Source organism: Larimichthys crocea, chromosome X (assembly GCF_000972845.2).
Source record: "Larimichthys crocea isolate SSNF chromosome X, L_crocea_2.0, whole genome shotgun sequence".
NCBI lineage: Eukaryota > Metazoa > Chordata > Actinopteri > Sciaenidae > Larimichthys > Larimichthys crocea.
Window position 1 is genome coordinate 17,084,209 of NC_040020.1, and position 67,907 is coordinate 17,152,115.

The 67,907-nt window shown below is 42.7% G+C and overlaps 1 protein-coding gene across 1 annotated transcript; it reads right to left on the reverse strand.

Moving 5' to 3' along the window:
* Window positions 1-1,948: 1,948 nt before the first annotated feature.
* On the reverse strand, window positions 1,949-60,217 carry zswim5 (zinc finger, SWIM-type containing 5). Its single transcript, XM_010744627.3, has 16 exons — window positions 59,098-60,217; window positions 18,538-18,725; window positions 17,871-18,039; window positions 16,468-16,616; window positions 15,343-15,493; window positions 14,163-14,339; window positions 13,868-14,044; window positions 13,224-13,370; window positions 12,994-13,131; window positions 10,615-10,766; window positions 10,185-10,287; window positions 9,869-10,004; window positions 9,624-9,781; window positions 9,359-9,522; window positions 8,579-8,660; window positions 1,949-7,312 (listed from the first exon to the last, which is right to left on the reverse strand). The coding sequence occupies exons 1-16, from the start codon at window positions 59,621-59,623 to the stop codon at window positions 6,450-6,452; spliced, it is 3,480 nt and encodes a 1,159-aa protein (XP_010742929.1). The 5' UTR covers window positions 59,624-60,217; the 3' UTR covers window positions 1,949-6,449.
* Between the last annotated feature and the right edge of the window lie 7,690 nt (window positions 60,218-67,907).

Consider the following 67,907-nt stretch of genomic DNA (forward strand, 5'->3'; position numbering starts at 1 on the left):
AATGATTCATTTATTTACACACTCACTGATAGGCTGTCTGCCTCTGGCTGTTAGCAGATATGGTAATATCTAAACCAAGTGGCAACATCCTTGGCTGTGAAGTGAATCCAGGAGTGAGTCAGTCTCCATAAGTCCCCATGTTCAAATGTCCAACTTCACAGCAGAAATAAACATGTTTACAGCCTGGTACAAAACAGTTTTGGTCTCTATAGCTAATTTCCCCGGTCATGACAACTGTGCTGAGGGTGAATTTATATACAACTCACCTGTTCAGATTATATTAAGGCTTAAAGTTATGAAGAATTAAGGGTGCTTCAAATGACAGGTCAGTACCGTCACAGGTGTCTTCTTTCCACCTACACTCTATCTTTACACATTTTTGGATTAGTGGCAGGACTGCCAAGATGGTGAGCCACCAGAGCCACCACTCTGTGGGTGATGTCATGGATACGATGTCCATGTTTTATTATGGTCTAAACATGGCACATGAAACTGTAAAAGGGGCTTTCACATCTATGTCACTGTTTTGTCCTTGTTAAAATGTGACCCTGAAAACAGCAACTTTGAAGAACTGATACGTCCATATATCATCTGATACTTTTTTCTGATGCGGCTCTAAGTTGCAGTGGCAGCAGAGATAACCTGGATGCTTCTCTCCGTATCCACATCCTCCACTTGTTTGTCTCGGTTAATTCATCCTGTGTGTTCTGGACAGACATCCAAGAAGGATACTAAACAGATGCTTTAACTACCTAACCACTGGCTCCTCAAGAGCACTGGTTCTAGCTCCCTTCAGACGTTTGAGCTCTTCTCTCTGTCCCTAAGGGCTAAATTATGCCAGATGAGAACTAGATTATACAACGTGTTGTCTGACCACATCGGCAGGCCAAAGCTGGTCTGAACGGCCACAGTGGAAGGACTGAAAACTACTACTAGACTACTGGTGCCTTAAACTGTGTCTACACAGGAGGGGTAGCTTGAGTAACACTTCAGCAGAACAGCAGCAGCAGTCTCAGTACTCCGTCTTTGTCAACACAGGATGTGCTCAGGCGCAGTATTGATTGTAGGTCACCTGCATAGTTGGTAGCGTTCCGAGCCCAACACACAATCAGTGTGGTTATCCTCATAGAATGGATGAAAATGGACTGGAAGCGTGAAAAAACATTTACTTAGAGTAGAGTTTTCATGCATATGGTGTGTGTAAAGCATGAGCCAATGCCGATGTAGACAGAGACAGAGAGTGAGAGGCGCAGGGCCAACGGAGGAGATAAAGATAGAGCATATAACAATCATTTCTCCATCTATCTGTCTGGATACTTAATATATATCTGCTCATTTACATTATGCTCTCTGGATGAACTGGCATACATCACTGTAAAAACACTACATTAAAACTTCTTCATACAGTAGCACTTAAAAAGGTGCTATAGCTGTCAGATAAATGTAGTCCAACTGTCACTGAACTGAATTATAGTTAAACTAAATATGCCATCCGCAATGAAAATTCACACCTTATTCTGTCGCAGGAGCATTTTATGATATTTATAATGTACCGTCTGATATAGTGAATAAAACCAGCGAGGTAATCATAACAAGAGAAGATTTAACACCACAAATGAAAAAAAAAAATCATAGAACTGACTGTAAAATGTATTTAAAGTTAGCTCATGCATTGGTAAATGGACTGTACTTACATAGCACCTTTCTAGTCTTCCGACCACTCAAGGTGCTTTACAGTACGTATCTCATTCACCCATTCATACACTGATGGCACTGCATCTTTGACATGCAGACTGATTGAACCGGGAAACTACCTCTAAGCCACAGCCGCCCCCATCACTCAGGTGAAGCAGAGGAGGCACCAAAAGTGACGTCCTTTTCCTAAAGGGTGTGGAGAATTAATTTAAACAGACTGTGTGAGTATATTTTTTTGATTTTGATATTTAAAAAAAGTAAAAATATAACGTATGTAATTAGTCTCACAGATATTTAAGTAGAATATCACAAATAGTTATATACACAGTACTTGAGTCAGTGTCGGTAACTTTGCATTACTGTTTAGAAATCCCAGACGACACACAGTGAATATCGTTTACAGAGTTATGTACGTTGGTTCAACACAAATATAAAAAAGAAGCCCTTGTAACGTGTTTCACACTTTATTCATAGAAAAGCACTGAGATTCCAACACAAATCAATATAAAATGGTAGTAGCGTTACATAAATAGTAATAAATTCTCGCTTTATAGACAGTAGCTCAAGAAGTTGCACAAAAAATTACAAATTAAAAAACAAAAAAAAACAAGTGTGGATGATAAGCTATCATACTTCTGTGGCAACAAATACTGGAAATACCTTTTCATAATCAGTAGCACAAAGAGGCAACAAACACTTTCAAATGTTCCCTCAAAGTTAAGAGAGAATCCAAAACAAACCAAACTGGGAAACAGTAGGCGAACTAGATCTACCAGCAAATAGTACTCTCCTACGGAAGAAAGAAATAAAGAAAGAAAAGGGGGGAAATAAGAAAACTTCAGGAAGTGAAGCTGATACAGTTAACTAAGACCGAAAAACAGAGGGAGGAACTTCTTTGTTGTAATGCGGTCAGTCGATGCATCACATAAAGGCAGCTGGCTGGAGCTTCCAAGTTAAGCGAGTGGTAAAATAATGTCCCTCTTTCTTCTCTGACTCAGGAAAAGAGCCTTATCATGCTAACATAGCAGCCAAGAAATATCAGGTGAACTTTTTTTTTATCCTCATTCTGTAAAACCCTTGCAGCAACAATAGATGAAAATCTACTTTTTCTTTTGTCGAAAGTCGACTTTGTGCACATACAAGGCCGCTGCAGCATACTGATGTCTCGAGTGCGTTAAGGTAGGACACAACAGGAAGTGGCTGCACTGAAAGCTGGTCACTTGACACATTGCTGCATTGCTTCGAACCAAAATCCTCCCCTACATGAGGGGGAGTGAAGATTAGAAAAAGAAACTACAGTAATGAGATAGAAGAGGTGAACTCAGCCGGCTCTGTAGGCTGAGGCGAGTTGAGAAAGCAATCGAAAGAAGAAAAAAAAAAAAGTTACAATGAGGAATGAACACAAGGTCATCCACAGGCCGTCTCTTTTGTTCATACAGTTGCTGTTTCAGACTCTCTGACACTTGTGTATTGTTCTGTCTCGCTGCGGTGCTGCCACATGACCCGACACCTCCGAGAAGACACTAAAGGCTTGAGTCCTGATTAAATAAAAACCAACAAAGAAGTAAAGCAAAAATAAACTTTGTACATTGATCGGTCACAAAGGCATTTCCCACCATTCACTCATCTTTTTTTTCTTTTTCTCTTCTAAATGTCGCAGCGTATGCAGGTTTACCACTGCACATTGTCCAAATGTGATGCCAAAAGCATGCTGGGTCCGGTCGGTCCGGTCCCGCCCCCTCCCCTCCCTACCCCTCTTTAATAGTGGTCTCCTCCACGCAAGTTTTTTCAGGGGGGCATCTTTAAGAGGTGATAAGAACATCAAAGTTGTTCTGCATAGTCAGGTTTTGAATCTGTTTACAAATGAATGCCTTCCTCGTTCTCCAACTCCGAATGACATGCTTCCTTTTGGAACACAGATTTTTCTTTGCAAAGCAAAAAAAAAAAGAAAAAAAAAGAAATAGTAATAATAATAATAGTTATTATAGCAAAAAAGAAACACAAAGAAATGTACACAGGAGCACCTGAGAAATGCCTTTAAGTCTTTGCTCTTACAAAATACGCTGTCAAATTTCCCATCCAAAACGATTCATATACACCCCGTCCGAAGAAAACCCATAAAAATGAAAGAAATAAACCCAAACACATAACATACTTATCATAAATAATTATAACTTTACAATTTTCTGAATTGACACTTTAATATTTACAATATCTTAAATGCTTAATGCTACTACTTTTTGTTTTGTTTCTTTTAAGTGATGTCCCTGAGAACTGAGTTTAGCCTCTCTTTTCTTTCTTTTGCTCAGTTTTCCTCCCCCCCCCCCATTCTGCGTTTCCTCAGATCAAAAAAAGGCCCAGAGCTGTGACTGACTACCCAGATAGTGGGTGAAGGTAGCTCTCGTGGAATGTAAAAGCAGACAAGAAAATGTTCCTCCATACATACAAAAAAAGACAAAAAAAACTTTTCTTTTATTGTCCCGCCTTCAAAGGCTGACTCATTTGCTATGTTCTGCTTGTGTGTCTGCGATTCCTACTAAGTCATACAAAGTTACCAAACAAACTATAATAAATAAATGCTGAAGCAGGCAGGAACGTACTGAAGAGGTATTTGTGTGAAGTGCTTGTACGATGACGTTTAGTCCGACCAGTAAAGATTCAAGCTCTTGTTGTACTGTATACTGCCATTAACACTAACAACACTTTGCCACTGGTTAAGAGGAGGGCGTGTGAGCGTCCCTCATCAAGAAAAAAATTACTTCCTGTGTCAAGGCATGTGGTTTCAAACATGTATGATTAAATACAAAGTTCTTTGTTTATTTGCACTGTGCAAACCTTTGAGAAAGACCAGGCCACTCGTCTTCACAGTCCAGAAAGATCACAACCAGTAGCATTCACAGGTAAGTCGCTCTAGTAACTCTAGACCCTTTTCCATCGCAAGACCACGGAACTGAAGGAATGAAATATATTACTATTACTGCAAGTATCATTTTAAATACCAGCCTTTTTGTTTTTGTTGGAGTTTATCTAAACACTACTTAAACCACAGTTTAGGGGCAGTGGAACAAGCTAACGCAACACTGACAGTTGCTATGGCTAACGCATTAGCAAACAGGTAGCAGAACTGAAGCTGAACTCTGAGCAGCTAAAGTCTCCACTAGATGCTCACTTTGTCGGTCTACTGTTTCACAGTCGGTTAACTTTTTTGTTGAGAACAGCCACCTGAATGAGGAGCACAGTGAGACTACAGCAAGAAACAAAAAATATGTAGAACTACCTTGTTATCAGTCCAGGATTGCTTTGCATTTAGCAAGCATTTATTGCCTCTCACTACTATTGTAATTTAAGATAATTATTATTATAATTATGTTTATTATATTATTATATTAAATACTAATCAGCAAAGGAAAGTATTGCATAGCTCAACCGAGAATAGCAACTGGTAAAAGGTTGGATTCATTTAGGGGTTGGAACTATGACCAAAACAACTAAAATTGGAACCAGATTTCTGCTCTACTTTGGGTTCATGAAAAAGTTCTGGGAAACAAACAAAAAGTTCCTGAGTTCTTGCAAAAGTTCTTGAGATGGAAAAAGGACTTTAGCTACAGGCAGAGTTAACAACTAACAGTCACTGAAATCAACAAGTATGTTCCAAAGCTTCCTAACAGAATAAAAGGTGAAATTAATGCCGCTCGGTGCTAAAAATTAAGCGCAGACTTGACTAATATTGCTTTTTTACCTAAATCTTGATCTAGTAAGTGATAGGTGACCGCTGGAGTCTTATGGGTTTGAATGGATTTGGCCACAAATAGCTGTACAGCAGTGCAGTGTTAACTCTGGAGATGGGAATACTGTGACCACTCCGTTCATCACAGTTGTGTATTGTCACTGTTAATAAGCTTATAGGAGGACATACAAGATATACTGTGTATATATATGTGCACGTGGAACCTCAACTACTCTACCTTAGCAAGAACAGCCTGGATAAAACATGCACTCTGTGAAGCAACATGGTTCTTCTTAAGGAAAAGCACTGACCAGCAGGTGTAGAGCGTTGGAGCTAGTCTAGAGTGGCTTTAGTCAAGTTTTTTTTAAACCCGTCGGTACTGACTTCTTCTACAGAGAGACCACACGTGTAGTTCTTCCCTCTCTACTCTAAGATGCCCTGAATGAAACAAGAGGCCATTTCTGATAGAGAAGTTAAAGCTGACAAATAATACAGTCGAGGTATGACAGTAATACTATGTGTGTTTTTCGACCTTGTGGGTTTTTTTTCTCATTTTGGAATAACATGTTCCTTCCACTTTGAAAACCACTTCCTTTTCTCTTTAACCCTGGCTGAAAATGTCTCCTGACTCACAGTAAGTACCCCATCCAACAAAAGCTTTTGGTTTTTAAATTGTCATGTGCCACCGAAAAATAAAAGTTCCTTTTTGTTTGTTTTTTCCCCCCATCACAATCTTTTGCCTTTTTCATACTAGATTTAACATTAGTTGGAGGAGCTTGTTTTTTTTTTGGACATTTCAAGCCATTTCCCCCTTTTGCAGTCTAAACGAAGTAGAGCAATGCACTGCGAACACTTCCTGGTTCACATTCAAGAAACAAAACAACAAAACAGGACAAAAACTTAAGACTTAGTCAACAAATGGCTCAACATAAGAAGTAAAAATACAAGAAATCCAAAAAACCTTAAATAGAAACAAATAAGTTTAACTACTTCCCAAGAAGAGGGTCCCTGTGAGGGAAGGGCATGGTCAGCCGAAGCGCTCTCTGACCAACATCATCAGTTTCTTCTTGCCCTTGTAGATCTGTTTCAGGTTGTCTATGAACTGAGCGAACTGAATGTGGCCGTCCTGTGCCAGCAGGAAAGTCTCCCGTGCTTTGCTCAGGAATTCTATGAACTCTCCGTAGTGCCGTGGACTGATGTGTGTCAGTCGAGAGTGTGTGGTGTTGATGTACGCCGAGATTGTGGCGTCCAGGAGCTGCCTCAGCGGCGCCTTGTCTGTTGACATCAGCTTTCCAGAGTTTCTTCTCCCGGGAATGCCGGCAAGACCCGGCGCTGTCATGGTGCACCGCCGCAGGATGTCAGACAGTACCGTGGCACAATGCACGCTTTTCACCACTAGGGGGATAATGGCTGCGAGCTCATTTTTACCCAGAGAGTGGCTGAGGGCGCAGGCCCACAGCACATCATTAATAGCTGGGTGCGTGTCCTGGTTGTAAGCCAGATTAAGGTGAGTCATGGCGAGGGAGGCCAACTTAAAGGACCGCAGCGGGTATCCCCTGTGTTCCATGTACCTCGCGATGGTAAACAGCTGTGAGTAAGTCATACCCGTGGACGCTGCATCGATCACGATCTGGTAGGCCGTCTCGAAGGCGATGTGGTCCTTCTCGCAGAGCGTCAGAGCCGACAAGGCGCAGTTCTGGGGGTCCTTCATGGCGCACTGCAGGGCCAGGGTCCTGGCACAACTGGCCAGCTCCTCCCGCTGGGGGTAGTCGAGGCTGAGGCGCAGGATGGTGTTGTGGGACATGACGGTGGCTGCCACGATGCTGGTGGCCTCAGTCGGTGTGAAGAGAGTGTACCAGCTCTGCAAGATGCTCACCAACGCCCGTAGACCTGAGGAAGAGGAAGAGACACGGTTAAAATCTTACAAGAGAGAAGAAGACAAGAACCATAGTGTGCTTCAGTTTGACTTCAACATGCTTCAGAACGATCAGTCAAAACGCATGGCTGATAGCGTTCAGGCGCCGTGCCGGATCTCCGGCGTATCGGCATGACTGCGTACTAGATCTTTGGTGTGCCACCGCTGACTGCGAAAAAAGAAGGAAAGAGTGTGCGCCCTTCTGTTTGGCCAGATTTATCTAGACATTTCTCTGAATCCAATGGAAGCGCAGCTTTCATTCTGGGCCTACTAAGCTTCGGGAGGCAGGTGCGTGCTTCTGCACGGTGTATGGAAGGCGTGTCATGTATGGATCTAGTGGAAAAAAAGTGCTGTTGCGGCACGAGTTAGACCCTCGTTATACAGCAGCTGTCCGTGCCATTAAACATGCATCATGTTTGCCGGGGGCTACAGCCACGGCCGACATTCTGCTATCAATGACGAATCATGTGTTAGATTTAAAAATGTGCGTCTCAGAATCAGTTTACTTCATCAGGTTTACACTGCTGCGGGGCTTTAGTCACCAAGGTATCTCTGCTCCATCCACAGCTTGGTCACAATGATACGGCTTTTCTACCAGGTCCAATTCCAAGAGAGGTTTTTTTTGTGTCTTGTGTTCTTTCCTTTAAACATAATTTTGGTTTTCATTCCTTCTTATTAAATATGAGGTAGTTTGAGGCTCTGATATCTGAAAGCCCTAATACCAAACCAAAAGTCTGATTTGGTTTGGACAGATTGATCAAAACTACGTCACCAGATGTCACATACTTAGCAATATCACAGCTTTGACTGCCAACAGTCACAGCTAAGTTTAATCTACTGGTGCCAATTACAGGCAGCAAATTATTTCAATTAAAGAAAAAAACTCTTAATAAATAAGCAATGAATGCAGATGCATCCACAGAGGACACAAGGATGACTTTGGAGCATCACATTAGACAGCACTCTCCACCACCATCATCAAAACATCAAATGGGGGAATGGTGTGTGTCCCTCAGAGGCTCCAAGAAGATGACCAGGAGCAGTGAAGCTGCTCTGGAGGATTGTGGTGTCCCATTGACGGTTTTTCATTTAATTTCCCACCTGACCTTATCTTAACGTCAAATTCAGCCTTGGAGCAGACAAAAGAAAATATCTTAAGACACTATAATTAGACCATGAATCCTGTTTTGCTGTGTGTGTGTGTGTGTGTGTGTGTGTGTGTGTGTGTAGGCATCACATACCAACTTCAGTGGCACAGGTTACCAGCCAGCGAACCATCTCTCTCCGTCTCCAGTTCAGTGTGGACAGAGTCATCCTCATCACCTACAACACACACATGCAGAAGATGTTTTCTGATCTACTGTGTACGATGGGAACAAGAAGACTTTAAACTTATTACACCGGGACAGTTTATTGATTGAAAATTGACAAAAACATTCTGTGTTCATCATAGTTTTGACGTCTTCAGTGTTAATCTACACTGTAGACACGCTTGACTCGTTCCGTATGTGCACTCTTCATAGTGTGACAGTTGGTACACCACCACACGTCTCCAGCGATGACAGATGTACCCAAAATGTGTTCAGACTTACACAGATGACTAATGGAGACTCGTCCATTTTGAGCACTTCATTCAGCAGTTTTTGCTGAAACGGACTCAGAATGTCTTCTAAACACAATGAGAGAAGAGCTGGCTTGAGCCACAGCGACACTGTAGCCTTGATCATCTGAAGAGTTTTTCTGTGTTTACTGAGGAACCCGAAAGGTTCAATTATGTGGTTTCTTCTCATCAACAACGGTAAGACGCTGTGTAATGTTTTCTCTGTTAATTTGTAGTGAGGCTGTGGAGGCCTGCAGAAATTACAAGTTCAAGGAAACTGTTGCATGTTTTGACTGGTGACCAGCGCTCTCATTCTTTTTGTGGTGAAATGCTTTTAAAGAAATGACTGTCTCACTCCTTTACTTCACTCACACACACACACACACACACACACACACATGCACACATTCACACACACTACCTGAAGTCCTAGCTCCAGTGCCACGTTGAGCAGAGTTATATCAGGCGGGCTGTCTGCAGGTGTGGCTATCTTAAAGGCATCCTGGGCCAGTTTGAAAATTAACGAAGAGGAGTGGATGTTTTTCTGGATGGCCTCCAGCACAGTCCGCAACCTCAACATGTCACCTGTGGGTAAAAAGAAAACTTTAATAACAAGCAGACACTGCTAACAGAGACATTTCTTTCCTGCACATACAGCGCTGGGTATGTGGATGTGTTGTCAGTACCTTTAGCGGCAGTGAGCATGGTTGAGGCCAGCTCACACTGCTGTGACTCCAGGTGTCCCAGTGTGAACCAGCGCGGGTATCTACTTGGAACTATGGAGATGCCGTGATGAGGGTGGCCCACGTCCCCGGAGCCTGCTGAGGACTCCAGCACCGGCAGCCTGACAGAAACACACAACGTTAGTTATGCTCCATATATAAACATCCATGCTAACATGTACTTTAAAAGTCTGAATTGGGAAACTGACCTCATGGCACGGAGAGCCACTTTATACGCCAGGTCTGCGTCATGTGGCAGCAAGGCAGAGAAGAGGTACTTGGCAAAGGTGTGCATGGGAACACTCTCCCTGTGGATGACCTCACCTAGACTGCTGAACGGACCAGCTGGACCAAGAGACAGACAAAATGATGTTACATTTATGTTCTTCTCAACAACGTGAGAGCCAGAAGCACCACCATGGGCACGGTGTCGTTTACACAGCCTAGATACACTGACAAGAATCTCTGTGAAATTGACACACATAGATGCTTCAACACAAAGTGAAGAAGATGTTGTTGTCGTACCTTCTAGTAGCTGTATGGCCTGTTTCCGAAGGGTCTGAACCAAGAGATCGTCCAGCTCCAGTTCTTGAAGTTTTGCAACGATCTGCTCCTCGTTACGACACACCTAGAATAATTCACAACGTGCGATTTAGACGCTGTCATTGTGGAATAAATGTTAGTTCAGTATCAATGAAAATGAGGACAATGCGCTAAAACGAGGGTTCCATTGCACTAACCAGTTGTGATTTATAACTATTTAATTATAACAGAACACTTTCAAGTTTAAAGCCTTTAAAAAAAAAGAAATTTAAGGGCATCTGTGAATGCTTTATATACTGTTGTTTGTTGTTGAATGTTTTATATAGTTTACATTGTGTTTAATATTTTTCCACCATGGTGACAAGGAGACTAGCATTACTGTATTTTCAAGTGTATTTCAGAAATAGCATACCTTATCCTGAGCGTAAAGACCCTCAGGCATTATCCTCTGCTGGCCCATACCCATCAGAGCCACCTCTAAGGCCAAAGTCAGGTAGGACTCTCCTCCATCAGGACTGCCCCACACAGGTACATGGTGGTAGACGGGAGGCCTGGGGTCACCTTCTGAATAGAAAGAAAGAAAACCATTAAGATATACTCTGATAACACTGAGCTTGGAAGCACATTTTATGATAAAAAGTCTCTGGAAGTCATTACAGCTTCTTTGGATTTTTACAATAAACAATGACTCCTCTATTTCCCACGGTTTAGGTGAGTTAGAGAGGTGAGGCTGTAGGGTCTGTATGGACACAGAAATGGTTCTGACGTGCATACAGGCGTGTGTGTTTTCAATCATTCAGACCTGAAAAAAACAAGATGTTTTTGTTTTTCTGAGAAAATTCAACTTGGTATTGACCTACGTATGTTCTATATAACATCGAATCTGTGTGTAACATTATAGAAATATGGCATTGATGTTAGATTGTGGTCCCTAATCTAAGATGGCTGCTAACCCTCCACCAAATGCTCGACAGCCATAATTGAGAACAGATGCTGTGTGAGTCTCAGCTGTTGATTGGTGCCCATTTGTTCGCTCACGCTCCCCCACCCCATCATTCGACTTAAATCCCCTCTGAGCAACAGATCCCTTAAATCCTGTTTATTCCACAGATACGTGTGTAAGTGCATATGTGTGTGTGTGTGTGTGTATGTGTGTGTGTGTGTGTGTGTGATGAAATCTAGGGAAAAGTTGAAACTGATTTTACAGACTTAATCCCAGTGCTAACATTTGTTGGGTGATTGGTTGATTTAAAAAGATCAGAGCCTAAACTGCATGTTGATTGGCTGACACACAGTCTGGCTCTGCCCCCGTTTTAACAGATGTTCCCAGCTGTCATCCAGAGGGAAATAAAGCATGGTGACCAGGGCAATCCACACGGAAAATAGTCATACCACTCTCCTCAAATTCCCAAAACAACATAAGACAATCATTCACTCTATCACCAACACACACACACACACACACACACACACACACACACACACACACACACAAATACACCAGTGAGTGCACCAGTGGTCAGTATTGTTTGAATTCACAATAGTTCCCTGTAGCCTGGTGACAATGGGAAAACCCAACCCCTATTCTGCTCTGCTGCAATGGCTGCCTGGTGAAAAAAATAGGCAGGGTGAGAAATGCAAATGGTGATGGCTTCTATACATACCACACACACACACACACACAAAAGGACACAAAAGGAGTGTGGTCTAAATGAGCAGGGTGTTCCAGCCCCGATCCATTCATGCGCTGCTAGTTTATGGCTGTCTGCTGCACAATAGCGTCCAGTCCTGATGTAAGAACGTGAAGTCTGTCGTCTGATGAGTCACTGCTGGTGTCCCCGATCACCTCTGCTCAGAATTACACTGCATCAGCTGGTGAAGTGTGCCAGGAATTAAACCCTGTGTTTGGCAAATAGGCTCTCTGATGAATGTCTTGAGAGAAGGCTGGGAGGAGGTTCATAGATGAGTGTGTGTGTGTGTGTGTGTGTGTGTGTGTGTTTTGATGGAGTAGACGCTTTAGCTTATTTGTGGCGGATGGCAGGTCAGCTTAGAACATCAATGGCAGTGCTGTGACAGCATAGGACACAGCGTCTTATGCTGTGACTAAAGTTTTGTATTTATTTTTTTTCATGTGTGTTCAAATGGTTTGTTTACCTGCAAAACTAAAGACATTCCCATCAGCCTCGGCTGTACTTTGTATTACGTCCTAGTTACCAAATGTTAGCATGCAAACATGTATTAATTTGTTTATCGATGAAGTCCTATTTTTGTGTGAACATTTCAAAAACATTTCAACCTTGCTGCCTCTCCTTCATATTTCCTGTATCTGGAATAAGTGAATATCGTTGGGTTGCTGCAGCTCTGACCAGCTTTGCTAATGGCTGTTCATATTGTAGATGACGTGCAGTGAAGCTTTCTCAGCTTTGCTCACTGTGTCGCCATGGTGAAGAGCCAACATTGAACGCTGGAAGTTCCTGAGCTTGTACAGAACAGAACCTATCGGTGATAGAGATAGAGATCCTTTCCATTCCCCAACTTCATAACTAGCTATCTCTAATCTCTAATCTCTAATCTCTAAGAAATCCAGATATTTTGTTGGTGAACCAGAAGTGATTTCACAAGAAGCAAAACAAGAGTGATGGGAACTTGTACTGAGGTTTGTGAGGGCGAATGGTCGAGCATGTCAGCCTTTTAGTCTGTTAATAAAGTGAAGTTATTTCTTCTTAACTTCATCTCAACATTCTTTCTGTTTTGGTCAGATTTTGATCAGATCACATCTTTGTTTCCATACCTCCGGTGTCCATGCTGTTGTCGTCATCCACACGGCAGGTTTCAGTGAGCGTGGTGAACAGACATCCGATCGGGTCTAAGGGGTGGCCCACCCACCCTTCCAGGTTGGTGGTGGAAGTAACGCCCCTCTGGAGAAGCTCTGAGAGGAAGAAAGACAAATGTTAAAATAACTGGACCAGAACAAACAAAAAGCACTCTCTCTAGATGTGTGTGTGTGTGTGTGTGTTTTACCTTTCTTTTGGTGTTTGTAGATGTCCATCTGCCTCTGTTGTTGGAGACGCAGCGTGTTGATTATGGCGACAGCCAATCGCAGGGCTTCCCTCGAGTAACCGTGGGAACGCAGGGCATCGACGCGAGCGCATGCCGTCGGGACATGGTCTGTGTGGTCGACAGAGAGGGAAGGTGGAGTCAGGACAGCTTCACACACACGCAAAGAAACGCTTTGCTACACACAGTCACAGTTTCTTCCATGACACACACACACACACACACACACACACACTGCAGTCTCAGCAGAACGCCACTGTGCGTCTGATAGCTGGCTTAAGTTGCAGAATCTGACAAATCTTAGCTGGAAGCTGCTTACTGCAGATACTGGCCTCAATATCAGCAGAATTAGTGTGTGTGTGTGTGGGTGTGTGTGTGTGTGTCTGTGTATGTGTGTATGTGTGTGTGTGAGTGAGTTAGGTCGACTTTCAGTGGAATTAGAGATTGTGTGACTTGCCACGGAAACACCATCATTCCTCCTGAAAACGAAGCTTTTCTATAGTGATGTAATGCAGAAAGTGCTCAGGTGAACATATTATTTAACAAAACAAACCATAATAGATATGTGTACACCAGGTAAATAAGGTGGCGTGTGTGTGAGTGTTTACCTAGCCAGAGTGGAAGGCCCTGAGGGTTGAACAGCAGGCTCTCCCCCTCTCTCTGGTAGGATGGAGACATGTAGTGGTCGCTGCTGATGATCCTCTGCAGGTGGCTGTCCTGCCAGTGGAGGTCACAGGCCTCGACTGCCCGGCTGAACACGGTCCTCCTCGGCCTGGACAGAGAGTCTGAGAAAAAGAACACACGGTCAGTAATAGTGTCATGTTGACCCACCTCATCATACATAACAGTATGTATATTTGAACATGTGTGTGTGTGTGTGTGTGTGTGTGTGCTCGTGCTCACCCTGCGCCAGGTTGCTCTGCGGCAGAGCGTTGGTGATGTTCGGAAGCTCGCTACCGTAGTTGCCGTCCTCCAGCGGGCAGACGTCCATGTCGCCCCATTTTTTCAGCTGCTTCAGCCAGCTGCTCTTCTCCTCGCTCTTACAGTGGGGGTTTAGCACCACGCACACCCACAATGCACCTGGGGAAATGATTGTCGATCAGAGGTCAGGATGCAGAGGTTCTGGAGTGTCGTTTGTTTCACAGAAATCTCACAGTGCTTAAATAAGAGGGAATAAAGATTTAGTCTTGGTGACATATTAAAATATTTTTTTATAATAGCGTAATGATTTAGCCATTTACTGAGGAGCTAATGCTTCTTTTACTCCTCAAAAGTCAAGATTTGATGAATTGAATATATCTGTTTGTGTGTGTTTTTTACTGTTGATTGAACAAAACAAACAAATTCAAGATGCACCTGAGGCTCTGGTAACTTTGGATATTCTATTGTCTGATATTTCCCAGCCTGGAAAATGTATCTATTACTCAAGAAAGCACGCCAAGGCTGGATCCAAAACTTAATCTGTTAAAGAAATGTGTTTACTCCTGAAGAATGTGCAGCTCTGAAATCTATCACAGCTGTGCTGAAATATCTTTTTACCTGCCCGACTTCTTATTGTGTGCGCATCAAAAATAATATTGGTAATACCAACAGGCAGCTTGCTGGCCTTCCTGGCCTCACCTGTTGGACGTGCGCAGATGTTGAGCTGGGTCATCTGTCGGATGTCTGCACTTCTGAGAAAAATGATCAGGCAGCGAACCCTGACTGTCTGGCTGTTATTTCTGTCTGTCTGTGTCATGATCTCCCTCACTCAACCAGGAAGTGTTCTCATTGACCTCCTAAATGTTGAGATTGATTGCAGAGAAGCCGAGCAGCCATATTGATTGGCAGCCTTTATCGTTTGCTCTTTACGGGGAGCGAGAGGAGAGGCCCCGAGCAGGAAGAGCAGCTACTGACTGTATGACCTAATGTCTTACCGACTGGATGAATGTTTACCCGACAAGGTGACTGCCGATTTGTCTGAGTTAATGACAGGCTGCACACATCTGTTAGCCTGACCTACAGTGACTGACGCCCCAACTAGCAAGCTGATTGGCCGACTTGAAAAATGGATCATTTGATGGTCAGTCTGTTCTGTTCTTACCGAGCTCGTCCCAGAGCTGTCGACACTTGTCTGTCATGCCCGTGCCCTGCTGTCTCCATAGCGACAGCCGGGGGTCTGCCATAAACTGTTCTGTGATGAGCGTCAGCATTCGGGCGCCGTTGGAGTCTCGCATCCGTAGCATCTCCCTCACCTGGAAAGACACAGCGTTCTCAGGCTTAGTCACTGCATGTAATTCATAACACTTTGACCTTCTTCCATCAGGTATGCACATCCTTGTTCATTAGAATGTATTCAAGGAGAGAAAAAGCATCCAGTTAAATGGCTGGTAAACTCCAGAAGTTATCCACCATTTTCCAGTCTTCATGCTAAGCTAAACTAACAGACTCCTGGCTCTAGTTTCAGAGTGAACAAATGTGAGTTGTATTGATTTTCCAAGCCGTCAGCAAGAAGGCGTACCTCCTAAAATGTCAAACTATTTTTTAAATACTTCTGGATGATAGAAGTGTGTCTAATATCTGCATATGACACATGGAAATCTGAATGAATGGAACAGACACAGCATGGTTTCTGTCTTCTGGCACACTTAAGGTTGCAAAGTGTCATTTAAGACGTTAGAAAAGCTTCTGAATGCCATTTCAAACGAAATAAAAGAAACAGTTTGGTACTGAAACGGAGAGCTCAGGCTTGAGTATATAGGTCCATTTTAAGTGGGCTTGTTACAGTTAAATAAATCTTCAGATGTCTCAGGACCTGCAGTGAGCATTTCTTTGTGCCATTTCTACATTTGGAAACCACCCAAACCAGAACTTATAGACACAATGCTTCAATGTCTGTGAATCCTTTTATCCTATGACAGTATAGAATTAGTCGTGGGTTCAATATGACATAGGAAAGATGTTCTGGCTAAATTATATATTGAAACAAATCGATGTTTTCGTAATTTCAGTGAGGCTTTTCACCGATTTTACACATAAAGATGAGTTTGCTAGTTTATGAATAACTGGGTTAAACATCAAGATATCTCAGTGTCCGCTGCATCGATTCTGACCAAAGTAGAGCTCAACTGAGCGAAACATTGGTAAATAAACACTTATCTTATCGATGTCTTGATAATAATAATATTAATGAATAAATGGAGCAGAAACAGGAAGTGGTGGTGGGTACCTTAGCGAACATGGAGTTGAGTTGCTTCCCGGAGCCATAGTATCCTCCCTGTGACAGAAACTGTTTGACCTGCTCCCTGACTTGATCCTCGTCCAGATGCCAGCAGTTGTCGTCATCAATGCTGGCGCCTGCTGTCGGATCAGGAGCACCTGAGAACACACAAACACACACATATTAAATAACACACAAACACTCTCTAGTCTAAGAGCACAATTTCAATCCAAGATGAACATCCATCAGTCCACATCAAAGCTCCATTCCTTCCTGTTCCCACACATTCACACATGAACAAAAAAATAAACTGATGGTGTCCATGGGAAAATGGAGTTTCGATCCTTTTACGATCCTAACATTCAGTCCTTCTAGATTCCCTCAGATCTTCTGGATACTCAGTGCTCTCTTTGTTTTACATTTAACTCATCCTGCAAAAGAAAAGCTGTTCGATTTAGACTAATCATGCACTGAGGGACTATAAGGCCAACTTTATTTTTCTTCTCTCCAGCGCTGGGTGTGTGTGTGTGTCTGAGTAATACTACGGGGAAATGTAGATATGTTCAGGAGGGAGGGGGGGGGCTGCTTTGATCTAGCAGGAAGCGAGCTGAGGAAAGCCCAGAGATGTGTTTCCAACTGGCTGGGAGTACGTAACAGCAAACAGCAACATTCCCCCATCAAAGAAAGCCTCGCTCCTGGATTGACTGAACTTCAACCCCCATGATCCCCCTTGTCAAACATAGACAGGAAACACAGCACGGGGCTTCCTGGACAGGAGAGCTGGAGAATGTCAACATTTAGCGAGGAGGATGAAATAGAAAAACATGAAGAGTTTTGTTTGGTGAGAGGATGTGTGTAGTTTGTATTTTTCTCCGATGCTGCTCTGCTGTGGTTCTCTTCTTTTTCATCTCTCTACTTTCTCCTATCCTTTCATCTTTTCCCTCCTTCCCGTCTCCTCTCTCCCGCCTCTTCCTCTCTGTGTCCCCTTCCTCTCTACCTCCTCCTGCACCATTCAACTCTCTTTTTCCCCCCGTGCTTTCTTCAACGTACTCCTGCCACTGGACGGAGGTAGTCACAGGAGAGTGGGATGTAAGAATAAAAAAAAGCTGTTTGAAGCTTGCCTTGCTGCTCCTCTGGTTAAATCAGAGTTCTGAAGAATGACAGCTAGCTGTAGGCTAGTGTTCAGCATGTTTCAAGTCTGGAAGCCTTTAAGTCTGCTGCTGTGAAGATATCACTGCAGAGGAACGGACAGCACCTCGACACAGACTTTTCAACAATATCTTTCCTACTGACTGCCATGGATTTATGAAAATGGGTTTTAGATGGATTTGGTGAATGAAAGTTTCTCTAAATACCACATAATCTTGCACAAACATGAGCTAAAAGTTTGCCACAGATGCTTGTCCACTCACCGTGGACCTGGTTGATCTCAGAGTTGGAGGAGAGGATCTCATCAGCCAGTTTCTGAGCGGTGGGCAGCACCTCAGTGTGGTGGGCTGTGATCAAATACTGGACCAGCTTCTGCAGCTGATCTCTGTTCATCTGGAACAACGTCTCTGAGATAGGCAACCGCAGCTTCACCTGAACAACACACACACAGAAATTACACAGTGCTCTTTGGATACTTCAGGTATACAGTGCTTGTTTCATTATACACCAATTCCACTGTGTGCTTTGTGTGCTTTGAAGGAGTCTTTGAGTTAAAGTTAAGTTTTTAATTTGTACATTTTTCTTTAAGATAATATTTCAGGCGTGCAATGAGCATGGAAAAAAAACTACACAAAAGGGTGTACTGGTAGAACTCGATTTCTCTCTGATTTACATTTGAGATGTATCGTACATGATTTGCAGTTTGGCACTACATTCCCCACCATGCTTTAGTTGGAAATGTTGCCATGGAGCTGTTTTATTACTTGTTAAAGGGCAAGACCTGAAGTGCTAAAGAGCAGCTATTTTACATGACTTACAGAACATGATGAAGATTTATGGATGTTTATTTTCAGCACACATCACAAGCGTTTCAGCAGTATGTGTATGACATATTTTCAGTGAATATATTTTGCACGTTGTGATTCCTACCTGTTCAGGTTTGCGAATCCGGTAAAGAGAGAGCGCCACCACATGGGCGCAGTAGAAAATATCTCTGTTTCCGCAACCACAGGTGACAGAGGTGATTTTGCATCGGTCGAAACTGATGGCCACCTTGTGGGTGACCTCTGGCTCTGATGATGTGGTGGGTTCAGTTACCGTGCCACTGAGGTGAAACCCTGCAAAGACACAAAGAAGAGGAGAGGAGAGTGAGTTTCAACGTTCAGCGTGATGAAATGTTTCCATTGTTTTAAAGAGCTAACACAGGTTCTATATTGTTTCCCCAGGTAATAATAGTGATCAATTGTTTTTAAAGTCGTTCAACATTGTCACTATGTTTCGTCTTTCCTTTGTTCTAGTCACTACCTGGATCTTGTGTGGACTGCCAAGGAGAAAAAAGCACAAGAGAAGAGAAGAAGCAGCATCTATGGTAATCTGAGCCTCTACAAATTTACAAAGTGAACCTTGAGTACAAAACACACGCATCCTTAATAAGACATCTCCAACAACAGGGCACGGTGCCAGCATCAGATGATACCTTCTCTACCACTCTCTGTCTATATCCATTTGTGTGTGCAGTGAAAACGGGGGTTGCTCTGGTGTGATCACTTCCTGCCTCTCTGTCCTTGCTCACCGGTGAACACTTGACAATTCAAATTCAAGACTATTTTAGCATTGATCTCAAGGACAACAATATTTTGTTTTTGAAATTATGAATGGGAGAAAAAGAGTAGTGAATTGTGGAGTACCTCAAGGCTCTATCCTAGAGCCACACTGCTATGCTGAGGACACACAACATGTATATGTAAAGCCTGTAAAGTGCGGAGTGCAAATAAAAATGTGTCTTTTTGTCATATTTTTAGAAAGGTTAGGAATGTGCACTGTCTCTGTGAAACAGTTTAAGTGATAAACTAAACTAAAAACTAACTAAACTTAAAGAACAGCCTGACTGACTTGGACATCTTTCTCGAGGTTCAGTGAAAAATAATTTAGCAATAATCAGACTCACCCTGAAAGCATCCATTAAGAAGAGGGAGTTATCTTTGATTCTAATCGCACTTTTAACTATCATGTTAATAAAGTACTTCAGTCCTGTTTTTATGATTTCTGTCTATGCTATAATTTCTGTTTTACTTTCTTCTTCTGCTTTATTGCTCCTAAAATTTAATTAACATAAAACTTTATTAAATTATTTTAAAAATGAACAACTTAAGCCCTTCCATTTCAATGTCATGCATGAAATGCATGGATCCCGCAGAGCCCAGGTGAAAAGAAATAATGTGACGAGAGAATAAGAACTGACCAAAAGGTAAAGGTGGAAAAAAAAGCTGAGTAAAAGAATGATAGGTGAGGAAGCGAAGGATAAAGGGGATGGGATAGGAGGAGAAATGTGAGAGGAGAACAGAGAATGGGGAGGGGAGAGTGTATCTGGTCTGTCCTGTCGTCTCACTGTGACAGGTCAATTATTTATGAGGTGAGATGTGTGTGCATGTGTGTGTGTGTGTATGTGTACACATTGGATTACTGTATCTCACCAAACCATAGCAACCCCACTGCTGCTTTCACAGCTAGATAGTTAGGAGAAAGAGAGAGAGAGACATAAAACGGGATGAGCAAGCTAACTGGAAAGCAATGACATGGCTATTTTGGGCATGAGCTGCAAAGCTCTGACAAAATACACACACACACACACACACATACACACACAAACACAAACACACACTTAAATTCTGGGGTATGGGCCAGCATGGTAGCGCAGCCTAATAAGTGCATGTTAAGCCATCTCCCTGGCAAAAACCCACAATAGGGTTTTCCAAACCAAATGTTGTGAGTGCACACACACACACACACACACACACACACACACACACAAATAAATTCACACGCACACACCTAAACACACCGAGACCCAATAAACTGCAGAAAACTGACCACATGAGGGGTTAAAAAGGAGTGATGCATGCTGTGCTTGCACTGCTGATTACCGGCCAAAGAATGTCCTGAACCAAGACTAAACTTGTTGGCTCACTGCTTCCCACCGGTATAATAGTCGCCTGCTGTTGAGATCGACATCTCAACCCACCACCCAGACTGCCAACATACAACTATCAAAACACAAACCTACAGACACAACAACTCAGACTGGATTTGGACCAAAAATAGCAGTGTCTTGACAAAAATGCAAAGGCCTATGTTAGTGTGGGTGTGCTGCTTCAGGTATGAGGAGACAATATGATCCAATAAGTCCAGTTTTTGGTGCAATACACCAATTAATATAGGATAGGGATGCACTGATCCTACTTTATCTTCAATATCTTGTTTCACAGTGGGAACCACACATGTAGATACCATCCGTTCTCCTCTGCATTTGCACAACCCACACTCCAGGTGAGATACCTTGTAGTGTGAACCATTGTGCCAATTCTATTACTACCTTGGAATGTTCTAGCAGAGGTTTTTGTCCCAACCATCCTGTGTCCCCTGATAACTGTCTGGTGATGTACAATTTTTTAGACGATTTTCTTACTGGTACCTGCAGAAACATCCAAAGCAACCCCTTTTGTTTTTTTCTAATGCAGTGCTATTTTTGGTCCACGCATGGTCAAAGGAACTATCCACCATGAGACTAACATACCAATGTACCAAATGTACCAGCATTCATCAAAACCAAATGTCTACCACCAAGTGATCTACTGACCAACATACTTACAAACTGACCTACATGCCAAACAACTCGCTAACATACTGACTTGCTGACATACCTAGACATCATTATGCCGAATGACCACTTCACTGACAATACTGACAACTAACCATTTTTCCAAAAGAACATGACTGACCAACACAAACCGAGCCAAACAGGCCATCTGACTATGACAGGAGACACTGAGAGAGAACAGATTGCACAGAAAGAGAGAGGCCGATGTATCTGCCAATGATAGACATAAAGAGTGCTCCGAATGATTGAAATCTCTCCCTCCCGCTGAGTCTGCCTGTCAAACCAATCTTTGTGTCTTGCAGCTCATGGGAATATCATAAATGTCAGAAAAAAAGGCTTTCTGTTCCTTCCCTCTGTCTCCATAATGGATAAACCTGTAGAGCCAATTTGCACTAACTGCAGCTTAGTGTAAGGGAGTCCAACTTTTATCTTCCGGTGCTGAAATCATCGCAGTGATGTGCAACGGATCAGGCAAAAATCAGGGGAGTGTTTTTTTTGTTTTTTTAAGAGCATCTGGGGAACATTTGAGAGCCATCCTCCCTCCAAGCTGTCTAAAGAATGAACCAGTAATCAGTCAAATCTACACTTGTCTCCAGAAATCCAGTTTAGCATTTCAGATGAGACGTTTTGATGGCAGACAATATTAGGGTATAAAGAGTTCCCCACAGCTGGCAGTGCTGCCCTCTTTCAGTGTTGATTTCGAACCTAGGCCCCCCTTCTCCCTCTGTCTGTGTCCTTTAGGCCAAAGCCTATTGTTGCTCAGGCCACAGGGATGAATGTGACGGTGACATCGCTGCTCTTTTCACTTTCAATCAAGTCTAAAATGGCACAGACAGAGTTTACAGTCAGTCAGTCTGTCTACTCGTGCTATCTTTTTCCAGTTTCACATTTAAACCCAAAACATAGCCGTAAGTATCTGTAAGTTTGCAGTTTGAACCGTATCAATCTCGATGTAAGTGATATCAATCTTCTCATCTAACTCTTGGCAAGAAAGTGAATATGTGTATTTCCCTGAAATGTCAATCTAACCCTTTAAATTAAATATCCGTAAGGATCTAGTAAATCCTGACTCATGCTGACAGAGTGTGTTACACAACATGTCATAACAACATTTAATACTAATAGAAGGGGACCCAGGTCCTTAAGGTGCTCCATAGTCGAGTATATTCTCTCTCCTTTTCATTAAACGTGTGTCTGGCCCCAATTGCTTGGTGATTCAATACTCAAAAGCTCGGTGTAAAACTGTACCCCGTCTGTCTGCCGCTCTCAAACACAGAGTGCTTCTGTGTGTGTGCATGTGTGTGCAAAGGCTGAGGAAGACAGTGTGTCTTCAGCAGATGGGGATGCAATGACACTTGATAAAAAGACGCTGCATCAGACAGTCTGTGAGCACACACACACACACACACACACACACACACACACACACACACAAAACAACCTTTTCAGAGCCTGTCTGTATTTGTCCTTAATGCCACAGCGACGAAACAACACAAACTAGTCAGTGAGTAGATATCACTAATCTCTCTCTTTGACACACACACACACACACACACACACACACACACACACACACACACACAGGGCTATACACCAGGCTATTGGACTAGTTCTGCAAAAACGATGAATTTCTAACAAAGGTGAATTAGGAGTGTGATGTGTGTAAACTGGGAGTGTTGCCAAGTACAATGATCTGGCCTAATCCTTGGGGAAAATCACATGGCCCTGTGTGTGTGTGTGTGTGCCTTGGGGAAAATCACATGGCCCTGTGTGTGTGTGTGTGTGTGTGTGTTATGTCTTTTTGTCTGTTCTGATGCAGGTATACATGCTTGCCTTGACAACCCACAAAACACACACACACACACGTATGAGTGAGTGTCATTTGTGCTTTTTAACATGTGTCTAGTACAGAGCTGTGTGCATTTAAATGTCTATTTATTGCTGAAATCCTGCTGCACAGTCTTCACAATGTGTGTGGGAAAAACACTAAAAGTGTGAAGAAACAATAAAAAGAGGAGAAAAGACCACCATTGTACATCTTTCTTTTGTAATTGCCCCCCCTGCTTGCGTCGATGTATATACACACGCACACACACTCCGCCCTGCCTCCCTCCCTCTCCGTTGTACACCATCTGTCACTCGATGGCAACTCCGCCCACACAGAATCCAGTCAGCCAATCAGGAGGCAGATAGCTCCCCACACTCATAGGCCATTAACCCCTAATCAGCTGGGGAGATGGAGCCAGGCAGTAAGCCAAAGTGTACACACACACACACACACACACACACGTAAACCACAGTCTTATTCAACGCAGACAGACAAACCCCGCTGCTTAGGGTGGATTTTAAAGTCTTTGATTCCATTCATCTATCTGCCCCACAGAGATGCACCTACACTACACACTGTGCCAAAGAGCCACTCCTTCATTTAGCTGCCCACACAGGATCACTGCATCCCCGGTTTGGTAAAGAAATACAGACGGGTGGAAAAATAAAGGAAAAAAAACAACATAAAGTGTCCGAGTAAGGCGTTGGTCCACCACAATCCCTCGTTTTGATGATTGAGGTTAATTTGCTGCTTACAGCTCCAAACAGTCACCTCCCCAACCTGTACTACACAAACACCAGAGTGTGTTGTGTGCGATGTGTCGACACAACCTTCACCGCACAATGGCAGGCTGACTTTACGTAATACGTTAAACTGAACCATGAATTGTGGCTGCAAGAGAGAAGAGAGGTGTATTTTTTGATGCTCATAAATTCATGCACTTATTAACCAAGACAGTTGATTTATCAATGTAAAAAAAAACACAGTTTGTCTGAACAGTAGTGAGTGAGTTTACCTTTCAATTTTCTATTTTTTCTACATCAAATGCAATGATACATCAACTCAGGACGATTTCAGCTTTAACAGATTTTTAAAAAGGCATGTGTTGGCCAATAAGTAACAAGAGTTTGCAGTTCAGAAATGCTGAAAATATGTTTTAGTTCATGTCACTGTTTTTTAGTTTGCCAGAAAAACAGAGAACACTAAAGAGTTCATATTTCTACTGTAAAATGTCTTCGCACATATCCTCGACAGCTTTGAATGACCTAAAACATTCATCTTCAGGGAAAAGAAGCACAGATACTTTTGTCATGAAGCAAATAATAAATAAATATATATAACAACTATTATTCAGGCTGTTGTCTACTAACTGAACATCATAAAACAAAACAACCAAACACACACTTTCCTTGTCAAACACACTGGCTTTTCCTCCTCAACCAGCCACAAACTGACTGTCTTTGAGTGCTTCTCTCACTCTCTTCGTCGATGACACACTACTATTTACTTTGATCAAGAAACAGCATCTTCAGCAGAAATGCATCCAGAGGGAAATAAATCCCACCACCACCTTTTTTTTTTTGCTCTAATCTCACTGCCCCTTTCCAAAAGTAGACCTAGTGCAGGATTCATCCTCCTCCAGCAGCCAACACATCCCTCACAGCCTGCAGCCCTTCCCATCTCCCATCTGTTCTGACAGCTCCAAGGTTTACCCCCCCGCCTGCTCTCATTCACACACACAGACACCCACATGGCCCTGTATTCAATCAGCCATCTATCTCTGCACAACAGACGTGCATACGGACACACACCCACACACACACACACAGTACACTGAATCTTCTCCTCTCATTTGCCTATCCATCATCCATCCATCCATCCATCCTTCCATCCCTCCCTCCCTCCCTCCCTCCTGCAGTGTTTGCTGATGCGATAACAGCTGATTGATTCATTTGTGATTTCCCAGCAGCCCTGTCCCAAACACACACACACACACACACACACACAAAAATCCTTGCTAACCGTCGGGACTCATTTGTCATGATTACATTGAATTGATTCCCTGATTTGCTCCATTTTGTTGCAATGAGGGAGAAAAGGAAAGAGAGGGAGGGAGAAAGGGAAAGAAAGGGAAAAAGGTTTAATCAAGTCCCTTTCAGCTGATGTGTCACTGTAAGAAAAAGAAAAAAAACAACAAGAAGGGCAAAAACTGCAGACCTGACACAGACGGAAAGCCGCAAAAGGCTGAAGTGTTGGTTCCCAAAGTTCCCAAACTGATTGAGAAAAGGGCAAAAAGGGAAGAGAAATCTGAATAAATTCAGAGGACGTAAGCCAGATTACCCTGAAGGGAAGGTCATGTTCAGCAAAAGACTTGTTGAAAACAGATAAAGAGATGGACCGATCAAAATCATCAGAATGAAGAAGAACATATAAGGATGCGTAAGTCATGTTTTTGATGCAGACATCTTGCTTGAGATACAAACTGTAGCCTGTGAACACTAGAGAGGAGGTGGATCGAGGGAGAGATGGCATCCTTCGCTTGATGGAGTCTGAAATTCAATCAAGAACATCCGTCTAATCTGAAAGCAAGTTTTACAACCTCAAAGCCAAAGTGGTCCAATTCAAGACTTGCATACATTCTGCTGTTAAGGGAGAGTCACTTGCTTGATTCATACCATTGTGAGCATGTGCACCACTAGAATGAAGGTTATTTGGGTAGGGGAAAAGCCAGAAATGCTGCTTTTCAGGACAGAAAAAACAGAGCATACAGAGCAGCGACGCTTCAACGCAAACACAAGAAATACATTATACGGAATACAAAGCTGAAGTTGGGTTGAAGTGAAGCAGAGTTAAAAGGGCCTTGGTGTGCATGTGTCATACACAGAAGCTGTCTTTTCTCCACTGTGTGTAAACCCTGTTCACCCAAGGCTAAATTAGAGATAAGAAGGCCGTGTTTTTTTTTTTGTTCCAGACCTTTGTTTGCAGTGTAGAGGCATTATTGTGCTGCAGCCTTGTCTGGCCACACTTACAAAGAGACAAGCAGAAGCAATTTATTTAGCTGCAAACACTCGAAGAGAGACTCATGTCGAACCCCTGCAGGTGATAAAGCCTCATTGTCTGCTGGGAAACTCGAGACAAAATTAGACTTTGCTGTCCTTGTTCAGTTTTGTGGTTTAGACTTGTTTTTTTCTACTGCGTATGTTAAGCATGATCCTTGATGCAAGCAATGTGTGTATTCAAATATGAAGCTACAAACAGACAAGAAGCGAAGAGGGCCAGCAATCCTGAAGGGGAACCTTCTACATAAGAGCTGCTTTCCCACTGTAGGAACTTTCCCCACAGGGCTAGTAACCTTTGTTGCAATTCCAACTGCAGGGACTATGGACTGGGTGAACAAGTTCGTTATTTTACACCCAAAAACTTCAATCTTGAGGTGAATTTTGGGGGTGGAGTTGCACCACTAAACATTTATGACTGGTCGAGTACTTGCAGCATTTCTTTTCAGACGCCATTTTTAAATATCTGCTGCTGCAAACTGGTTTTGTTCACCGTGCTTAAACATTTCAAAATAAAGTCACAGAAGAACACTTAAGACAGATTGACAGACTGTGCATGTCATAAAAAACAGCAGTCATCTGTTCATACTTCAGCAGACTTATTTGCCTTATCTTAAAAGATCTTGCAACAGCAATGGAAATGCAGACAACGGGCTGAAGCAACCTTTTAGTTCCTTGAAACGTAGTTCCTGGGACTGAAAGAGGAACCTGTGTGAGGTCCAAAGATGCCAAAGCAGCAACAAAGAAGAAGACAATAGGGAGCTGAGAGAGTTTTAATGTTTTGCAAATGTCCTAAGTTCCACTGGGTGACAGCTCATACGAAACAATAGCACTTGTGTTAATTCCCACAGAAAACAAAAGCTCAGAGGTGTCCTATCGCCTAATCAAAGCTGAATATGTAAATAAGATGCTCGGCACAAACCAAACTGCAAATATGCCCGAGGGCTGCAAAACCACCGAGAGGCAAGAGACAGCCTTCCTCTTTGTGCGCATACATGTGAACGCACTGACGCGTTATGGAATCAAAGACACATCAATGTGAGGACTATACCGTACAACATATTTTGGTGGAGTCATGAGATTATATTACTTTTGTAACCAGTTAGCATACGTTTGAAGGCAGAATTTTTGGATAAAACCCAGGACACTGTAAGATCATTGTCTCAAACATTTGTTGGCAGCCTTATATTTCAATAATTTCTGGTTTTCTCTTTAAAATTTCCCAGATTAATTTCAGTGTTGCTGTCAGCTAAAAGCATAACTGGGACAAACAGTGGGACAAGTGCACCAGACAAACTGAAAATGACCTCCAGATGTCCTCCAATGTGAAGAAGACAAAAACATAATATGATGTGGACACTGAGGTTGTCACAGTTCCGGAATTTTAAACTTGAATACAATACTAGTATTAAAAAAGATATTTGATATGACGGTGGCATGATCTTCTTCCCCTTGTTTTATATGTGCATCCTTGAGTTGAAATCTGATTGTAGATCTGTTTTTCCCCTTCAGTACTTTTGTTACTATCCAATGATGGTAATGCACCGTTGTGAACACGTGGTGATGAAAAAGCATCGACGTATCAATACTTTTGACAACCTTAATGGATACACACACTAACGAGGCGCACACCAACATGTGAGCATGTGAAAGGAGCTGACAGCTGTGAAAGGTCACTGCACTGACTTTAATCTCCAATTACCAATACATCAGTTTACTGAAGACACACACACACACACACACAATTTACACATGCAACAGCATTTCTTTGAGTTAGTGGAACACCAATACACACATGTGATATGTGCTCTGTGTACAGATCCTTCCCTACAGCTAATCATGCTTGTGTTTTAATCTAGAGAGAATGTGTGTGTCCGTGCATCTGCATCTGCAAATGTTAATGTGCACATATGCACATTTAAACACATGGATTTCCTGTTTGTATGCCCAGCCTGTTGTCTCCGTCGCTCCCTCTGCTGCTCTTTTGTCTCTTCTTATTCCCTCTCGCTCGCACTTTGCCCTTTTCCTAAACCAGCCGCGGCCTCAGCCATGGTTTTTGTTTAATATGGCGGCATGCAAAGCAAAGGAGCAACCATCTGCCACATGCATGCAGCCGCCGTCTTAGGAACAACAAGGGCTGGCATCACAATGCCTCTTTAGTTAGTGTGTGTGTGCGTGCAGGCATGTGTGTGTTTGTTCTTCAAGCGCAGTCTGCAGGGCAAGATAAGTATGCATTTAAGAGGCTTATATTTCATTTCAGGAACTGAAGGAGACAAAATGGCTCCATTCGGAGTTGGCGAACACAACACAAGGAACGGTGAGGTAGCAACAAAAAAAAAAAAACAAAGTGAAGAAAAAGCTCGCTCTGATGCCGTTTGTGTACCCGCACAGAGGAGCGAGGCACAAAGCCGAGCATTTGTAGTCCGAGGCGCACAAACAACACAATCGAGCATAAAAGCTGAACATTTGAAATACAAATCCAGCTTTATTAATCAGCGTGTTTGTTTACTGTACGGCTAAAAGCAAATATCTGATGAAAGCAGCCAAATCGATGTCTGAAGACTGAACAAAAGTAACTTCAGGAACGTTTTAGAATGAGTGAATGTTGACCTGGGCTTGTCAGGCAGATGAAGAGCTTCTCTGAAGGCAGATGCTGCAAGGAATTAACAAAAAAAAAATGCAGAAATCAAACAAACTTTTGATATTTTGCAGCAACTGAAAGTGTCTTCAGTACAGTATGTCAACTGTAAGCTTGTGTGCTTTATTTCTGACAAACAACGCTTCGAACACAACGCTACACTTGGACTTGCAACTCATTTACAGACGCTGACCTCGGTTCATTCTGTGATTTGTTGAAGGTGAATCAGTGTTTGGATTCTCAGCATACCCTGGGAAATGAAAATAAATGCTGTTGGTTTACTGGTTAATCTGGCTGCCCTTTTACCATAGTAACAGCTTGTCTCACTGGGCTTCATATTAAACAAAAGAAGCAGAAATTGCAGGCATGGCCTCCGTTCAGTCTCTGTATAGGTTTCCTGCAAACCTGAAAATAAATGCTGGTTGTATGTCTTTTCTGTGTGATGTTTTGGTTCCGCTTCAAGATAATTTTCTTTCAATTCTTTTCTGGGAAATATTTCATCTGCTGGAAAAGGTCGTGACATTTGTGGTTTTGTTGGACTGTCTGCGCTGTCTGAGTTTAGAAACCTTTCCACCTCCTGATTAGCCTCCACCCCTACAGAGCTGATCACTGCTCTCCTTGCACAATCATGCATGAAACATGAATAATGAAATATAATGAAAACAGCTTGCAAGCCAATATACAAGCTGATGATCCACACATGCCCCCTTTGCTCTCTCTTGCGCGCACACACGCACACACACAGCTCTGTGAGGGTGAAACATTCATTTATCCATTAGCTGAAAACCAATCACAAATTTGCACAGAAACACACACACACACACACACACACACACACACACACACACACACACACAGAGGGGTGGGGGGACTTCTGGTTGACTTCATCAAATTCTCATCAAGCCAAGCCACCATATGGGGATGGGGCCCAAAACACAGGGGTATTAGATTGTGTGTTTTTGCATGTGTGTGTATTACAGAGACCCCCCCAATGCAACACCAACACAAAGGAAGCATGCATCACCAAATCAGCTTTGTCTTGCATGCATTATGACGCTGCTGCCCCATTAAGAAGAAACCCCTCCCGACACACACAAACACACCCTGAAGGTGTGTTGAGCTCGAAGCAGCTGAAACAAAGCAACGAAGAGGGCCAGACACTCTGATTACTACCTCCTCCTTTTTCCTATCCACACACACATTTTTCCTTCACTCCCCCCGCTGTGTCTTTATTCCTGTCTCTCTAATTTCTAGCTTTGGCTTCTCCCCCCTCCTCTTCCTCACCATGTTAACTGGCGAGCCAGCGAGGCACCCTGAAAATCCTGGGAATCCCCACTCCAAGCACTCCATGGCTGCCTCCTCACACACTCTCAAACACACACACACACACACACACACACACTGTACCAAGGGCAGCTTGCTGACGTAGGCAGACAGTCGTACGTGGGGCATACATTGAATTTTAATCTGGGCATGACCTGCTTTTCATGGCCCCGCCCCAGACCCCCACCCCAACCCACACACTGGCTGCCCCCATAGAGTCAAGCCTTTCACGAGCAAACCCCACCCCCCTCCCACAAAGTACCACCCACTCGCAACACCCCCTCTAAGACCCAGACTGCAGGCCTCAAGGCTGGGGCCTCGCCTGCCATTGTTAGCCCACAATGGGTGAGAGGCGGCTGGCAGGCAGGCAGCAGCCAGGAGGCCTTGTGGAGGAAGCCATGGGAGAGGAGAGAGCTTGTGGAGGGGGAGGACGGCCGCAAGTTGCACAGGCAAACCACACATCATTAACCTATTTGTTAATACGAACGAGAGACAAATGGCGAGAGCCAAGCCCGAACTCACAGAATCTGGAAAAAAGAGCATAGCAGAAGTGCAAACCTTAATCTCAAAAGGGGTGTGAGTGACCACTATAGCATGACACTGGACACAGGCTGTCTACTCCATTCAATCTGTGTCTAAAGCTGCAGCTCTAAAGCTTTATTTCATGTGAGAGGATTTGTCACTGCAGGCAGACCGCAGCATGAACTTGATTTACCGTAAGGCCGTGTTCAAACCAGCATGTCAGGGTTGCACAACTTCATCCAGAGATGAACTGGGTTGGCCAGTCAAACACTTTCAAGCCAACATTTCTGATAGATTACTTTGTAACATGAACTGTTTTATGGGGAAATTAAACCATTGCTTTCTGTGACAGCTTTTAAGAGTTGTAAAACTGTGCAGAGTTTCTGATTAAGCCCCATTACTCAAACTGGAATTCCTTGATGGGGTTTAATCTTCTCTCTTCATCACTTGCAGCGACATGCTCACGCCATCACACTCAAGTGTTGCACTCCTGCATCTTAGCCTTCACATCCCGTAGTTTCACGGCTGTTAAAAATCTTCCTTCATCATATATACTTTATCATGTTGTTTCAGCTCTTCAGTGAAGTTATATGATGCATCCACTGAGCAAAATCCAGACCCGTAACCTTATGTTTTGTTAAAGCGCCACCATTCCATCAAATGTACATGCCTGCTTTGTCAGTTTAAACACATTCACCCAAAATTCTGCTCTCTTCTTTAGCACACGTAGGAGACCTCTGCAGAAATGTAAAATCCAGCTCGAGTGTGAACACATTTCGGCCGCACGGCGTGAGATTGTAATGACTTCCCCACTGGTGAGATTGAAGAGGATGAAATAAGCGGCTGTTGAATGGGACAATCGACTGCACAGCTTTTTTTCACCTCTAATTCATCCACAGATCGCCCCTGGTAAATAGTTAAGTAGGAATATGTTGTTTCTGGAACAGCTACCTTGTTTCGCCAGTTTGAAAAAAGGGAGAAACAAGCAACGATAGTCAAGTTACAACCACTACATCGACTCAAACTACTGCTAAGAAACTTAAACTCGTTGACCTGCAGTGTGACAACACACGGACTTCAGCAAGATTTCAGCAACATGTTGCATGAAGAAGTGACACACGAGGAAAGGAAAGGTTTTCTTACAGGTAGAACTTGTCTTGTCGAACCAAGGGACGCGTTTAAATGAAAACTAATCAAGTGCGCACAAAAACAATCATCCAATGATGACACATAAGCATGCAGCCCTACGTGGACACACAGACAATAGTGGCGAATAATGTCAGCTGTCATGTACATGACAGCACAGACACACAGGCATGCGAGTGCACACACACATACACAGACGAGTTGTAGGAGCAATCATCTGATAATGTCAACTGTCACATGACACACACACACACACACAGGCAGAACAAAGGAGGGGAGGCTGGTAAACAATGCGCCACAATGCTCTCTGGCAGAGACTTGAGATTACAAAAGAAAAGGTTTCCAATTGCGAGACATTCATTCAGTCTTAGTCTCTCTCTCTCTCACACACACACACACACACACACACACACACACACACACACACACACACACACAGCTGGGGTGAGAGAGAGGGAGAGAGACCTTTACAACATCCACCAGGGAACACACTGACAGACAGACAGACGATTCTGTCACTTAGCCTATTCACTCATTCATTGCTCTTTTTCCCTCTTCCCTCTCTCCGCTCGCCTTTAATGCACTTTGAAAATAAGCCATGCACTTTTCTCCGCAACGAGCATCTCACTCATTCATCATCCATCGTAATATATATATAGAATAGATAGACAGGAACAGGCTGCACTTGTTGGCCCGGCTCGTCACTGCACACACACACACACACACACACATAAACTCGCACACACATCACATCCTGTCACAATAGCCTGGATTCACAGAGTGCAGGGATAGCTTGAGATTGAACCAACAGTGATGCAAGCCTTCCAATCCCCTCTGTATGGACAATGTAGGGCTAGTAACAACAACCCCAGGGCTACAGTTGTATGGATCTGTGTGATGAGTGTACTGCAGAGATATGTGTGTGAGCATGTGTGCTGCTGGTGTGCTGTGGTTTTCATTTAAACTCAAAGCTCTATCAAATGATTATCTGACTCGTGTTGCTACAAAACTATTTTTCTTGGTTTATACCTTTATAAAAGACTCGTTAAAGCTGTACAAATCAACATTTGAACATTACAACAGTGAAAAAAACAGAAAGAATGGAGACTTATCACCCAACTCAGTTCTATGGAGCATTTCTATGTCTTTCAGCTCATTGTTTTGGTTTTACAGCCAATTCAGTTAAAGGTCCAGTGTGTAGGATCTAGTGCCTCGTAGATGAAGTTGCAGACTGCAACCAAATGAATACTCTCCCACATCATCATCTCCTTCCAAACACGTAGGAAAAACTCAGGTTTGTGACATTCACATAAAAAGCAAAAGATCATATCTAGATCAGTGTTTGGTTTGTCTGCTCAGGGCTACTGTAGAAAAATGGCCACTCAAGATGGCTGACTCCATGGAAGAGGACCTGCTCTTACTGTACAGCTCATTTTAAGGCAACAAAAACACAACAATTCTTAATTTAAGGCAATTATACAATAATAAAAATATAGTTATACATATCATGTTTAATTCCTGCCAATTGATACTCCTATATGTTACACACTGGACCTTTAATGTAGGTTTATATTCCAATATTCTAAAATAAACGAGCAAACTCAAGAAAATTCCATCCGAACAAGTTTCTCTTTGCTTCAAACTACTGTGAACCTCTTTGCAGTCATTGACAGTTGAGACGGTTATACAAATCCTTAACCTGCTAATTTGACTCCAAACCAGACAGCTTTTTAGTTCAGTTGTCAAGAGAATGAAGCACTGGTATTTGTCAATCATTCCCCACTTCCTGGTATTTTACCCCCGGCACTGAAAATTTGCTATTGTGAAACCTCACTGAAAGAAAAGCAACCAGCATTCTTTTACGCTTGAGTGGTTTCTTTTCAGCTTAAAAACTCGTCTCAAGCAACTTAGCCTTCCTTTTCCCTGAAATGAAAAAAGGAAATAAGTTTCATGTTCACTACAACAAACAGGATACCCCAAAAGAGTGAATTATAAGAATGTTTCCATCTTCGTAACTGATGTAGTTACTTCAAGAAATAACTTGTGCTTTGGTGTGGCCTTTTGAAGCAGCTGTTAACTCTACAGATGTGATTTAAATAGCTGTGTTGATGATATTCAGTTGTACAGTGATCATAAGAGGTGCATTTTTTTTATTCATCACAGATATTCTAACATCTGGAGGAAAATCCCAGAAAGAGAAGTTATGCCTTGACATGAAGTGGTTTAAACGAAATGTGAAGGCCCCAAGCTAGTAACCTTGATGTGCTTTCTGATCTCGATATGAATTCTGTGTGCTGGCCCATGGGTCTCCATGGTCTTAATACACGCTTGATTACATAAAAGGCACTGTAATAATAAAGTTTGATTTGATTGGACATGATTTCTAGCTGACTTCAATGCACCACATTTAAGTCACCACTGTGGGTGAATGGAGCTTGATGAGAGTGTATTCAGATCCTGTGGAGGCTTCAACTGAAGATGTTGGATGACGTCCATCCTGACCATACTTTTGTTTCAGGCATTGACACATTTCTATTGATTGGGCTGTAAAACCCTGTTGGTTTCGATGCAGCTTTGGCAAAGGTGAGCTCAAAGGGCTGATCAGCCATAGCACGAATTTGATGGTCGAGGAGAGAAGGGACCGTAAGAGCACAATGACAAAGGAAACATCACAGGGAGTGCTCAAGACTCTTCATTTTGCCAATGTACGTAGCGGAGACTCATTTAATGCCAGATGGTACACATTCACATTGTGCCAGTTTTGAGTATGTGGCAATGTCAATGGTTTTCAACTGTGGAATGACGCTAAACTCTGCCAAGGTTGACTGGCGAAAAGGACATGATGTATGAGGGACGAATTCCCCTCAACGCCATTTCTGAAGAAGAAGCACTCAAACTGTCTCTCTCACAATGTTTAGACAATCGAGAATTCTTTTAATTGCATGATTGTAAATTAAATAGTTGAACATCTTGTTTTTCAAAACCACTGTGGCAGTATGCTGTAGTGGTTAACCGACATTTCACTTTGCCAAATGGTTTAGCTTTTTTAAGCCACAATGTAGCAGGCCGACTCCTCCTCAGCTCATTTTGTCTCTTTCACTCTCACACACACTCCTTTCTGTATGATGTTCTTTCTCTTACTCACTAATTCTTTCTTATTCCATCCCCTGTCTCTTTTCTAATGTAGGCTGTCCTCTGTGCACGCACGCAGACACTATCCCACACACAATGAGAGCCTGATTAATAAGTGTGTTTCTCCCTTGTTTCTGGAAAGTGTCAGGACAAGGAAGGCCATTTGAAAGGCACTTCAACCCAAATTATGTAGGTTTAAAAACAGCTTTGGACACATAAGGCAGCAGCAGGAGTGTGTGCGTGCGTGTGTGTGTGTGTGTGTGTGTGTGGTGTGGTGGGGGGGTTAAAAGGCTGGCGGAGGGTTTCATTAATATTCATGAACAGACACTTAAAACATATCCTCTCATAGGTCACCACAGGGGAGAACCAGCAGAATCAACTTCTTTTGAGACACTCTCTCTTCTGTCAGTCATTCAAGTATGTCTGTTCTGGCATCAATGTTGATACAGCGCTGCCACAGCATTTAAATACAGTTGAAAGAAAAGGATTCCAAAATATGACTATTACATAACAGATCTACCTGTCTATCACACATCAGTTAAACAAAGGACAAGTGTCTTTTCATAGAATACCTCCGTCATAAGCAAGAAAATAGTTACTCGCTGGAGCTAGGTAGCTCAGAGAGATTTTTAAAATCTTCTTTCAATGAAATGACGTACTGCACTGAGAACCAAAGGAAGTAAAAACCTGAGTGCAGACAAAACTGAAAGAAGTTCAGACACCTATTATGACCAACAGGCGCTAGCTTGTTCATGGCTGGCTAGTGACTTAGCTGTTGACTCAGCAACAGCAGTCTACAGACTAGTCCTACATGTAGTCCTTACCTCAGCAACCTTCGAGAACCGTATACTAGGCAAGAACAGACCTTTGCTAGTTTGTAGGGGTAGGGTGAGTCGTTCTAACACATCTGAGGGTAGAAATGTTCATACTTGTTTCAAAAGAACTCGAAAGCAGGGCAAAAAGAATGAGGGGCTTTAAATTAACCCCAAACAAGAGTTGCAAATAGTTCAAGTGGTTGTGTGAAGGATCAAATCAGCAGTGCTTCAAATCCTCCTTACGTTCTTGCCACCACACAACTGTCCAAAACAAGACAAGCACTTTAAAAGGTTCTCAGTCGTCCAGGTCATCTTTCTTTGAGAAGAGTTAAATCCACGACATCTGGACTTGGTTAGAGATCCAAGATGTTTTTCCAAGACTTCTTATCCAAGAGGCTTCTTTAGATCTGAATATCCATGAAGTCATTTCCCACAACCAAGTCCATTTGCTGCAGATTTAACTCTAACTAACTCTACACTAAAAGTGCCAAGCACTTCATTCATTCATCAACACTTCAACGTTGAAATATCAATCTGTTAACTGATGATTTTGAGAATATTTCTAGCTCCTTTCATAATTGCCAATAGCACCCAGTGGAGCCTATGAGATGTCAGGCAACAGAAGTCACAAACAGGTTCTTACCACAGAGCCAAGTAGCACCCCTTCACCTCTTTGGTGTATCAACATATGAAAACCAGGGTCACACTATGTCCAAAGTCAAATATTGCTGAATATTAAGTAGGTAATTAAATGTAGCAGCATTTAATTTCTAATTCTTTCTATTGCTCTCTATTGGTCCACTTGTGTTTCCAGTTTTCTCCCTACATCAAGGTCACTGCCATAAAAGACACACAAAAGGGGACGAGGGAGGGAGAGCAAGCGAAAAGCTCTTCACAACAATGTGTGTTGTGGGCTGAATACAGAGCATACCACAAAACAAAAGCATGAGCGACAGCCAGCTGGCTTGGCACCACTTGGCACAGGACAAGCCCGCTTGTCCTTGGCATGACAATGAAACGCACACATACACATGCAGACGTAAAAGCACACACAGACGAGCACACACAATTTCTCCCTCTCTTCTCAGGTATAAAGAAAGGTGTGGGCCATAGAACGGCTCGACACTTGAAACAAGTCCTGTTCATCAGATCCCGGTGAAAAGAGGCAGTGTGGGGCTTCACCACAAAAACACAGGATCCTCTTTTCATCTCGGAAACAAGAGTGGGGAAAGAAATACAGAGGAACTTGAACGAGACTTAGTTGGGGGCTGTGGAGGGAGGTGGACTAATATTTGGGACAGGCTTTTGTGTGGTGCTGGGTACTAAGTGTCTTTGGGCTCAGAACTGATTTGAACGTCTTGTAGCCTAATGAAGGATAAACACCACTTAATAATGCAAACACTGTCAATTATCACAATCCATTATCTCACATGGTTTCATATGAAAATACACATAAGTCAATTTCACTCACTATTACCACTTCTTACATCTTCCTGACTCCAGGCCATGTATCAGTATTAGAGGTGAGCATGGTCTTGGTATTTCCACTGTGGCCATGTACCCAATATGGACAAATCTGCAGCAAGCACATTGGAGAGCTACTTGGAAGGTTGATGTGAAACCAGATATGCCAGTGGATTCTTCTTTAGTCGCTGTCTATGTCTACAATCAGTTGGTACTGTTTAAATATGCAAACTTGTTGAACTGTCAGCTACATACAGCTTCTCTTGACCACATGGCATTCCCAGAAATGGATCCATGAGACATGACTGCCACAAGTTAACCAGCATACTGTACATGACAAGTTATTTCCTGTAGAGGAACTCCAAACTTCCATCCACTGTCGAGCAGATAAAGCATTATCAAAGGCATTGTTCCTGAACAAAAGAATATTGTTCCGTGCGTTGATTAAAAAAAAAAAAAAAAAAAACTGTTGGCCACACAGATCAGAAGCCAATCGTTAGCATGGAGCTGTAGAAAATGCGAGCGCAGACTCACCAATGGGACCAGCTGTAATTGTACATTTGCAGTTGTTTATGGCTTTGTGTGCAAAAGCACAAAGACCAGTGCAAAAAGTTGGCATGGACCATTGACCTCTAGTCTAAACCTCCTTTAGTCTTGCATTCATCTCCATTAGGAACTGTATAAAGTAAGTTTAGAAATATGTCCAGTAATCGTCTGATTAGGCTTTAACTAGCATTTCAAACTGGAGTGAACAAGCATTAGATTTGCAGTTTGTTTAATGAGAAATAAATTTCACCAGAGGCAGTAAAACTGCCCTCAATCACCAGACCTTCGAAAGTTAAACAATACAAGCATTGATAAAAGAAGGGAGGAGCTTCTCTTTGTCCAAAACACTTTAATTTAGGCAATTTATATTCAAATTTGTTGCATCTCCTTAACAGAAAATCACCTGAAAGCATGAGCACTGAGTGTTAATAATCCCCCAAATTAGGGGTGGGCATATGCCTCCTCCTTCATTCCAAAATCTGCGTTAAAGAATGAGCTGGAGGCAGTTTGTCCATATTTCTCATACCAGGACCAACCTCCTTGAAAGCACATGCAAGTGTAATCATCTCTGACTGGACAGCGTGGTAGTAAAGAACACACGGCCTGCCCTGTTTTTTTTCTACTAGGCCCCTAAATACTGTTATTATCAGAACAGTAGTCATTGTACCGTTTACAGTAAGCAAACAGCTCAACACTTGTCCCAGTGACTCAGACATCATTCATTGTACATATCCATGAACAGCCAGCATGCTTTGTGTGTAAGAGTTTGAACAATGGCCAAAGTAACCAAAGTGTTGCTACATCTGCGCTTAAGCTTGTCTCTATATATTCACCCTCATTCGTATAAAGCTATACTCTTGCTTTTGCAGCAGCCTGTATTGAATGAGTCACTGTGAGAGGGGGGATTGGGCAAGCCTGGCCATACACTACCCACCATTGTGAAACATCATCTATATCTTAAGGCTAAATGTAGCTGCCTGAATCCCCGATGCCCCACCTCTAATTCTTAGCTGTTGAGACATTACTGCCAGCAGGAGAATAAAGACATGACTAATGGCCAAAGGTAAATCTTCACATCCAGTTACAACGTGTCAATTCAAAAGCAGGCGGTGCACCTTAGTGATGCTGCAATACGGCTGATGGTGAAAACCTTTTGAAGGATTTGACAAGACGGGCTGGCGTCAGGGAAATGGGTGAAAATGGGAGTGCCTTTGGTTTACTTATCCTCTGCAGGTTGAGGACGTGTTTAATATGTGGGGAGAGATGAAACGAGACTACTGTGTGGACGGGGAACGCAGGGGGGGAGGAGGCTGCTTCTGAAAAGAAACGAGAGGTACAAAAAAAAAGAGAGCAAAGTGAGGAAGAAAGAGAGAGTGCGAGGGCCTCCTTACTCAGCAGGAGCTGTCTGCCAAGGCAGGAGTCAGGCAAGGGGCGAGAGAGAGTGTGTGTGTGTGTGTGTGTGTGTGTGTGTGTGTGTGTGTGTGTGTGTGTGTGTGTGTGTGTGTGTGTGTGCAGTGTAGGAGAGATAGTGGCCACGTGCCAAATACAATGACCCGCAAAGCTGGCAGGGCACCGAGTGGTTGTGAGTGTGTGTGTGTGTGTGCGTAGGAATGTGTGTATGCTCTCATTCCTGGGACGCATGCTACCGGTTTCTCCACAGTAACAGTGAGAGGAGGCAATAGACTCCGTCTCAACAGAGGGAGGGAGGGTGAGAGGGAGGGGGAAGAAGGGGAAGAAGTGGAGGAGGTGCTGATTTAAAACACGAGCGACGGAGAGCAAATTGGAGATTGAAATGGGAGACGGAGCCACGTGCTCCTCCTCTGTTCTTACACACCATTTTTTATTAAAGGTGCAGCATACAGTATAATAATAGTACTGATAAATGATTTAAATCTTCATCTTCTTCTACTATATGTCTGTGTATTCTGTGCAAAATCAGCTAACAGGTTCTAAGTGATGGAGATGTGGTTCAGCAGGTAGAGCAGGTCGTCCACTCAACGCAGGGTTGGAAGTTTAATCGCAGGTGTCAAGGTGTTACCTCAGGTCAACTCTATTTTCAGTATCTACCATGTGTTGAAATGTGGATATTTAAAGTAGTTATAGGAGGTGTATTAATTAAAAAGGAACTAGTTATTGGTAGCTCAAGCTTGAAATAGTTTTCTAGCCATAAAATATCTTAATAATGTCAACAATAATGATTATTAAGGAGAGACAATCGAGAGAAATGGACGACTGGACACAAACCAGGTGGATGAGAGCTGGAGAATGCGATGTGTGTGTTTCTATATATGTGAAGAAACACTGGTCCCATCTGGCAAGGACACAAACACACACCCTCACCAACACACAGTCACACACACAGCCATTGTCTGCAGGAGGAGGTGGGGGGGGGTTAAAGGTCCCCCTCCCTCCCTGACTCCTGGATGCTTGGAGCACAAATCCTGTTATCTCGGTCCCAATAAGAAATCAATTAATGAATAGTGCTTGGAAATATAGCGCAGTGTTCGGTGACAGCTCTGCATGGAGGCCAGCAAGCTCTTGCTTAGATTAGCAGAAAACACTGGAAGGATTCTCGTTACACAGATTCGCGTCTTTTTCTCCTCATTTCAAAAGGAAGACCAAACGCTGTTCTTTCTAAAACACTTTATTTGACAGTGACTAACTAGAAACACCACTATGGGTCTCCCTGGATAAGAGCTTCAGCTAAAAACTAAATGTAATATAATGTGTAGGGTAAAGTGGTGATCAGACCCACTTTCCCCACAGGGGCCATTAAGGTTTCAGACTCCCAGTGGAAATTATGGAGAAAATGTAGAAAGGCGAAGGTCCACAGAGAACTCGCCTTTTAGAGTAAATACTTCTTTATATGGATTTTGTGCTGTTCACCATCCTGTTTTAGTTTCATGCTTTTATCGTGTTGAAAACAAGCCTACTGGTTCCAGAGACTGGCTGCTTCATTCAGTTCATATGCATTTACTCAAACTTACTGACAAGCAATGCATCCATAACTATGCTTAGGTTGTATTAACGTTTTGGCAAGAGACACAGATTCTTCAACAGATCCAGTGGTGTGCCTACAATTCAGGATTTTGCCTAGAACCCAACTGATATAAAAAGAAGATATGATCTGCTGATATCAGCCTATCAAAGATGTATCAGTATTGGTGTATATGTTGTCTAATTTGCTTTGCTTCAATTTTTATTTATTTATTTTTCACAGGATATAATGCAGAAAAAGATGCTTGGGACGATTTAGTGTCATCTGCAAAAAAGTTGATGCAGCCTCAAACTTTTGCCATACAATAGTACAGGATCATTATGCAATGCACAGCGTTAGCGTCAGTACAATAAATTCAAGCGCATATACCAGGTAGAATACCTCGCAGTGTATGGCTCACTTCCACCATGATTTGTATTGCTTTAAAATGAGCAATGACAGATTGAGACACATCCTTCATGACATTCAGGGACGCCTGTTAAATAGGAAGGATCAGAAGAAAGGAAATATGAGAATGAGGATAGTGACTTGCACAGCAGAAATTTAAAGAAAGGTTTGAATATGGGGGTGGCTGGTCTCACTTTAAACCCACAGGGAACAAACGTCTGATTGGTGATACACACTCGGGGTTGTTTGAGTGTGTGTGTGTGTGTGTGTGTGTGTGTGTGTGTGTGTGTGTGTGCGCGCGCGCGCACACATGGGTGCAAACCTAGCCCTGTTTGCAGCTCAAATATCTTCTGTTGTATTTTTAGAGAAAAAAAAGTCCATTGACTGTGTTCCTATGATAGGAAGTCAATGCAGTGATCATTAGCTTGGAGTACGTGAAATACAACAAAGAGAAAAGACAAAGAGAAGCTCTAAGTTTTCAAGCTCGGGGGGTGAGACAGGTTTATCAGTGTGTGAAAGAGTGACAGATTCAGACATGGAGATCTTATAGTTGCTTGCTAGTGTCATTAACACTCCTTCTCTCTACTTTGAACTCAATAGAAATGTCACAGCAGCCTGTCCTTGTAGACACACACACACACACACACACACACACACACACATACACACTCACAAAGTATTTATGGCAAAAGAAGAGGTCTTTTCAGTGTGAGGACCTGAGGGAGAAGAGACAGGCGAATGGGGAAACTCCCCCTTAAGTTAGCAGACAGCCATGACACAATACTGTAGAGAGGGAGAGAGAGAGACTACAAAGACAGAAAGAGGCCAGAAGGAAGAAAGAAAATACTACTCATGGCTTTTACATAGATGCACTGAGGCTATGTTCTATGAATAACCAGCCTGAAATTTTGACTTAAGTTTTACAGTTGCAGCTCATTTTTGTCTGTCTGCTGTTTGGGGTTGACAGGGTAGTGTACCGTGCTGATGTATCAGAAAAAAGGTTGATAAAAACAGTGGTGGGGGACCAAACAATAAAGTCACTGGTCATAAACCAAAAAAATGTGCTGGAAGAAGTTAAAACTTTCTGAAGAGCTGGGCTGCACTGATGACAATTTTCTACGGATTTGAGCATCAACAGCAACAACTCTAAACCAAATTACATGCTATTGGTCCTTTGCTAATGTAAAAATATTGCTATTCTAATTATATTAGATCAGACAATACAATGGTATTGCAATTAATCATTTTCATTGTGATTAATATGCTAGTTGTATTGCCAGTTAATGAAATGTTGAGTAGCAGATAATATCTTTAATTTGGTGATTTTCTCCAATGACTCAAATGAATAGATGAATGTTTACAGGTGGGGTTCTTCATGCCTCAGCTCCTCACACAAGGTGATGGTCTTCAGCTTGGATCATTTAAAAAATTAAACTCTGTATTTTGTTTGCATGGGGAATGTAGTCAATCAAGTAACAGGTTTTCACCGAGTGCCAGCAGCATTTTAGAGCTGGTCCTGGCAAGCCCTCTGTGGCCTTTCTTGCCTTTTGGGAAAATGACTCTTTCTTGGCTTTGTGGTATTTGATATCAAAAGCATTCTTCTGCCTTCTACTCACCAGTCATCTACTGTTGCGCTGCAGTCTAGTGAGCCAGCTGAATCAGTCACCTGGCAACGCACTAAAACTAGTGCCTGGTTTCACCTCGGAGATTCAATACACCAAGTCAAACTACCAAAGGTTCTGCTAAATGGTGTGCATAGCAACCCCATTTCAAAACGCCAACAAGGCTGCCTTTCATTTTTATTTGTTGGTTGACACAATTCCTCAGGCAACAGTAAAACCTCCGCTTTGAGAGAGACGAGCTGGACAGTGCACCTAAGGCTAAAGGGCGTCTGACTGGAATTACTTTAGTTTAGGTTGAATGGAAAGGTGGTGAGAAAAAGGAGGAGGAGTAAAAGAAAAGAAAACAGCAGGAACTGGACAATTGAGGTGGGGCGGGGGGGGGGGGTGAGATCATAGTCTAGTTTCCCACCATATGACTCACACACACACACACACACACACACACAGTGTGGCCTCCCTAACCACTGGCTTCCAACTGAAATGGTCTTTGTAAGTTAAAAGGTGTGCCCAGCTCAGCTATAGACCCCTGCAACAAAAGCGGTAGTTAAATAGCATGGCAACCCACCTCGGGATGTAGGCCATCCAGTGTGTGTCTGTGTGAGTGTGTGTGTGTAGTAAAATACTTTTAGTTTAGTGTGTATGGAAACAATATTGAGACTGTAATAAATCCACAGAGCATTGAGTAGCTCTAGTGTCTAGTGTTGAGTAGCAGAAGTGTCACTGTACAGCCTGATGTCTGTTAGTTTGATTTAGTAGGACACTTGAAAAACATCTACTAAAACTCTTCAGTGTGCGATAGTTGACATCATTTCTTTAAATCAATTCATAGTGTGTACATAAGTTTATGTCTACATGAAACGCTGCCTGCTGTGGTCAAAACGGCCTCTTTTCTAAAAAGGTTTAAAAAAAACAAAACAGCTAGACTGAAAATTCCATTTCGTAGCTTCTTTAACCAAACTAGCTGCAGAGCGGCCGGGTCAGGTCAGCGAAACAATCTGCACAGCCCTGGGAGACACTCCAACTGCAAAAAGGCCTGTGCTGAAAACAGACTGCAATCAGCTGCTGGATGCAAGCAGCTACTGTGCCTCGGGTTAGCTCTGTTCAGCACAATCAGCTTCATGGAAAAATCTCTTCAAAAACACACCAATACATGTATGAGGAGTTCCGCTGATTACGAATGATTCACTACCATAACTCAACTTATTCCTTAAGAAAACCTTTTATGTTGGACTTGTGCCTCAGTGGACAGAAGCAAGACAGGAGGGAAAGAAAGAGGCATGACGTGAAGGACAAACAGGCCGAGTCAAGGGTAAGCTGCAGCTCTGACACTCACCACGACACGGCAGGACAGTGACTCCAATCAGAGAGAATTATCCTGACAAACCCTCTTCAATCACACAGCCAGCCCCCACCTCACCACCACCCACATCGCTACATCTCTTTGCTTTCCCTCACCCATCTTCTTCCCAACACGGCCACTCTGACTGAAGAGATGAAAGAGGATTACAGGTAATAGCCGTGAATATGCCTGTTTCATTGCAAAAGTGGAAAAGACGGGGGAGAAGTAAGAGTGAATGGGGTGAGGAGTGTTGTTCGTTTATTGTTGCATAATGTGGCTTTAAACAGCTCTGAAATCAGCTCATTTGTTATCTCACCATAGGAACATGTCCTGTAATAATTATGAATACTGGAACGCCGGCAGGTGCAGCAAACAGCTGAGCAAACCTATTTTTAAACTTCTTTTATTTAAAAAAAAAGAAAAAGAAAAAAAAAAAAAAATCAAGCTACAAAAAAAGTGACATGAGGTGTTAAACTGATTTTTTTGTTAAGTTATAAAAAGGAGTAAAAAGTTGTAGCACAGTCACATTTGACAAATTCAAATAACCAATCAGATGTAAAGGACAGAGTGGCTATCCACCAATCAGCGGCGTCTGTCAGGAAACCTGCGGATGCCTCCAGAGAAGTGGACGAAAAACTTGAAAAAACTTGAAAATATGAAAGTGCTTTTTTGGTGTTAGAAGCAGATGAGATAAGATAGCATTTAATTGCTTCTTTCATAAGCGCAGCTTTTAATCCCATTGTTACAGAAGTGGTGTTTCGTCCCACTGAACTCACAACACTTTGAACACTGATTTACACACACACACACACACACACACGCACGCACGCACAAAGACTTCCTTTCTGCTGCCATGGCAGAAAAAAAAAAGTGCTTAGCACGCCACATGCTCCTTTTTTTGAGGCAAAATTTAACTAGGTGAAAATTAGACTTTAAAATAAAGAAAGAGAACATACAGGTCATGGTTGGTGTGTGTGTGTGTGTGTGTGTGTGTGTGTGTGTGTGTGTGTGTGTGTGTGTGTGTGTGTGTGTGTGTGTGTGTGTAATGCGTAAGAGGTAACAAAGAGTTAAAAGGCAAAAGGGAGGAGAGTTACAGATAGGATGTCGGATCTTTCTGCATTCAACACCATCTCTGTCAAGGTTAAGACACAAAGTAAAACCAAAAATAAAGTGAAAAAGTAGGAAGTGGAAAGAAACACCATGACGTACACACACACATTCACTTACAGTACGCACAATTGTACGTACACACACACTGGGCCCCTTGAGGGTTACAGGACAGAGCAAGACCCCTAAAGTCCACCAACGGAAAACACACACACACAATAACCCAACAATGGTCCTGTGATGTAAGGCAGTAGAGAAGGCACCTAATCTTATTACAGCATGACAACCACGCTCACACACACACACACACACACACACAGCGAGCAAAGGAACAGGAAATAATTCACAGCCTTAAAGTGGACATTTAGTAACCTATTATGTGCTTCCAGTGATGGACAGTTTACTTGCCTCATCTAAACTGACAGTTTAAGTGGTTTGGGTTCAAACGTCTTGAGGCCATCTTGCAAAGGTAATGTTTCAAACCGCTGCATTAGCGAGAGGCTTTTTTACCTAGGATCCATTTGTTCATTATATATCTGTGGAAATTTATTTACAGCTGGACACCGCTCTGATTTTGTCTCGCTACTAATGCGTGTGCTGGTCCGCTCGATGTGTATTCAAGTCCAGGAACTGATGTTTGGCAAGAGCTGCTGTCGGTTATAGGAAGAACTCTTGTGCTCTCCACAGCGAGGCACAAATGTGTTTGTAGGTGAGTCATACCACTTTTTCTATTGTTTGCCATTTCTGACTTTAAATGTTGATATTACACAACTTTTTTTTATTTAAGACCTCATCTTTCATGAGTTAAGTTTAATATTTGTGTTCTTTTATTCAACAGCCAGTCACAGACATGCCTAAATATCTCAAATGTCAGTGGGTGTACAACTAAAAACATACAAAATAGTGCCAGTGCTAGTCAATTTTCCATTGCAGTACAACTAAAGGTGAAAAAGGCAGAAGGCAATAAATTTTACCATGAACCTGTTACAAACAGTCCTAATTTATTATGTCATCTTCACTGCAATTGAATTCACAGTAACTGTTTATCAATCCTATTCCCCCTCAAAGTTCAGAAAACTGAGCAATGGGTACTTGCTGTGCTCACTTAGTTTTTCTAATTTCATACATAATAGGCCTTTAGAATTGAATGAAATGGAATATAGCAGTCTAATGGAGCGTTGAAAAAAAATCCACTCTGTCTGTCTCCTCCATCTTTGTTTGGGTGCAAGGAGGGAAGAGGGGTGAGTGAGGGGTGTGTGAATAGCCGGGCGAGAAAAGGCCAGGGAGACACTTAAAGAGGAGGAGGGCAACTTGTGTGTGTGTGTGTGTGTGTGTGTGTGTGTGTGTGTGTGTGTGTGTGTGTGTGTGTGTGTGTATGTGCATGCATGTAAAAGGGTGAGAGGTCTCGACCAGACTGATCCTCACGGCCTCACCGCATTAATCATGCTTCATAGGAGAGGACTGGTGGTGTGTGTGTGTGTGTGTGTGTGTGTGTGTGTGTGTGTGTGTGTGTAGTGGGAGCTTGTCCTCTGCTGTCCCCTGTGTGTTCATGTCTGTGTGTGTGTGTTGCTGCACTTGACTGCTCCTATCAATTCAATTTCATTCCTCCCTCTGCCGCTGCTCCCTTCTTTTCTCAGGGCATCCACCTCCCCCACCATAGAGCTCAGTAGTCTCTCTCCCTCTCTCTCCCCCTGTGTGTGATGGACTGCTGAGAGCCTAATGAGGTTCCTCCCTCCCCTTTGGGTTTTTTTGTGACTGCAGTGTGTGTGTGTGTGTGTGTGTGTGTGTGTGTGTGTGTGTGTGTGTGTGTGTGTGTGTGTGTAGCCAGAGGTGACAGGTTGGGTGTATTTCTACATTTGTCTTTCAGCTCTCATCTTCTTCCCTCCTCTCCTTCCTTCCTCCCTTTCCTTCACACACTCTCCCTCTCTTCCGTCTCCCCTGCCTTCATGTCTTTTCCCACCGCTCCCATCCCTGCCCCATCCTCGCCTCCTGTCCTCCTCCTTCTTCTCCTCCTCCTCCTCCTCCTCCTCCTCCTCCTCCGCCTCCGCCTCCGACTCCGCCTCTCCGCCTCACTCCTCCTCCTCCTCTTCCTCCTTCTCCTCCTCCTCCTCCTCCCCCTCCTCCCTGCAGTCAGTCTTACCATTCATTTGTTGGTGAGACTGTGGCCTAATGGGCCGTATCAGGCCTTCCACTAAAGAAACCCACACTGAGTGCTGTTATTAGCAGGCATGGAGATAAAGTGGAGAGGGGAGGCAGGCAGATAGGCAGAGTAAGGAGGAAGGAAATTGTGGAAAACGCAGCAGAAGAGCGTACAGACGAGACAAGATAAAAAGATTGGAGAGGGAGGAGAAAAAAGGTAAACTGGAGTGATTCACATTAATGCAGTGATCAATTAACGAGCGCTGAGGAGGCAAAGACGCTCCAGCCTGATCTGATTCTGTCTACCAGTTAGCTGCCCGTCTTGTTAGTAGAGGAAGAGGCCTTCGACAGAGCAGGAGTCACAGTGAGACAGACATACAAAAGCTGTTTCTCAGAAATGTAATAAAAGGGCTGAAGCTGAACTATGTGCACATGCATACTGCTGAATTTCATTTATATAATGCAAAAAAAAAAAAAAAACATTTGCAAGCATTAAATGTCAGACAGGTTGTGAAGACGCTTACAGTTTATCTATCTAGACTATCGGAACCACTTCATTTGGAGGAAAACTCAACACTAGTGTACCCGAAATGTCAGTGATGAAGCACGATCCCACACAAAAACTGTGTGCACATAACTACGGAAAGTATGGTAGGACAAAGTTAAACCAACATGTTGATCTGTAAATAGTGATGAACGTTCATTTAGCAGTCAACTATAGCACTTTGTAGCTGATGGAATCTGTGGAGACCAAACTAGAGCTTGAAGAAAAGTGAATAGTGGACTTAATTTAGCTTTAAGGAATATGCCTGTCTGCCACAACTCTCCGGGGGTCTTCTGGTTGGTTGAATGGATATCAGTTGGTGTATTTTCATACCGTTAAGAACATTTCTGTTTTCATACATACAAATCAGATTGGGCTGGATGCTTTCCTACTCAATCCTTTGAGGTGGTTTCATTTTAGAGGTATTAGAATTTTAGCCACATTTCAAAGGGTCTGTTGGACATTCACAGCTGTATGTAAACATAGCTATAGAGAGTGATAAAGTGGGCCTGACGACTGGCACAAAGGGAAGTGGGAGTAGTTAAGTTTTTTTTTTTTTTTTTTTGGAGCGTTGTGGGGGTTAAAGAGTGATGCGCTGGTCACATTTCACATTCACACAGCAAACGACTCAGAATAATTCAGCCACACAGGAGGCCCTGGCCCATTTGCTAATGCACACTGACAGTCTGAATCACCATAATAGGGGACTTGGTCTCTAAGTGATATAATTATTCGTAGTTTTAGCACTAAGTGCTTCCTTTAAAACCATATCCACACATTTGGGGGAGAGAAAAAAAAGCAGCACAAGATGACCAGAGGGAGACAAACCTTAGCAATCAGAAAAAAAATCAAATCACTTGAAGAGGTCACCGCTTATCAATCACATATTAAGTGTTAAATACAGCAGGCAGCAAACATTGAAAGGAACACGACAGAGTTATGAAGAGGAAGAGCACATCTGTGAGCCATGATAATAATAATCTGCACACATGCAGAAAGAAAAAAATAGACATGTAGCATGGTTGTTGACTCCCATTTCCTCTGATCAAAGTCATCCAAATGTATGGAAATAGTGTCTAATCCAACTATAATGGATGCCTCACACAATGAACTCCTATGGGCCCTCGTCTGTCTGGTTGGCAGTAATAGCACTGTTGTTGAGAGGGGCTTTGAGTGCTGCTGAGATTGAAAAAGCACATAGGATGCAGGCACTTGCCACAATACACAACCCATGTGTGTATTCAAAAGAGGAGTGATAACTATCAGTGCCTGATGTCTATGATCTACAACTGCCCATTTCAAGTGGAGATGGGGCGACAACAATAAAGCGCCGCGTTCAAAAGAAAGATGGAAAGCGCCAGTGCCGAGATCAGGAAACAATCAGGACCGGCTAACACAAAGCAGGGCATTATGGGGAAAGTGTTAGAGTGCTACAGATATGTGGAACTCGCATTATGCCTACTGCCTATTTGTTGCCCTATATGATATTGTGCTGAATATTAATGCTGTGTACATCTGACTGTGTCTGAATGTGTACAAAGTCAGAGTATTCACAGTAAACCTGGTTCCACTCTGCCACACAGATCTATCTCAGAAACCTGCAGCAGATGACGGTGTGCGGCGTAAAAAGGTCAAATCTAATCTAATTGGATTGGAGAGTCCCTGATCTTTCCAATGTTATCGTTTAGTCTCTGTATCTGCTCTTTTAGCACACAAAGAAAGAACCAAAGGGGGAAATATCATACATACTCTGACGGGAATAGTTTGACATTTTGGGAAATATTCTTGTTTCCTTTCTTGACGAAAGTTAGATGAGACGATTGATACTGATCTCCTGTGTGTATGCTAATATAAAGCAGCAGCTAGCAGTTTAGACTTAATGCTAAGCTAAGCTAAGTAGCTGGTGATTAAAGTACCCCAAAGATTCAAATCAACTAGCCTGGCTCGGTTCAACATTTAAACAAATCCACCAAGCAGCCCCTATACATTTCACTCATGAACAGGTTATGTCCTGGTTGTAAATAAGACTTTATGCTAAGCTAAGCTAAACGGCTGCTGGCTGTAGCTAAATATTCAGTGTACAAAGATTAAATGGTATTAATCTTCTCATCTAACATTGGCAACAAGGCAAGAATTATTTGAATACATGGTCATGTTCCATGTTTGCTAAATTATGTTGGATTTAAAAGGGACTATTATCTCACTGATTTATTCATATGCGGATACGTCCGTCCGATAAGACTGTTTGTCATGGTTTGATGTTTAATGTTTTTGCGTGCTGCAAACTTGTTCCTCGATCATATCACCTCATGACAAAAACTGAACTATCCCCTTTAAGCTTTCAGGGTTGTTCTAAAAATGCCTGCAGCTAATAAAAAGAGAGGATAGAAAACACACACACACACACACACACTTTGAATAAGGGTTCTGCTTGAATGAGTCCTAGCCGACCATCAAGTAATCAATGACAGCGCAGAGATGAACAAAGTAATAGAGGAGGAGGAGGAAGGAAAAGAGGTTCGGGGGTCAATAAAATGAAGACATGCTTTAGGTTTTAATCTGAGCTAAACTTCTTCTTTGTCTTTTATGTGGCGGGTAAAGAAAAATAAAAGCAGGAAGGATCACAACCTCTTTACGTTTTTGTTACCCGTTTTCCTCCCCCGCTTGAATCATCCTGGATTTCCCCTCCTGTCGTGTTCCATGTCTCTGAAAAGGTCTCACTTAATCACCTGTGGGATTACTTGTGAGATTGTATTACATGAAAAAGTAGTATAGAGAATACTACATCCCCACCACTGTGGCTAACAACCTTGATTTGGGTCTATTTTGCATTTTAAATAGCTCCTTCTCTTCCACGTGTGCCCATTCCTCTCCTTTCTCCCCAACATTTGTTAGGCAATTACAACCAAACGAGGACATAATAGTCCAGTCTTCAAGCTCCAGTCTTCTCTTTCAAGTCCAGCCTCTCTCTGAGACATGGACAGGGGCCAAATGTGTACAACAACCATGGTAAACACACACTTGAATACACACAGAGAAGACAGGTGTGGAACAGTGCAATAACGGAATACAGCAGGCTGACAGCTTAAAAAGCCAAAAAGGAGAAGGCCACCATTGATCTTGGCTGATAATTGCACACCCACAACGCAAGGTAAAAGCAATAAAGGCAGAGGAAAACACACACAGGATGGGGGGGTATGAAAACAGGACAGGGGTAGTAAAAAAACAGTTTGCTGTGTGTTTTTATGTCACATGTGGAGGTACACACAACCTCTGTATGCACATGTACTGTTACACAACTGTTAAGAAGGGGGCTGCTGTTGAGGGATGGAGCTGAGCAAACAGTACCAACGGCAAAGAATGCCAAGTCCGGAGTGGAAATGGCATCGCTGGAAATCGCAGCGAGAATGTGGTTGAAACACCTGAGGCCAGGTTTAAACAGGAAGCACGTGAGGGGAAACACACACGGGAGGGGAAAACACTAGAAAGACAGATACAGCACAAAACGAGCGATTCAAAATAATAATCCAGGTAGTTTTTCATTAATTTTATGTTAATGTTGGTTTATTGTTTTCAATAACACAGTATGCTGTACAAACTGTAGTGCTCCCAGAGGCACATTGTGATGTGCGATATTGGGCTATATAAACAGCTTAAGGGTGCCGATAATATCTATACTCAGCTAATGAAAGCTTTTCCATTTGCTCCTCTACAAACAGTTGAAGTGTCTGTTTTCCCACAAGATGCTTTATTCTGCTAGGAAGTGATGATATTTCACTCAAAAAGTTGATGAAGTTTCCGTCACGTGATTGAAAAAAGACGTACAGCCGGATGGGCTTGAAAAAAAGTAGCTCTTCCAAATGGCCGCGGTGAAAGGCGCGGGGTGGAGAGCCTGTCGTCATAGTGACGAGGAGCAATAGTTGATCAAAATGGGGATAACAGCGCACGCTTTCGGAAGAGCTTTCCTCCAAGGCATTCATGGTGTTGTACTTTTCTGCAGACACACACGAAGTGATGGAAGAGGTTATGTGAAGAATGAAAAAAGGCAGCTTGAGAGAGGTTGAAAAGCTGTCGTCTTTCTCACCACCTTGCCAATCGCTACGTGAAGTGGGTGTGAATGTCAGACTGTAGGTATCTGTAAGATGTCCAACGATCCCACCACCTGATCGTGATGTCAGAACGGTGTGAACGGAGGGGGTTGCAGACACTGTTTGATCATCCAACAAGCTCTTTATTTGGAGAATAAATGAGGCTATCAGGCCTGGTACGTGTCTTCACATTACTGCAAACACACCAGCAAACCTCCGCATTTATGCAACTGCAGCAGGCACGTGCCTTGAAATTTACAACATTACAGTTTGTGGCTGCGCTGACTGCATGCTACTCTTTGTTGATGACCGGGTTGGTGGTCTGTGGAACTTCCAACCGAATCACTTCCTCTTATGCTCTTTCAAAGACACAAACATAAAACTACCAAATCATACGAAGGCAAAACAAGTGCTGTGCAGTGACGACGATGTCAAGGTTTTGACAAGGTGCTTCCTTCCTGTGTGTAAATTTTGTAGTGCCCATTGCAGTCCCAGAGAAGGATGGCAACTTCCGCCAGGACACTAATGGACACAGCCACAGAGGGGATGCTGCACAGTCCAGGTTAATAATCGACAAGACCTCTGAAGAAGATTGCAGCACTGGACCTGCTGTTCAGCTGACAAGTGTCAAGCACTTAGCAACAAGACTGGGCACAAAAGGAGAATCTGTGGATCTGTGCTCTTCCTTTTTCTATCAAGCTTTCTGTGTCTCTAACGTAATGTACAGATGGCGGCCTCGCTGTCTGCTGGAGGCAGCCCTCAACAACAACCTCTGATTAATGATTTTATATAATCGGCCCTTATGCGCTCTCACACATGTGTGTACAGGTGCCTCTCCCCCTTTGATGAATACGACAACAGAGCGTCTTCCTAATGGCCTCATCTTTCATGGGATTCTCCGAGAACTAATAAGAGTGCGGGGACGATTTGTTTTACCGATTTTCTCTTTTCAAGTGTGGCGAGCATGGAATTAATTACGTTGATTAAATATTGTCTGTCTGCGTTGTGCGCTGGGGAAGGACTGAAGATAGACTACGTGAGTGTTTGTGCGTGTGTGTGTGTGTGTGTGCGTGCGCTAAGTGGCTAAAGTTGTGGCTCAGAATGGGTTCGACTGTGAATCTATATGGATATATAGATTCACAGGAACAAATGCACTTATGGATAAAAAAAGATGTGCTTCTGCACACTAATGTTCAAGCATTCAGCTGCAATTACTATTGCAGCTAAAGTTTAAGCACTTCACCTTGTGTCACAGCTTAATATATAAACAAAGCTTCACAGCAAAAACAAGACAGGACAATTAAATGAAACTGCTTTAGATTAATGGTGCGATAGATCAGGCAAAATATCTACAACAGCATCCAAAAGTAAAATTGGGGAAATTAATGCAAGAAAGATGAGACTAGAAGTGAATTGGAAGCAGAAAAACATTTTCATTGGAATTTTTGCCATTAGGGGGCAGCATGACAAGCTGTAAACACAACATCGACATATCACTTTATCATGTTGATGCTAACATGTCTGAACCTGACAAATATAAAAGTGTATTCACTATTTTTTTTTTTAAATTGCTGGGAAAAATATGTAGCTTTTTTTACCTGCTAAATTTGACTTCACAACTGCAGCTAACCAATAATTTCATTACTAGTTTGGGAATGCCAAAAAACGGTGACTTATTTCCAAAGTGCTCAGTTAATGTCTTTAAATTGTTGTTATATAAATTCATAAATATTGATTACAGCAGCCTTCAAATTAAATCTTAACAAGACTTTGAAATTACATTGGACCAAAGAGCAAACAGTATGCAGGACCAATGAACGCCTCCAACACATGTGCATGTATTCCTGGATACGATAAGTCATATGGGGGCCCGACCTCTGTGAAGTTACTCATGAAGTTACTCAAAAGAACATGAGCCAACATCCCTACAGTGTGGAAATGCTGTTGAGGCGCACGCCCAGAGTGTTGTTGTCAACTCAATAGAGTCATGACCGACTCTTTCCAGCTTCTCCCAGTCTTCCTGCCAAAACCACTAACACTTCCTAAACCAGCAGCAGCCCCGCGCATGAACAGTGGAGGAGACGGAGGGGTAGAGGGAAAAGAAAGAAAAAAAACTTTATGATCTCTGCTCGGCCGACTAACAGCTCTTTACTAAGCTGGAGCCTGCAGACGGAACATGATCAAAGTGCGAGTCATCTTTTACTGATGTAAGTTACAGAAAGAGAAGCAGTGTGTGTATGAAGAACATAAAAGAGCATGGACAATAGAAAGCAGACGCGTTGTTACACAGAGTGAAACGTGGATGAAGAAATTAGAAAAGTAAACAAAGGTAACGACGGGACGGAGAATGGACGCAGCGATGACAACTTGAACTGTGTCAGTGGACTCAGCCCCTCAGAGTGTTGACTTAAGAAGAAAGATGGGAGATGAGGCAAGCGAGGATGAACTCACCGCCTCCTCATGTCTTTTATCGCAACGCTCTTGAGCAACCAAAGAGCACATTTACACCAGAGGCTCGCAAGCTTTTCCACAACAAGGAACCCTGCAGCCATTCTACCAAGAAATTACATCTGAGGAAATACTGGCAAGTCCAACCACCCACACCTCCCCCACACAAACTCAGCAAATCATACGTGAACTAACAACGAGTAAATGCAGTGACATCACGTACAGTAGAAACTAAAAACAGGTGATGGCAAATAAAATATGCAATCCAACTCCTGCTCTTTTATTACTTCTATCACAGTTGTTTTGTTCTGATCTTGATTGCCCGCAATAACAATCACTTGTGAATTTCTCAAAACTTTGCTTCTTGAATACACTGTTAAATGTATATGTCATGCTCACATTTGCTGTTTTTCTCTTTATATCATCACAACTGAATTTTTGGGGGAGCCAAGCAATCAGAAGAAGTCACCTTGAGGTCTGGAAACTTTCTTCCACCGTTTCAAGACTATACAATTAATGAAAAACATAATCAGGAGATTGACTGATAATGAAATTTATTAGCTGTAGCACTAATAGACATTAATCAAATGATTTGGTTGGGCTCTTGTCTCACAGTCATTCACAAGGGAAATCATTTCCAACATTTACATACATTATTGTGAATCAATTAATCTATCTTGGATCTAAATCTTCAGAGTTACATACTGAACATGAACAACTACTTTGTGCTACTTAAAAGGAAGTGCTTGAAAGTGCTGAATACTGGTGTAAAAGTGACATACTGAGAAATACAGGCATGTTTTGTTCTGCAAAACCGGTGAACAAAAGAAGCACTGGAGACAAATACAAACGTTCAGCGAGAAAATCGGCTAAATAAAGCTAAAAACTGATCGACTTTTTCTACTCTGCAGTTTTCAGCACCAAAAAAAGTTCTGGTGTTGGATACCTCATTAAAAAGGACCAGTTTTAGGAGCTTTTTAACATTTCGGGAGCTGAAACGTTGACAATTTCAGAGTTAAGAAGCCCCACAGTGTTCGCAGCCCACTGACTGACTGTCCCACACAGTTTAATCCTGTTCAACTTGGCTGCCTCGCTTTGTCAGAGTCACCGGCACTTCAAAAGGCGTCAGGGACCCATTACAGCTTTATGTAATGTTGTGGAGACGGGGATGTACGCACGCATATACACACAGATCCCCCCTCTAGCACCCCCACCACCCCTCCCTTTCTGTGAACAAGGGCTTTTTCTACAGCTGGGTAACAAAGCATGACCCAATAATCCCAAAGCTTGACTCAAAGCTTAAGAAACCCCCCTTCCCTCCCTCGTCTAATATCCCTTCCTCCCGCTTTCTGAGGACTTTATAAGGCTCTGGCAAAGGGGCTTCTGGGTGCACGTGTGTGTGTGTGTGTGTGTGCGACATGTTTGAGGGGTGGTTTACATATACAAACACGCTTAGCTTAGATTATTCTAATTAAGACATGGAGAGGTATGATTTTTAAAATTGAGATTTTGTGTTGCTTTAACATCTTGTACTGTGGAAACATCAGTCAACAGTTGTCCTAGTCTGATCTTAAACTTTCTGTGACCCAGACACTGAATTTGGCAAGTATAGGAGCACACCACAGATCCCATTAGTGATTACCTGGGAAAAAAAAACACAGGTAATTCCAGTTCTGGCTCTAGGCACACCGATTCCGAGAAACTGCAACAAAACAAGTCTAAAGACGAGCAGGAGTTTGTAGGAGAAGAAGCTCCTGCTGAGCGTGTGATAGCTGTGAGGAATAACAAAAAAATATGACATCTCATGATAGTCTGCCCTGTCAGCACATCACTTTAGTGTTTCCTGGTTGTTCGTTGCATCATGACTGAGTCATTTAGATTTTTTCGAGTTAAATGTGGGGCAGAGTTACTGTAAGGGGGCCTGACTTGAACGTTTAAAGACCACCAGTCTGGTGGTCTTTAAACGTTCAGGACACCCACGTAAACCTGGCTGTCTTAACTACAAGCAAACTACAGTATGCAGCCTTATCCAAACAAGAAATGTGCCTACCATGCGGTTCAATTGTTTAATACCAGTCTTCCAACAATCTCACGATGCCACGTTTTAAACAAGACACCATCAACATGCATGCGTCAGCACGCAGCCCTGCCTCGCTGCTAATCACTCCCCAGCAAGAGTCTGCGAGGCTCTTCCAACCCGTCTCTTTGAAAACAAGAATCGCAGCTATTTTAAGTGGTGATTAAATTATGCCGTGTCAGGTGAAAGCAATCTTAAGACTGTTGTTTACAGGTGTGTAACATGATCCTTAATGAGCGTATTGTGAATGAGCGTGCTTGGTTGCCCAGCCTATCTAAATCCAGCTGACAAAGAAGCAGGGGAAAAGCAGCTTTTCTGGACAAAATGGCAGAGGAGACGAGACTGAAGAGGATGTAAACAGAGGAAGACGCCAGACAAGATTAATCTGGGACTGACTTTTAGTCATTGGTGAGAGCTTGGTGAAATAAAAGACTGAAAGACAGACGCTGAGCTGGGCTGACTGCTGTTGGACTAGTCAGTAATATTATGTCTTAATGTTAGCAAAGTTATCAAACCTCTAGTTTTTGATCATAAATATAATCAGAACAGATGCATGTGTAGAACTGTGCACACGTGAAACTGTGGGGAGGCTAAATCGCAGAATTTTCACACAATGCTGTCTTCAAGTCAGTCGGTAAAGCCTCCACACTGACTGGTTCCCATGGTGTGCAGAGTGACGGACCAGCCCAATCTTATCTCCATGTCACACAGCTATTTAAGCCCGTTTTGTGTTTTGTTGACAGAAAGACAAAACCATGCACCTGCCTGCCATGACTGACCTTGGGGGCTGGAAAACAATTCACGGGTGCAGGCAGGTAAGACTGGAAGACTGAACGCTTCAATTCAAACTGAGTTCATGCCCAACAGGGTACGGCTTCTTTCCACACCAACCGCGCTACAGACTTTACCCTGTTCTGCTGAGACACATGGTTTCACCAATGTGGGTGTCCCAAGTTGAGGTGTTAGTAATGACAGGAAGTGTTAAAAGTAGGTCATCACTTTTAACTCGCTCCAGCATCCTTCGCTCAAATTATAGTTTACAAACTATCTCTGAGTCTGGTACAAATGTCAAGCCTTGAGGCCATGAACTAAATGTGACTTGAAGAACTCTGAGTCCTCCCAGACTCAAACTTGCAAGAAAAAAGGGGGGGGGAAACTTGCCGTCAAGCCAGACGGCAACAAATCTCGCTGAGAGTGAATATCACTTTCATATTCATACGGCTGGAATTTCATTTAGTTATGGGGTGAAATCGATGAGCATTTATAAGTTGCAATTAGATACAGCAGCCACAGTTTGCACCCCTCTCCCCACCTCCCCCAGATACCTTGGAGCAACATGAAACCCCAGACAAGCTCCAGTGGCTCTCACACCATATGGCCTTAAAAAATCCTCCCGGAAACCATAAAGGCTTTTCTTTCTTTCTTTCTTTTGGCTATCCATCGGTTTCATTGCATCAATTTCCCTGATGTCTGAAGCTCATTTTGTGGCCGCGTAGAGCCCGAGGTATGCTGAAGCTCATGAGAATGGTGAGTGGAGATGTGGAGCTTTGCGGAATGGCCCTTTGTTTGGAAACAGGCTCTCTGCAGCGCTGGAAATGCGAGACACTTATCGATCATTTCAACTGGAAGCCTTTTGTGCTGTGAGCCGCCGAGAGAGGCTGCGGGCTCACGCACTCAGAAAAAGGCAGTTTAACGGTATAAACAGACGTCAGGGGTTCAACTTTAAGCAGGAAAAACAACACAAAACACTCGCAGCGTGGATTTTTTTCCCACGTTGGTGGCGACTGCGCTCTTTGTCCGGTCTGCAAATAAACACAAATCATGGGGGGGATTTTTTTTTTTCTGGATTAGCGCTGGATTAATCATAATAAGAGATCCAATAACCGCCTTTGTTAGTTGCCCAAACCACTCTCAACCGACGGCGAGTTGAGAAAAAAACGACTTTTACAACAGGGGACCCACACAAACAAACAGAGATAAAGCCCCGCCGCTGTAACGCTGGCTGCTTTTGTATCCGCGTCTGTCCGCCCTCCTCCTCCTCCTCCGTGCCCCCCCTTCTGCCTCTCTGCCGGGGTTACGGCTCCAGCCAGCTCCGGTCGTCGACGAGCAGCCCCGGAGAGGAAGAAAAGTGCTGATAGAAAGCGCTGTAACACGGCTCGTCCTGTTTGACCCCCCCTCGGTACACACACACAGCGAGCGAGGCTTTAACGTGAAAGGCAAACCGGGGCAGAGACGCCGTCGCCCGCGGCACAGCTTCAGAGTAACGAGGAGCCACAATAGGAAGCCCTTTAATTTTTTAACAGCAGCTGGTCGGCTAAGCTAGCGAGAGACCGTGTCCTCGCTTCCCTTTTTCCACACACAGGCCGAGAAAAGCTCCAAATTTCACAACAGCCGTTTTCCTGTAAGCCCACGAAACTAAAAAAAACACACCCGGAGCCGTGTTTGGGTGTATGTGCGGGCAAAGAGACGCTTTGCATACTTTCCACGATAGCAGGGAAAACTTCCATCAATCATCCCCAGTGAGGCTCCGGCAGCAGCGCACACACTTGGAAAGCTTCTCAAATGTTAGTGCCGGAAAGCTTCGCCTCGCTTACACTGAAATATTCCACTTACCGACTTGTAAAACGTTTTCCACACAGCCGGTCTCTAGTAGCCTGATACCGCGGCGGAAAGGTAGTCCGTCTCCCGTTCCCACTGCTCCGGCTGCCCCCACGGTAGCCGTCGTACCGGCGGTAGATCCTCCGCCTCCGCCGGTGGTTGTAGCTCCGGACCCAGCACCCCCAGCCCCGCCGGTAGCCGCCGACGGACCCTCCTCGCCGGCGACTCGGCACTGAAACGAAGAGTACATGCATATCTCCTTTTCGTTACGGGGAAAAGACCAGTAGACGATGCGGCGCTGGACCGGCTCCGGGATCCGCTCGAAGCGCTCCTCTACTCTCTCGAAGGCCCACTTTTCCGCTACTGCCTTCGCGGCGCAGTCCAGAAGGGACTCGGGGGAACGATACCGGGAGCCGGGCAACCCACTGCCGTGTCCGGGCCCTGGGCCGGGACCGCGGGGAGCAGGGCGCAGGCAGGGTCGCTTGCTGGCCGGTGGTAAGGAGAGGAGAGGATGTGGCTGTTCTCTGCGTCCTTCCGCCATGGCGAGCCGATCAACACTGACGAGACGGACGGTGTGCGGACACCGAGCAGCAGCAGGAAGCCGAGCACACACACACTCATACACACACAACACACACACACACACAGCAGTCAGTGTCAAACCAGACAGGATCTCAGACAAGACTTCCGATCACAGCTTTCAAAATAAAATGAGCTAAATTCCAAATAGACGTGATAATTCAACACATTTTACAAATCAGATCTTTTTTTCTCACTTTGGAACACACTATGATGTTTCTATGATATTTGATATTTCCATCAAAAACAATCTGAAGTATACGCGCAGTCAAAAATGTCGACACCTTCTCATTCAATTTAGTTTCCTTACTTTATAGAATCTACATTGTAGATTCATAATGAACACATTAACACTATGAAATAACGTGGTAATTATGTGACACCCCTGTTTTTGCATGTGAATATGATAATAATATGTGACTATAGTCAGATCACTGATGCTTCCTATCAATAAATACTCCACATATTCTTCAAATAAATCTTTATTTTCACTTTTCCTTTCTTACTTCTTGTATAAAAACATATTTGTATCGTCGTTCTAATAAACAACTTAGGTCAAAAATGAACTGTATTCATTTCTTGTGTCATATCATCCATGGCCTGTTGCTGTATCTTTAAAATAAATAGATTAGTCAATATTAGTGCCATTCATTAAATAATTTGATTACCACGCATTGTTTGTTTTTTTCTTTATAAACAAATGCTAGGTTTTGTATTTCCACATCAATTTTCCACACACATTCACTGCAGACACACTACAGTTCAATATCGGTGCTGTTGGTTATCATTGATATGTGTGCATTATGTGTACAAAGTGACAACTATTCAAACTTATTATAAATATTGAATATATAATTGTTTGTTTCAAACCATGTATTTTATTTATTTGACACGTGTAATTGATCTAATGTCATAATACACAAAATATTTTTGTTATACTAAACAATAAAGGCAATGATTTCTGGGTAATAAACAAACTAAACAATGAAACCGATATTAAAAGATATAGCAAAGAAACAAAGAAACGCTTGGTCATCCACAAAATAATGTAAAATTAATTTTTGACCCATGTTGTGTATTAGAATGGGTTTACATAACTCGTGCATCAAAAGGTTAAAGGCAAATAGTTGTCCCATTCATATTTAACTATAGACATTCTTCAAAAATGTACACAGTGTCTAAACATGCTGCAACCTTGCCGTGCAATCGGTTTAGTGATTTAGACCTTTGGTAAGAGTGAGTCTTTTATTTTAAAAGCCAGTTCTCTTAATTTCCTGTTGCTTATGCTATATGACTGTGTGACTTGATGCAGCTGAGCAGAGAGAGAGAGAGAGAGAGAGAGAGGAGGGGGTCAATAGATTGATGGGAGGCTGAGGATGTTACACATCACTAACCAACACAATAACAAAACACTCCAGTCTCCGATCAGCATGGCAGCTAGGATCTGCTGTCTCACAGTCAAATATGCTTTATTATATGTATGAATAGCTGTAACCATTCATATGAAAGCAAGCATCTGACCCAGTCTTAAAGGGTAACTTTCATTTTTCTGCATCAAAGTGACTAATGGGGACAACAGGTTTTAAATTTGGTCCAGTATTGAGTGAGATCACTGCAGGCTGCAGCTATGAAATGGGCTACAATGTAATCCTTACGGGAAATTACCCACTGGGTTTAGTATTATAAATTGGTATATGTCTGATAACACCAACCTACACAGAAATCAAATGTATCTCACTCAAGAAGTTGTCTCATTCTCAAATCTCAGAATGGGTGACGTAACTTGTTGCAGGAAGTCAGCAGTGGAAACATGAGCATAGTAATGCACTGACCAGGAAGAGTGTGTTGTATTGGAGTCCAGCATAGAGTTATGTAAAGGATTTTCAACATTGATCTCCACAATGGGGATGGTCAGCTGTATTTTTTTTGAGCCAGAGGTTTGTGGGACCTAGTGAGGAAGAGCTCCTACAGCAGTTAACGATCCCAAGTTCTCCTCATGAATAACAAAGTTACTGTTTTGCTAATTGAATTCACACCATTATGTGTCCTATACATATCAATTGCCTCAGGTCAGAGAATACACATTCATTTGAATGGGTGCAGCACACAGTAGTGTGGCTATTTGCCACAGCAGGACACAGAAGGCTTGGAGCCAACTGCCGACTAATACTGCTTAACTTAATACTTTGAGAGTAATGACGCAATATTGTGGAGCAAAGTCTACAAAGAAAAAGTACTTGCAAACACATGCTCATTACTGCTCTTAATCGTGTGTGTGTGTGTGTGTGTGTGTTTATACAGAATCTCAGTGTAATTTAAAGAGGGTTAAAAGAAAACACTTTGTTTTATTTTTTACTATCAAATTGGCCAACTTTTTAGTTAAGCACTTTGCACATACATTATGCATGAATGAAAACACACTGTTTGTAGCAAAGACTTGTGGCAAAGATAGATTCACGAGGCAGGCTAATTTACAGTTGAACAATAAACCGTTTTTTTTTTGTTTTTTTTACAGACTCTGCATGACCCTGCCAACAATAGACTGCAGAGTGTGCTGCTCACAAACTATACGGTGGCACCATTCCTGAGGCCACAAAAATGCAGATGTACATTAAATCACACGTTTCAGCTCTTCGTTCACACAGTAACATTCTTTCATTCACTTTGTGATACACAGCACCAGGGAGAAGATTAGTCATAAGTCAATTTAAGTCAGTTTATTTATAAAGCATATTTAAATCCAACAAGACATTGCCCAAAGTGCTACACAACATCAAAATAAAGTACATTAGAAGGAAGGAAGAAAATAAAATAAAATAATAAAGAAATCAAACAAGTTAAAAACAAATTACATAGCATAATGGATAGTCATAATAACTGCAGACAATAACACAATTCAGAAATGATCAACTTTTAAACGCCAGCGTGAATAAATGTGTTTTTAAACCAGATTTGAAGGCTGGTAGCGAGGCTGCCAACCTGATCTGGAGGGGGAGGCTGTTCCACATTTCTGGAGCTGCCCCTGAGAAAGCCCTGTCGGCCCTGAGTGCCAGTCTAGATCTTGGAACTACTAATAGTTGTTGGTCGACTGACCTGAGCAAGCAATGTGGACGTATGTGTTGATGAGATCAGTCAAATAGGCCGGAGCTAGATCATTTAGGCATTTATAGACAAACAATAGTAGTTTATAGTCAATTCTATACCGAACTGGTAACCAATGTAGGGATGCCAGGACAGGCGACATATGTTCACGCTTGCATGTGCCAGTCAGGAGCCTAGCTGCAGCATTTTAAACCAGCTGCAGCCTAGATATTTGTGCTTGGCCTATTCCGACATACAACTAATTGCAATAGTCAAGTCTGGAGGAAATGAAAGCATGAATGACCTTCTCAAGGTCTCTAGGGGAAAGGAAGGGTTTGACCTTGCCAAAACTCTTAATTGATCAAAACTGGCTTTAGACAGAAAAATGAAACAACGTTGATGTAATCTTTAAAAGCCAAGGCAATCTTCATATTCCTTTGACTTTGAGACAAAGACAGACAGCACTGATTGCAGCTAGCATTAGAAATTCCTTGCTATATTAAAACTGTTACTGAAAAGAAGCTTACTGAAACTTCCTTTAACTTGCTTTATGTTGTTGTCACTACCTACGATCTCCACTTGCACATGCTTCACAGACTGAGTTAGACATTTTAACATAAAATTCACACACTCACTCATTCATGGCAAAAAAAGACTGTAACTTTTGAATAATGTTGTGCACAAAATGAGGACTTAAGTGGATACATGGATAGTTTTGGCACTTATGTCAGAAGACCAATCATATTACCTCAAAGGCTGTGTCTGAGTGAAAAAGCAATCTTTAGCAATTATGTGGAAAGGCACTCTTGACTAGTGCTCGACTAACTGAATGAAATAAAAACCACCTTGATAGATTTTTGGAGTAAGTGCCCAAAATGTCTGACCCTGTATGGACAGTTCTACCATCTCAGTTTTACAATAACTGACAGGCGGTGGAGACGTTTCATCAGGAATATAAAGGCAATCTGCGCATAATAGCTGAAATGTGTGATGAATGGACACCAAGGTTGAAATCATCTCCTCTGAAGTCTCTTTTTGAACTCTTCGGAGACAGAAGAGAGACATTAGTCGCTGAGCACCGAGACAATATCCAGATATGTGTCTCTCTGTGTATCCCCTTCCCTCTTCTAAAGACTGCTTTTTGGCGTGCAATTATATTGAACAATAGGCCAAAGCCAATGGAGGATGCAACCCGTTACCATGGAAATGATTATGATGGATTTGTGGATAGACAGAGCAAGTAATTGGAAAAAGATTGATGGGTGACAGGGTGAAGGAGAGAGATAGAAAAGGATGGAAAGAGAGAGGGATAAATTACCAAAGCAGCAGTGGGAGGAGAGACAGCCCTATTACACCCTATCTTTCTGGGATTTACAATTATATAATGATGCATCCTCTCTCTCATCAAGTCAATAGGCAATCACTCTTTTTGGCTGTTGCAGTTACTCCTTCTTCTCTCTTTCTTTCCCCTGCATTAGCCTGCCTGCCTCTCCCTCTCCCTCCATATCCTGTTTTCTCTCCGTCTCCTTCTTACTGTTTCGCTCTCTTGTCTCCAAAGAGAAAAGTGAAGAGGCTGCTTTATGACTAGAAGGTGAGGAGCCACAGACCAGATTACAAAGTCTGGGTGGGGGGGGGGTGAAAAAAGTCATTCTTTCGCCACAGTTTCTCAAATCACTGCTATCAACCTGCCCTTGAGCAAGGCAATGAAGTCCCAGGTGCTGCAGTGAGTCAGCTCAGTGGGCAAAGATTGTACACTGTTTGTTTTGGGCAGCTCACAGAGGAAGCAAGGCAAAATAATTGAATGTAAAAAGACATGGCAGTGCTGTCTGAATGCAAATGGATGAGGTGTTGATGTTGATTGCAATGCAATCAATAAAACAATATTCTGTATGTACAGTTCAACACGTATTAATATATTAGACAGTTTCCTCCACTGCCAAAATCTCTTGTTCGGTAGGTGCAGATGCTTGACCAGATAATAAGAAGTGTTTTACAGTCAGTCACATTGTGTCAGTAATGTTATCTGACATTATAGGTTCTTGTATCGACAATTTACTGAGAATCTGACAAGAAGCAGCAACAAAACAGACGAGACAAACTACAAAGCCAGGCACGCCATTTCTAAAAAGGTTAACTAGCCTGACATTACCAAGTGAAGTGGATGTAACGTTAACGCTACTTTCGTGTTGCTATTGGAAGGAGTGAGCAAGTTCAAGGATTAACATCAATGCTAATGCTATAGGAGACCATGAACTTTTTAAATGTATTACTGAGAAGATAGATACAACACAGCACAGTAATTGAACCCAACAGAGATGATGATTGCTATAGCGTCAAAGACATAATATAAAAGACATAATATTAAAAATGCATGACTTTGAGGCCCTTTTCATTTCAGCTCAAATTAAACAGATGACCACATGGTAATTGTCACACAGTTAACCTGGGGCCTTTGGGGACCTTGGTACAGTTTGCCACTTTGCACAGTTGGTAATCCAGCAGCTCACAGCAGTTCACTATAAATGTTTCAACAACTTTGCCTCGAAAAACAGCAGTTCAGCTCAAACATGAAGGACAAAAACTGGTCAGTTTTCCATGACAGGTGATGATGATTGTCTTGTTGAATCTGACTTGGGCTTATTTTTCGACACTGCTGCTGATACAATACCAGTTGAGTTTCTGTACCAAAATTCAGTGTTTTTGATACTGGATGATACTTGATAAGAAAAATTTGCATTTTTAGAAAATATTTTAGTTTTACCAATACACTTATTTTACCATACACCTGTTTCCAGCGTTTGGTACTCAATATCGGGCTGCGCTCAATAATTTACTCAATATTAAATAATACATTTTAGACACTTAATAATTGTATAATTGTAACATTTTGATAAAATACAGCACATTGCATTGTGGGATTGCTAGCAGAAAATAGGAATAATATAGCAGACAGTAAAAAGCCAGCAGGGAGTGCATAAGCCTTTTTCACAGGAGACATGATGACATGTTACATTAGGAAAAGCACAGGTGTAAATCATAAAATAAATGATGATTCCATTTAGCGTCTTCAGTTTTCTACCGTTCAACCGTTCTGTTATGGAAGAATGGCTTTCTACCATTATGATATACCAGTAAATCCAGGTTTAGGTTTTAAACTGAGAGATGGTGAAGTCTGATGTTTGGGCTGTGGTCTTTACGGAGTGGGGTGAGGTAGGTAGCTGGCAGAGGAGTAGAGTTGGGTTGTGAATCTTGAATTCAAAACTGAGCTGAGCAACCGGCAGTGTTATGCAGATGTAGGCTGAGGTGATTGTACAACTTAGGAGACTGAACAATCTGGCAGAGTCAGGATGAATGAGCCAAGGTTAAATACCGCACAAGGACCCGAGGAGTCGATTTGATGATCAGCTGCAGGTGCTCAGTTGAATACACCACAACAGGGGAAGCCAGGCCCTGCACAGACACACATGCAACACCCACCAACACACACGGATGGCAATGGAAGACTGGGAACAGACATGGAAGATAGATAAGGGGAAACACCAGGGCAACACAGGGGAAAGGGAATGGGCTGCACAGATCCCTGACACAGTGACACAGTGACATATTCAAGTTTTGAAACTTGTGACAGCACAATGTCACCCTGTTGTTACAAATTGCTGTCAAACTCATTTTGATGGAAGGAAGGTTGATGATAATGATGATGATAATAATGATGATGGTGATGATGATGATATACAGATCAAACACCATCTGTTCTTTATTCAGTGTCCTTTCCAAACAGAACAAAGTCTTGGTATTAATGATAGTGTTATGATGCTTATTTTCCTCCATTCACAATGAAAAATGCTACTGTACAGCACTGGACTGGGATAATGATTCAGGCCTTAAAGCCCGGGCCAGCCTTTCTTTTACTAGGTGAAGTGTCTTCTGTTCCAAGAGCCAGTTGTGCTTCTATTACTAATGCTACTGTAATAAATATACATGCATATAATTTTTGTGAACTTTGGAGTACAGTATATGTTCAGAGCTCTGACTGGACACGTGTTGATTATCACAAAGCTGTGGTAGCTCTGAGTAACTGGAGGTCGCCCATTGTCCATTTTCAACTTTATTTTCTAGATTTTTTCCACACAGACACCTCTCCTGAACATAATTCATTGTTGATGACTTATTATTTTATTTTAAATGAACTCTGAATGAACTCTGGAAGTGTAGTTGTGTTATTATGATGTGCAGCCTCCTAGCATGTATTTTCTTTTTCACACTGACTGTGTCACTTGCTCCTGAACATATCTGTAACTTTGCATATTTTAGCATCACTTTCCTGCAGGGCTTTTCAAACCAAAAGCAGGTGGGGGTGCTGATGGACTACAATTCTAAGAGAGTGTATCTGCCCTGTGTTGTATACTCATTTTGCATTTTTAACACTGTCTTGATATTCCAGGTCAGTCAGCTGGCCAGGCCACCAGAAATGATTAGGTGCCTCTGATGGCAAAGTCCAGACTTGCTACTTCAACCTTTTCCATTGTCCGATGCCTTAGGAGATCAGCATGCTTTAAACAATGTACTTGTTGAAACCCCGGTCGCAAATTCCTTCTGTCCACTTTACAGAGTGGTTGGACAGATGTAGGCAGTCAGGGTTTGAAATGATTCTTCAAGCTCTCCTTCACACAGTTACTAATGCCACTTTTTGTCTGTAGCCTACAACCAAGTGCAAGACCATCAACGAAATGATACGAAAGTGTGTACTGTTATCTTTTTTGCACAATTCTTTGTATCAAAATCATACAGAACTACAAAAGACAGAGAGTCAGAGCCAGATGCCATCCATAATACCAGCAGACCAATGTTTGCAATATTGTGATGTTGTGGCTTGTAATATTCATTATTTAACCTTGATTTATCCACACATTGTCCCATTTCTAACCTTTGGTGGAGCTTTGCTTTAATCCATGAAGGATATTGTGTTTACTGTGAGATAACACAATGGTTTGGAGGTTGGAGGTTTTCCTGACATTCAATTTTGTCAGCAATTCTCATCAAGGTTCCTTTTTCATGTCACCTTGCTTCCTTATATCCCTCTGTGTGATTGACATTGATTTCTTCAGTGCTGAAGTCAGCACTGAAAGACTTCAACACTGAAAGAAATACCTTTGTCCATTTCC

Bases quoted from the DNA above. Each gene is read 5' to 3' on its own strand.
- zswim5 (XM_010744627.3), bottom strand. From the start codon at position 59,623: ATGGCGGAAGGACGCAGAGAACAGCCACATCCTCTCCTCTCCTTACCA. The intron at 15,494-16,467 runs GTACCCACCACC...GTGTCTTTCCAG, and splicing joins TCAACTCCATGTTCGCTAAG to GTGAGGGAGATGCTACGGAT. The intron at 7,313-8,578 runs GTATGTGATGCC...CCTCTTCCTCAG, and splicing joins AACCTGTGCCACTGAAGTTG to GTCTACGGGCGTTGGTGAGC.